General features: G+C 42.4%; 4 protein-coding genes and 1 long non-coding RNA gene across 6 annotated transcripts; 2 read left to right on the top strand and 3 right to left on the bottom strand.

Moving 5' to 3' along the window:
- Window positions 1-13,466: 13,466 nt before the first annotated feature.
- Window positions 13,467-22,686, top strand: SGF29 (SAGA complex associated factor 29). The gene is made up of 10 exons (XM_020810576.3): window positions 13,467-13,629; window positions 16,564-16,642; window positions 16,954-17,029; window positions 18,770-18,842; window positions 18,933-18,997; window positions 19,959-20,088; window positions 20,183-20,329; window positions 20,940-20,975; window positions 21,080-21,242; window positions 21,619-22,686. The coding sequence occupies exons 2-10, from the start codon at window positions 16,568-16,570 to the stop codon at window positions 21,733-21,735; spliced, it is 882 nt and encodes a 293-aa protein (XP_020666235.1). The 5' UTR covers window positions 13,467-13,629; window positions 16,564-16,567; the 3' UTR covers window positions 21,736-22,686.
- A 610-nt stretch (window positions 22,687-23,296) lies between these two features.
- On the bottom strand, window positions 23,297-35,412 carry LOC110088368 (sulfotransferase 1A1). Its single transcript, XM_073004522.2, has 8 exons — window positions 30,685-35,412; window positions 29,646-29,794; window positions 28,245-28,370; window positions 27,898-27,995; window positions 27,195-27,321; window positions 26,660-26,754; window positions 25,990-26,170; window positions 23,297-25,068 (listed from the first exon to the last, which is right to left on the bottom strand). Exons 2-8 carry the CDS (start codon window positions 29,791-29,793, stop codon window positions 24,956-24,958), a joined length of 888 nt encoding a protein of 295 aa, XP_072860623.2. The 5' UTR covers window position 29,794; window positions 30,685-35,412; the 3' UTR covers window positions 23,297-24,955.
- A 299-nt stretch (window positions 35,413-35,711) lies between these two features.
- Window positions 35,712-42,977, bottom strand: LOC140701278 (sulfotransferase 1 family member D1). 2 transcript variants are annotated; one of them, XM_078376985.1, is made up of 8 exons: window positions 42,830-42,977; window positions 40,774-40,922; window positions 39,470-39,595; window positions 39,128-39,225; window positions 38,425-38,551; window positions 37,985-38,079; window positions 37,318-37,498; window positions 35,712-36,383 (listed from the first exon to the last, which is right to left on the bottom strand). In XM_078376985.1, the coding sequence occupies exons 2-8, from the start codon at window positions 40,919-40,921 to the stop codon at window positions 36,271-36,273; spliced, it is 888 nt and encodes a 295-aa protein (XP_078233111.1). In that variant the 5' UTR covers window position 40,922; window positions 42,830-42,977; the 3' UTR covers window positions 35,712-36,270. The 2 variants fall into 2 exon arrangements, with proteins under 2 accessions (XP_078233111.1, XP_078233112.1); XM_078376986.1 differs by having other exon boundaries at window positions 40,774-40,955; window positions 42,830-42,969.
- A 96-nt stretch (window positions 42,978-43,073) lies between these two features.
- LOC140708490 (uncharacterized) lies at window positions 43,074-64,651 on the top strand. Its single transcript, XR_013537118.1, has 4 exons — window positions 43,074-43,257; window positions 43,669-43,794; window positions 59,298-61,378; window positions 64,303-64,651. It is a non-coding gene; the product is annotated as an uncharacterized LOC140708490 (long non-coding RNA).
- On the bottom strand, window positions 46,474-57,374 carry LOC110088372 (sulfotransferase 1 family member D1). The gene is made up of 8 exons (XM_073004519.2): window positions 57,281-57,374; window positions 56,000-56,148; window positions 51,671-51,796; window positions 51,325-51,422; window positions 50,745-50,871; window positions 49,418-49,512; window positions 48,768-48,948; window positions 46,474-47,528 (listed from the first exon to the last, which is right to left on the bottom strand). The coding sequence occupies exons 2-8, from the start codon at window positions 56,145-56,147 to the stop codon at window positions 47,416-47,418; spliced, it is 888 nt and encodes a 295-aa protein (XP_072860620.2). The 5' UTR covers window position 56,148; window positions 57,281-57,374; the 3' UTR covers window positions 46,474-47,415.
- Window positions 64,652-70,218: the final 5,567 nt, after the last annotated feature.

Here is a 70,218-nt window from a genome sequence, read left to right as displayed (position 1 = left end):
TTCAGGACTATCTTACGTTCATGGCCACCGGGACTTGGACGGTTAGTGTGGTCTTCAGCCTCTTTCTTGGAACGGCCTTTGCGGGAGGAGCCAGCTGGCAGGATCAAACAAAGAGTTCAACAACTTGATAAATTTACTCCCAAGTTGGAGTTATGTACAAATTGGTTTGTACATGCCATCTGTATCAATTGAATTTTACTCCTGTGCCTCTTAGTCTTACAGAGTTGCTGACACCATGACAGAAGAAATGAGATCAAAGACAGGGATCCTTGAGGGATGGACCTCAAGACAACTTTGTCTTAGAACTTCTACCAAGCCTAGCCAATGACAAGGAATGATGGGATTTGCAATCCAGACCCATCTGGCTGGTCAAATTTGTCCACTCCTGATAGAAGGAAAGTGTGCCTCTTGGTCTTTCATCAACATATGCAAATATGCCTATTGTTGATGTCTAGATGCAAGGCTCTCTGTAACCGTGGAATGTGTTGCTTGACAACTGCTCACCTAGAACAAACTGCTTCAAAGTTAGGTGACCTGCAATTTACATATTGATTTAATGCAATGTGCTTGAGCTGCTTTTCTGCTCTTACAAGTGGGTTTTCTCCCTCTTCTTTCAGTGTGGACTACAGTTTTGTCCTCTCAGCTTAATCTTCCTGGGGATCACACCTTGGAAAAATTACATAGCAGATGCCAAGGCTCCTTCTGTCTCAGAAGTGCCCTGTATGACTCTCTTATGAGTTGCTCTGCTGCATTCGCAGACCCATGTAAGCTGTCCATCACCCCCATACTCTGTCCCGTATCCTACAAATTCTCATGTTAATTCCAGGATGCTTTCTTTGTATAATGAAGGTCTATTTTGCACTGCATGTTCCTTTTGAAATTTAACTGCCAGGGCTTGTCTCATCCAGACATGTTATCTGTATTGATATGGAAACGTTGATGGAAGCTGTGCACGACATACAGCATCATGCAAAAAGGAAAACGAATCTTGGGAGGTTTTGACCTAGAAGAGGGACAGCAGGAATGATGAGAAAATAATGGTGCTTAAGAATTTTGGACTGATTCTTGGCGTAAAGGAAGCCACAGGCTTGAGTTTACAAAAACTGAGCAGAACTGCTGAGCTCAGGGCATTTTGGAAAGCTCTCATTCATGGGGTCACCACAAGTCGGAGGCAACTTGATGACACATAACAACAACAAGAAGACATTTATTTCCCCCACAGTAATTTTGCTACTCTAAGTCACACCCTACAACACTGCGTAGTGGTATGGTTGTGAGAAGAGAGAGATCAGCATGTGCACAGAATTTGGCCGTGTGCACCAATATATGTTTCTACAGAGTTACTAAATTCAGATTCCAATATAGTAGCAGCCATTACTCTTCTCAGCATGTTGGCAAAAGAAAAGGGAAAAAAGGAGGTAGGATGGAATATTGTAACATTTTAATATATTTTTTTTCAGGATGAGCTTTCAAAGTCAGAGTCTACTGATCTACAAATGCTCAAAAGGAAATGAAATAGTTTTAATGTTTATCAATATTTCTCCTTTTCTTTTGCCAAGAATACTAATTCAGCCTTCGCGAATACAATACTAATTCAGACTATTTTCCTCCTGACCACTTTCATGGAGGGCAGCTACTAACAGATCATGTGAACTAGTTAACATGCTTTACTCTCAATTCCAAATATACAGGGAGTGGGTAAAGAAGGAGTGGCACCCAGATCTTCTGTATGGGTTCAGATCTAGCCTGCCACTCAATATACAGTATATATATTTACCACAACTCTGAGAAGCCTCTCCCGCTATCCATTTCATGCAACTAGCAGAAATGCTGCCCTGGGACATTCTGGGACCTGTAGCTGGACGTCCCTTCTCAGAATTAATACCCCCATCCCACATCTTCACCTTTTCTTTTCCACTCTTCATCCCCAACATAAATGTGGGCTTTAGCATCCCACTCCCCTTCCTGCTCCCAACCCGCCATGCCCTCACCCATCCACTTTCTGGTCTTTTCCCGCCTCTGCCAGCCCACTTACCACTGTATCTGTCGGTGAGGCTGTAGAAGTCATACTGGTCGAAGTATTCCACCTCGAAAGGGGTCGGGCGAAGCTTCTCCGCTTGGACAAAAGAGGCCGACATGATGATGGGCCCTGGCCTCTCCTTGCCAGTTGCCAGAGAAGTAGAAAAACCCACAAGGCAAACCAAGAGTTTCTGGAGCGCTATCCGCCTGCAGCACCGCTACCGTTGCTGAGCCCGTTTATGCCTCCCAGCTTGTTTTTGGAGGCTATATATATCTATATCTCTGTTTACATCCTCCTTCACAACAACACCCACCATTGCATCAGCCTTTTCCACCTTTTAAAGCGGCAGGCGACCAATCTCAACGAGACTGATGCAACCAGTGGAAAACGGAGATTGTGCCAAGCCCTCCCTGATCACGACTCTCCAGCCTCTTTTTCTTTATACGAGGGCTGCGGACCTATGCCCGTGTTTACCCGGGAGTAAGCCCCACTGCAATCAGTGGGGCTTACGTCCGAGTAGACGCGTGCGCAATTGGGCTCTCAACGGCTCCCCTTGCTCGAGATGAGCCCTTAATCCAAACCACTTCCAACGAATATTTAGTGTTTAGAAGAGACTCTTCTATAATTCAATGTTTTTTCTGTAACACCAGTGGAGGACAGAAGCCACCTGGGTGGGATCAGGGTTTTCACAACGATCATTTAATTTCAATTTCCTTCAGTCCTCAAGCTCTCCTGTAATGCTACTGGAATTTGTACTCACTGTAGTACTGCAATGTTTACTGTATGTCCTTAGAATTTATCATAAATGCTAAAAATAGCATAATGCCTGTAAAAATACAATGTCATTAGGGGATATATTTTTTCCGTTTGTTTGTAACATGTAGGTTATTTGACAGAGTTGCTTAGGAACACAAGATACCAAAGGTTAAGAATGACCTCTCTGTGGAGTTTTGAAATATTACGTGCAGTATATTACCTTGTGGATCCTTTACCTCTGTTGATTGTTATCAGCTTTGGCAAACAAAAACCCCTAATATACACAGCTCAGCAACATGATCCCTGGATCAAGTGGAACTGCTCAATAGCTTGGTAGTAAGCCAGAGGTTGGGAATCTGATTCCCCACTGGGCTTTCTTGAGAGGGACTGAACACAATGCTCCATAGAGTTCCTTCTAGCTCTGCAATTCCAAGATTATTGATTATTCTGATTACATTGTATTCATGTTTTGAATATGTGTTCATTCTAGTCTCTTACGGCAAAATTAACAATTTGAGGTGCAATTTTGAGGTTAACCGATTTGTTGAGGCATAGGTTTTCATGCACAGACAAGGATCTACAACAAATCTGCTGATCTAACTCAGTCATAAAAATTCATTGCAGAAGAGATTTAAGTTGCCACAATATTTGTTCACTTGGATGACACTTTTGAACAACACTTCCCTCCATAACTTAGGTGGTTCAAATGTCGATCTTATCCCTTTTCAGTGCATTCTTTCCTATATAACTACAATTTTAATTCATGTTTTGTCCAGTTTACATTCTACAGATGTTACAGTATTTCTTTTTAAATTGCACAACATGTTCTAATGGTTTGCCACACGTATTGGGCAACTGTCACCTTATTGCAAAACAAATTAGCTGCAATGCAATGTCATGGGGGGTGTCCCACATGCTGTACATTAACACCACATAGATTAATCTAAAGCAGCTTCCACATATTTGCATTCTAGATTCCTTACTAGAGCTCACTGCAGCTACATGATTCCCCTCCTCTATACAGTACTTGCATTTAATATCTTCACAACAACCCTGTGAGGTAAATTTAGGTACAAGACAGTGATTTGGCCAGAGTGAGCCACAAAGTTATATAGCTAAATAGGAATCTGTACCTAATTCTCCCTCATCCTAGCCAGCCACGACACCACTAATTCTCTTCCCATTCTACAACAGGTCCATTTTCTGTACTTCAGTTTTGGTCTATATACTTTTTCAAGAGAAAAAAAATGACACTTCATTTCAATAGTCTTAAGCAGTAGTGGCAGGATGCCACTCTTTCCAGAGCATCTTTCCCCTTTGAACATGGGTTACCTGCTCCTTTGTTCTGGAATAAATTCCCACCAGCTTTTCTAATGTGGGATCTCGTGTTTCCCCTAACGAGGCCCTTTCTGTTTTCTGTTTTCAACTGACTCAGACCATGTGGCTTGGATAGCACCCAAGACATACAAACAAACGGAGTCAGGAGAACTATGTCAATATTGCTATGTTTCAATGTGACTTATTCTTTTTTCTCTGCCTCTTGAAACATGTCCCATCCTCACAGCAATTCGAGCCCAGTAAGAAACGTTAGCGATTTAGTTGGTGACAGTGGAAGTCAATGACATTGGCAAGTTTTTGGGTCCAAGTCGTTAGGACCACTCCTGAGTCCCAAGGCCCAAGTCCCTATTAAGAACAAGCTTTTTCCCCCAGAAAAAAAGGGGGCAATGGGTGACTGAATCATTGGGGGAAAAAAAACCCAAGTTGAGTCATCCAGTGTATGTGAACGAAGTCTGACTTGACAGTGAATCCCACAACTCAAGCCCCCATCCCTGGGGGCAGGTTGCAAGGTGTGGCCCTTCAAAAGTCTTTTGTCTGCACATCCATTTAATCCGGGCCAGTATTCAAGGAACATGGGAATTACAATTCAAAAACTTCTGGAAGGCTACAGAGGCCTTTCCCTTTTCTAAGATACAAAGACAGAAAAGATGTATGTGTTTCTGTTTTAAATGGAAATGGAAAGTTGGACATCACATTTACCATATTTCTCAGAATCAAAGAAGACTTGATGCAAGTGAGCTGTGATTGTATCTATCAGTACAGTATTTTTATATTAATGTGTGTGTTGTTTTCTTTTTAGCTCAGGCAGTTGAGAGAGAGAGTGCCCCTCACACTCTTTTTTGTTTTTTCGTCGTTTAGTTGTGTCCGACTCTTCGTGACCCCATGGACCAGAGCACACCAGGCCCTCCTGTCTTCCACCGCCCCCCCCCCCCCCGGAATTGGGTCAAATTCATGTTGGCAGCTTCGGTGACGCTGTCCAACCATATCGTCCTCTGTCGTCTCCTTCTCCTCTTGCCCTCACACTTTCCCAACATCAGGGTCTTTTCCAGGGAGTCTTCTCTTCTCATGAGATGGCCAAAGTATTGGAGCCTCAGCTTCAGGATCTGTCCTTCCAGTGAGCACTCAGGCTGGATTTCCTTTAGAATGGATAGGCTTGTTCTCCTTGCAGTCCAGGGGACTCTCAAGAGCCTCCTCCAGCACCACAATTCAAAAGCATCAATTCTTTGGCGGTCAGCTTTCTTTATGGTCCAGCTCTCACTTCCATACATCACTACAGGAAAAACCATAGCTTTGACTATGCGGACTTTGCTTTTTAAGATGCTGTTGAGGTTTGTAATCACTTTCCTCCCAAGAAGCAGGCACCTTTTAATTTCGTGGCTGCTGTCACCTAAAGCCCTTCCATCAAATTTCTAGCACCAAAGACAGAAAACAAAAACCTAGAAATTATAACTTGTATTTTTAATTGCAGGAATGATAATAGCTGTTTGATAGTCTGCGGCACAATTCACTTTCAGAAAGTATAGGAGAAAACAAACTGTCCCTCTAACTCTGCTACAATTTAAAAAATGAACAACCCCTCTCACAACAGCATCAGAGTAGCGATTTGATTTTTGGCATTTCCAAGAACAAAGATTCAACTCAATAGCAAAGAAATGATTTTGACCCGAAGAGACAGAACTGGAGAACAGTCTTTAAAAAATAAATAAATAGTGACTTGTCCAGAAATCCTGTCTTCCCCAATATTCTCCAGGTCTTCTGGAGTATGACTTCCATCATTCCCAGCCAGTATGGCCAAATAATCTGCACTCCCCCATGGTAAGAATACATTGAAACCTATTCTTGTTCACAACAGTGCTGAATTAGCTTTACCTTTCCTCAGTGTAGCCTAGCATATGGAGTGAGAGCAATCCTGCCCCTCCATCGCCTTCCCCACTTCTGATATCTTTATATATCAAAATAAGGACATGCTATCTAGCCAACCTCTTCACCTAAGACCCATCTCGAATTTTCAGAGGTTAATTCCTCAGAACATAACAGGCAATGGTCTGCATTATTTTGCCCGTGCACACTATATTTTATTGAAAAACTTTGTCTCCGGACGTTATTCGCCCATGGACTGAGAATGCTCAAGGCACAATAGGTGAGGGAGGAGGGCAGGTGCTTTGTCACTTCACTCAACTCTACACAATAGGCTGATCAAGTGAAAGGTATGTCCCATGATTTCATTTATTCAAAGCATGTGACTATTCAGGCTTACAGACATTTCATCAGGTGATGGGACACAAAGGTATGTTTTATGTGTTCATTTGAGACTCAGAACACAAATATTGAGTCATACAGAAAAACAACTCACTGTATTTAGCAAGAGATTATTTTGCAAGCATCCTATTCATTCTGGTTTTTTTTTTTCTTTTAGCACCAGGAAGTGTAACAGGCAACATAAGAACATAAGAAGAGCCCTGCTGGATCAGGCCAAGGACCCATCTAGTCCAGCTTCCTGTCTCTCACAGTGGCCCCACCAGATACGTTTGGGAGCACATGAGACAACTAGATACCTGTCTCCTGATACCCCTCCCGTGCATCTGGCATTTTGAGGTTCCTGCATTTTAAGTCTGGAGATTATACATCCCCATCACGGCTTGTAACCTGCAATTAATTTTTCCTCCAGGAATCTGTCCAATCCCCTTTTAAAGGCATCTAGGCCAGATGCCATCACCACATCCTGTGGCAAGGAGTTCCACAAACTAACAACATGCAGGGTAACGAAATATTTTCTTTTTTTCTGTTCTCACTTTCCCAACACTCAGTTTGAGTGGATGTTCTCTGGTTCTGGTATTGCATGAGAGGGAAAAGAGCTTCCCTCTATCCACTTTATCCATCCCCTGCATAATTTTATACATCTCAATCATGTCCCTCTTTAGGCGTCTTTTCTCTAGACTAAAGAGCCTTAAATGCTGTAATCTTTCCTCATAAGGGAGGTGCCCCAGACCAGTCATCGTTTTACTTGCTTTCTTCTGCACCTTTTCCACTTCCGCTATGTCTTTTTTGAGGTGCGGTGACGAGAACTGTACGCAATACTCCAGGTGCGGCCTTACCAGTGTTTTGTACAATGGCATTATAATGCTGGCTGTTTTATTTTCAAATCCACCTTTTAATGATACCTAGCATAGAATTGACCATCTTCACTGCCACTGGATCGACACTTTCATTGAGCGGTCCACCAGCACACCAAGATCTCTTTCCCGATCTGTCACGGATAGCTCAGAACCCATTAACTGATAACTAAAGTTTTGATTCTCCCAGTTTGTAGAGATCTTTCTGGAGCTCTTCACAATCCCTTCTGGTCTTCACTACCCAGAAAAGTCTCGTGTCATCTGCAAACTTGGCCACCTCACTGCTTATCCCTGTCTCCAGGTCATTGATGATGAACAGGTTGAAAAGCACTGGTCCTAAGACAGATCCCTGGGGCACACTGCTCTTCACCTCTCTCCATTGTGAAAATTGTCCATTGACACCTACTCTCTGTTTCCTGGTTCTCAACCAATTCTCAGTCCATAAGAGAACCTGCCGTCTTATTCCCTGACTGTGGAGTTTTCTCAGCAGCCTTTGGTGAGGGACCACGTCAAACGCCTTCTGAAAATCTAGACAGACAATATCCACTGGTTCACCCACATGCCTGTTGACCTTTTCAAAGAATTTTAAAAGGTTTGTGAGGCTAGACTTACCCTTACAGAAGCCATGCTAATTCTCCCTCAGCAAGGCTTGTTCTTCTATGTGTTTTAAGATTTTATCTTGGGCGAGGCTTTCCACCATCTTCTCTGGAACAGACATTAGGCTAACCGGCCTGTAATTTCCCAGGTCTCCCCCCCCCCATTCCCTTTTTAAAGATTGGTGTGAGACGTTTTAAGGGACTAGTTGCATATTTTAGTTAAAAGATCAGCAACTTCATTCCTCAGTTCCTTAATAACCCTTGGGTGGATGCCATCTTGGCCTGGTGACTTATTGATCTTCAATTTATCAATTAGGTCTAAAACATCCTCTCTTTTAACCTGTATCTGATTTAATTCATTAGTTAGGAGGGGCCCTTCGGGCAGCGGTATCTGCCCAAGGTCTTTTGTCATGAAGACAGATACAAAGAACTAATTTAATTTCTCTGCCGTCTCCAAGTCCCCCTTTCCCTCCCTCACTATCCAGAGGGCCAGCCGCTTCTCTGGCAGGTTTCCTGCTTCTAACGTTTAAAGAAGCTTTTACTATTCCTCTTTATATCGCTGGCCATTCATTACTCAAAGTCTTTCTTTGCCTTCCGTATCATCATCTTACATTTCTTTTGCCAGTGTTTGTGCTCTGTTTTATTTTCCTCATTTGGGAAGGATTTCCATTTACGGGATCCCCTCCTTGCTCTTCAAAGCCTTTCTCTAACTCCACTTGTTAACCATGCCAGCACCCTCTTGGACTTAGTTGAGCCCTTCTTTCTTTGCAGTGTACACTTCCACTGGGCCTTTACTACCGTTGTTTTGAACAGGCTCCATGCTACATTTCTTGGACCTCCTTCTTCATGACTGTAAACCAATTAACTCAAAGAGGTGTAACTGTCCACTCCACCCCCAATTCTCATGGAGATGCGGGTGGGTTATCTCCATTCCAATTAAAAAATAATTTGTCAGGTCTTTGCACTGGAGCCTGTCCCTGCATTCTGATCAGCTTTCACTCTGTACCAGCCTGGCTGTAAATTAAGAAAAACAGCCTCTCTGCCTTTTTCACATTCCCATGTCTTCAACTCCTTTCACTTTTAAAACCTGACTCCATTTTTTTTCATTCCCATTGACTACAAGTCCCACTCTCCTTCAATATCATGACATAGGGGACAGAGTGACAGACAAGGACTCTGGAGATCAGGGTTCAAATCCCCACTTAGCCATAGAAACCGACTGGGGGAGTGGAACTGGTAAAGCCACCCCTTAATTATCTCACTTACCTTGAAAGCCATATTAGGGTCACTATAGGGTGGTTGCAACTTGATGGCATACAACAACAGCAAAACTAAGGGCAAGGCAGAGAAAGCAACTCATGAACAGTGGCCATGGTAGTACAATTTGACACTAGAGCCAAACCAGAAAATGCTAATCACATCGTTTGATTTGTATTTTTCACTCTGGTTCCTCAGGTGGTTGTCACTCACCCCTAGAAAGTTCTGTGTGATGTATAGAGAATATACCAGTTAGCCATGCCCATTTGATCTTCCCTAAACGAAATGAGACTGCACATTTTAAAAGTGACTATTCATTTCCCTGTTCTTTCCTCAGACTAACTATTTACTTATTTAACCACAGGGCGACAAGCAGTAATGGCTCTGTAAATAGCAGTAGTTAAAATACAGCTATTTCTGTGATCCAAGCAGTCAGGATGCTCACCCTGTCACTCTAGCAATCTGCTTGGATTACAGGCCATCACCAAACTGAGGTGATTATAGACTGTCTTCATAACAATGGCTTTCCCTATGTGCAAAAAACCAAACATATTTTTGTGCGTGTCCACATACTTTCCCATATGGTCGTGTCTTTCACAGATTCTTGAAGGTCCAGACTGAAGAAGAGTTCTATGAAACTCAAAAGTCTATGTCCATTTGTTGGTTGTCTCTAATGAAATACTCTTCAAATGGTTCAACATTTTAGTGAAAGTAACACCTCAACTAAAGTATTTGGCGAGCACTGTGCTTTTCTTTCCCAGTGCAACTTTTAATTAAAATATCACAGTCATCAAAGAGTCTTGTGACACTTTCAAGACTCATAAATTTCTTATACTCTAAACCTTTGCGGATTAGGGCCCACATAATCAGATGGAACTGGCGGTATTCCAGGGGTGGGCAGGTTTCAGCCTTGGCTGATATGCAGCCTCAAGATCCACAAAGTAGAGGTAGGTGCTTTAAGTCTTAAAGTTTAAGACAAGCTTAGAAGCAAAGAATAGAATGCATCTGAAGATATTCTTAGCCTAAAATGGGTTTTAAATATCAGAAGAAAACTGAGTTCCCTTAATTCCATCCCCCATTTCCTCCCTTTATTCAAAGATATATTTACTTATCAGTTGCATGTAATAGCTTGTGGGAGAGAACTCTAATCTATGGAAACTGATGCTACAGTAGCGTTGTTAAACCAACAATATTCAGACACATATTTTTTAAATAAGGGAGGGCCTGCTTGGCAATATTAAAGCTAAGAACAAAAGTATACATTAAAAGGGGAAAAAAGCCTTCCCAGGTTTGTAGGTGGGCGAGTGGGTGATCATGGCTTGGTTATAGCCTGTTGCAGGAATTTGTTGTTGTTCAGTCATGTCCGATTCTTCATGATCCCATGGACCAGAGCAGGCCAGGCCCTCCTGTCTTCCACTGCCTCCCGGAGTTGGGTCAAATTCATCGGTGACACTGTCCAACCATCTCATCCTCTGCCGTCCCCTTCTCTTCTTGCTTTCACACTCTCCCAACATCAGGGTCTTTTCCAGGGAGTCTTCTCTTCTCATGAGATGGCCAAAGTATTGGAGCTTCAGCTTCAGGATCTGTCCTTCCAGTGAGCACTCAGGGTTGATTTCCTTCAAAATGGATAGGTTTGATCTCTTTGCAGTCCAGGGGACTCTCAAGAGTCTCCTCCAGCACCATAATTCAAAAGCATAAATTCTTCAGTGGTCAACCTTCTTTGTGGTCCAACTTCCATACATCACTACTGGAAAAACCATAGCTTTGACTATGCGGACCTTTGTTGGAAAGGTGATGTCTCTGCTTTTTAAGATGCTGTCTAGGTTTCTCATCGCTTTCCTCCCAAGAAGCAGGTGTCTTTTAATTTCATGGCTGCTGTCACCATCTGCAGTGATCATGGAGCCCAAGAAAGTAAAATCTGTCCCTGCCTCCATATCTTCCCCTTTTATTTGCCAGGAGCTGATGGGACCAGTTGCAGGAATAGGTGTGGTCAAATGAATTACAACTCTTATCAATCCCAGCCAGCATAGACAATGCTGAGGAGTTATGGGAACTGCTGTAAAACACTGAAGAGCCAAACTTGGTTATATCTGAACTGTTGACTTGTAGGTGTTATCTTCTGCTTTGTTTGCTTGCTGTTCCTTTGACCTTCGCTTATTTTAAATTGTGTTGACAAATCTTAAAATTGCTTTAAAGCTGTTTTAATTAACTGTAACCTGCTCTGATATCTTCAGATACAGCACAGGATAGAACAATCTGACCAAATATTATTCACCTAGTATTTAACCCTAAATACTAATAAAATTCTACTTAAAGCCACTAAAATCATTCCAGCTTAAGTTTTTGTTGTTTTTTATTACACTTATATTCTGCCCTTTCCACCAAATATAGCATCCAAAGTGGCTAACAAATATTATAATAAAAGTAAAAATAAACAAATAGTAAACAAATAGAGTGGTCCTCACCCGACCAGATAGGCGGGATATAAATTAAATAAATAAATAAATAAACAAAACCAGCAAAAAGCCCTCCCATGGACCTTTTCTAGGAAGGATGAATATTAGATCAAGCCTCCTCTGTAAGGTGAAGTCTTTTAAGACTCACAAACCTAAGAAACTAAAGTAGCTTCGAAGCCATTTCTACTTTTGAAAAACCCACGTTGCTGAGTGTAGTCTTGAGGGCTCCTAGGATCTCTTAAAAATTGACATAACTCTTGCAAATTTCCAAGAGTTTTTTTGGGGGGGGCACTAGGAAAACAGGGGCTGTGGGAGCCCAATAACAGCCTTGGAGGCTTACATGCAGCACTAGGGCTGCACTTTGCCTATCCCTGCTTCAAAGAATTATTGGTAATGGCTTTTTTGCAACAAACTTGGGTGCCACTATAAACATTTGTAACGCAGCCATCTGGTTTTGGTACCGGTCCCAGTTCAGTCTGACTTGCTGCACAATCTTATCTGGGATCAAGAGTTCTGGTTCAGTGTGTTCCTTAACAACTGTTCTGGAAGAGGACAAACAATGATTAACCAACACCAGAAGGACTGAAGGGGGAAGCTGTGGATGACCAAAGACAGTCAGCCCGTGGAAGCCTTCCTAGCACAGTCGAGTCAATTTACAAAGAATTGGATCAATTCCTGTCTTTCTAAATGCAGTTGTTGATATGGCTTCCTGTTTAGGGCTTATTTTGCCTCAAATAACTTTAAAGAATTGTTTTAAAGACAAAATTAAGGAAGTGGACTCGTCCACGAAAGCTCCCATTAAAATACAGCGGTTAGTCTTCTTTATTTTTATTTTGCTTGTCGCCTGATAAGCCAACAAAGAGCCGGGTGGTAGCTTGAAGATTAACAAGTTTTGTTTGACAAAAGCTTTAACAGACTGCATTTCAAAAAAGGCTATGACCAATGAAACTAGTTACTCTTAAATGTGCCACTGGACTCTTTCTTGTTATTGCTGCAACAGATGTAACACAGCTGTTTAAACAATTTAAAGAAAGTTACTGGAGTGGGGACCGAGCAATGCCCATCAAACATAAGAAAATACATATTTGCTTGTGATCCAACTCAGATACAGTGCTGAAAAACCTTAGAGCCCCCACCTACCCACTACTGTATACTTGTCTACATTTCTAATCCCTCCCTTCTTTTAAACTTGCAGCTTTCCTTTTGTTGTTAGGAGTGTACTGCATTTTAAATTGTTGCTGGCACTTCCACTTTAGCCCCCCTTTACAAAAACGTACTGTACTATAAAAACAAAGAAAACTCACACCAAACCAAAAAAAAAACATATCTTCTGCAAATATTCTCAGTTTTGCCATTAGTTTCCTCCACCTATGCAGTTTTCAAAGATGGGAGGTATAAGAAATTTAGAGAATTATAAGGAGCGTTTCAGTTTCACTGGAAATGTTACTATTCTACTATTAATTGCTTATCTGGGTGTATTCTATTTGATTAATACTGCAAACCTATACCTACTTGTTTGAAAATAAGCACAACTGAAATCTCTGAGATTTCGTTCCAAATAAACAGATAAAGAATCTCATTGCCTTTTACCCTTTTCTGTCCTATCCGGATTTCCACATACATTTGCCTAAGAAAACTCGCCAACAGAAATAGCAATACTCTCTCGGCTATGACTGGGTCTGCCCTCGAGACAAAAGCCTAGACATGCCCCAACAGGCTTCGAGGCAAAGATAAATAAGCACCTCTAAAAGATTACTACAACACATCAGTTTAAAAATTATTTCTAGAATTACGGAAGAAAACAACGAGCAGCCGTTCACGACAACGCATGCGCACAATAAATCCCTGGCAAAAACTTCACTTCTAACGCCACCTATTAGTCTCCGAACTGCGGCGGTTGCCTCGCCAGCTGCGCATGCGTCCAAATTTAAGCCCTGAATTGCGCGTGCGCGTTAGTCTTTTGAGCGCTCTTGTGCGCCATTTTTAGCCGTGAGCTCCTCTTTTATTTTATTTCATTGCATTTCATTTCATTTGGCTTTTCGTTGTCCCTACATCGAGCACTGTCCTGCTGCTACTGATCGGGGCCCGAAACGGTAGGGAGTGAGGATGATGCCTTTTGGAAAAATTATTTTTTTTGGAGGGGCAGGGTTTTGCGCATGCGCACCGGTGTATTCTTCGACTCACGGTCTGTTTCCCCCGCGGTTGCTCCCGTTGCATCTTGGGAATTCGGTTTCCTCAAGGCTGGTCGAGGCCGTGAGGGGATTTTGCGGAGTTCATTGTTTTCGCTTCAGTGCCTTGTGAAGGCCAAAAGCCTTATTAAATTTTTTTAAAAATAAAATAAACACGAAGAAAATGTCTTTATGGACGTGGATTTGAAGCTAGATGAACCATCTAGTAACCAAGCCTTTAAAGACATTTGATTCAAAACATTAAAAATCTGTCTGTGATACAAACTAGGAATATTTTATATCTCTTTGTATTTTGACTTTCTGCGCTGAAGTCGATGTTGGATTTGCAAAGGTCTTGAAGAAACTATTTATTTATTTATTTATTTGATTTATACCCCGCCTATCTGGTCCAAACTAGCCTGTGTTTTTGTGATATTCAGCAAGGCGAATACTCAGCCAAATATCTTTCCTTCCCAAGCAAGCCGTGCATCTGCTCCCGAACCACAGAACCCTATGACACCCTCATATATGTTAGGTTTCAGGAATAAATAATTGAATGCATGTTTTCTGACACACTAGGTGAAGCCCATCTTCCAACTTGGGGACTGCAACTCCTATTAGTCCTTGCAATTATGAGGAATTCTTGGGAGTTGTAATTCAACAACTTGCACATGCACCTGTATACACTGCCTGAGAAATTTGGGATATATTACCACTGAAAGCTTACAATCTACTTGTTTTCTTCAGTGGTCCAATAAAGTTATCCCCTACGTCTGCATGTAAATTGTGTTTTTCGGGGGGGGGGGGACCACATGACCTATTTTTGACCCCCCCCCGAATTATGGAACACATACATCCATTACAGAAATTTTTACAGATTAGACATAAACACATACATGATGCAACTTAACCAGATAGTAGTTTGTTTAATAAAGTATGATATCAGCTATTAACAGAATTTTTGAATTTTGAAAATTTTGGAGGTGATGCTGGTGTTTCCTAGCCTTGCAGTACTGAGAAGTTCAGCATCCATGCTAGGCCACCTTATTAAGAGCAGCTCCATACTACGTGCCTTCTGTAACAACAGGTCTGTCCCAAGTGGTATTTGGTCTCACTCATGCTACAGGGTACGCTCTGGATCCAGTATTCTGTGCTGAGCAAGATTATGGTGATCTAGGTGTGGAGGAACTTGTATCATGGACAGTTCACTCACTTACCTGGTGAAGTTTAGACTTACTGAAACTCACAATCTCTGCAGTGGCTGGGGACTGATTAGTTTGGTTCAGCCTGGGAAATTGGTACATCCAACTGGTTTCCTGATGGTTCTTGGGGAGTTTCCTTTTGCCTTACCAGGTGATCCTGTTGAAGCCATGGTTGACCTCTAGAATGAAGACATGACCAGGGCTGTGGATATGTTGCTTCTAAGAGTCCCCTCTCACAGAATAGAGGCAGACAAGCCCTTAGTTTACCAGGGAGCTGGCAGTGATGAAACAAGTGGGATGGAGACGAGAGACAATGGCAGAAATGTCAGAGTGAATCTGACCAAACACAGGCTAGAGCTCATTTGAAGGCTTTTTCCATGGCAGTAGCTGCAGCAAAGAAAGGGCTGTTTTCTGTCACCATTGTCATCCTTACTCCAATGATGCCCTTTAGAGGCATCAGATTACAACTTCCATCATCCACACCAGCATTTCCGCATGCTAGCTGGAGATGGTGCCCTCACACTTTCCAACATCAGGGTCTTTTCCAGGGAGTCTTCTCATGAGATGGCGAAAGTATCGGAGCTTCAGCTTCAGGATCTGTCCTTCCAGTGAGCACTCAGGGTTGATTTCCTTCAGAATGGATAGGTTTGTTCTCCTTGCAGTCCAGGGGATTCTCGGGAGTCTCCTCCAGCACCACAATTCAAAAGCATCAATTCTTCGGTGGTCGGCCTTGTTTATGATCCAGCTCTCACTTCCATACATGACTACTGGAAAGACCATAGCTTTGACTATGTGGACCTTTGCTGGCAAGGTGATGACTCTGCTTTTTAAGATGCTGTCTAGGTTTGTTATCGTTTTCCTCCCCAGAAGCAGGCATCTTTTAATTTTGTGGCTGCTGTCACCATCTGCAGTGATCATGGAGCCCAAGAAAGTAAAATCTGTCCCTGCCTCCATATCTTTCCCTTTTATTTGCCAGGAAGTGATGGGACCAGTGGCCATGATCCTAGGGTTTTTTTTTTTTTTTTTTTTTTTTTTTTTTTTTTGGTGTTGAGCTTCAGACCCTCTTTCACCCTCATTAAGAGGTTCTTTAATTCCTTCCCATGTTCTGCCATCAGAGTGGTATCATCTGCATATCTGAGGTTGTTGATTTTTCTTCTGGCAATTTTAATTCTGGCTTGGGATTCATCCAGTCCTGCCTTTTGCATTATGTATTTGGCATATAAGTTAAGTAGGCAGGGGACAATATACAGTCTTGTCGTACTCCTTTCCCAATTTTGAACCAATCAGTTGTTCCATATCAAGTTCTAACTGTTGCTTCCTGTCCCACATATAGATTTCTCAGGAGATAGATAAGGTGCTCAGGCACTCCCATTTCTTTAAGAATTTGCCATAGTTTGCTGTGGTCCACACAATCAAAGCTTTTGCATAATCAGTGAAGCAGAAGCAGATGTTTTTCTGGAACTCTCTGGCTTTCTTCATAATCCAGCGTATGTTATATATTCTCACCTCTACCTCTGTGCAGTTCTGGCGTCCTAAGAAGCTGCTTTACTGCATGTTGTAAAGCTGGAATTTCACAAAATGCATACTGTATAATCAATCTACAGAGCATAATATAAATGCACTTTTTAATTAAGTTTCTCCACCCCATTTCTTTCAGTAATATGGCTCTTGTGTCAGCTGATTCCCGTATTGCTGAACTGCTGGGGGAGCTGCATCAGCTTATCAAACAGACACAGGTAACATAAGTGCTGTTTTGGAATATTTTAAGTCATAGAATGTGGGCTGCAAGGTAGGACAGAGTCTCCTCAGGTTGTTCCTAAGTGGAAGCAGGGAAGCCCTTCCTGGCTGTTTCTTGAGATGGAGAGCATTGCATCATACCATATTTTTGCATTGCCTCAGAGGATCTGTGTAGTTACGATTGATTGGGGAGGGGGAGAAATGGCGAGAATAGGGTTGGATATGACAACTGATATGAACACAGCCTGTGTGAAAATAGCAGGAATTGCAGTGATGGCTTATATTGTCAATATGTGCAATATGTTGTCAGGAAGAGCGATCAAGGAGTGAACACAACCTGGTGAACATCCAGAAAACGCATGAGAGGATGCAGACAGAAAATAAGAGTGAGTTGGGACTGCCAGCATTGTAATGATTTAATAAAATTCTCCGGTGAAGTCCAGTCTAGAATGCTGTGTACATCATCCTTTCCTAAACTGGCATCCTCCAAATGTCTTGGACTGCAGCTCCCATCATCCCTGCTAGTATGGCCAGTGGCCATGCCAGCTGGAAATGGATTACAGCTTCTATCAGCACAGTAATAAAAATAGCACATTTTATACTTTTATTATTAATATTATTACAAAGTTTTATTCTACCTTTCTGCTAAGCAACAGCACATAAGATGGTTAAAAGAAGGAGTAAAATAGTTTGAACTAGAGGTGGAGATATTCATATACAATATGAATATTCTATACTGTATTCGTGAAGGCTTTCACGGCCGGGATCTAATGGTTGTTGTGGGTTTTTCGGGCTCTTTGGCCGTGTTCTGAAGGTTGTTTTTCCCAACGTTTCGCCAGTCTCTGTGGCCGGCATCTTCAGAGGACAGAGTGCTGTCCTCTGAAGATGCTGGCCACAGAGGCTGGCGAAACATTAGGAACAACCTTCAGAACACGGCCAAAGAGCCCGAAAAACCCACAACAACCATTCTGTACTGTCCCAGCTGGCCCTAATGAGGCTCTGACCCCCGGGACTGACTGTCCACTCACACATCCCACCGCGGCAATGGTCCCACTCGTCCTGTGAATAGTGCCGAGAGCTCTGCTGTCTTCCTGTTCAGCTGGCCACTCAGCAGCCGTGTGGGGAGACTCGTCCTCTGGCCCCCTGCCTGGAGTAGCCGACTGAGCAGGAAGACAGAGGAGTACTGGGCGCCATTGGCGGGACACATGGGACCATCACCGTGGCAGGACACGTGAGTGGATGGTCCGGTTCCAGGGGCCAGACCCTCATTAGGGGGGAAACCATCTCTAGTTTGAACAGTTAAAATCCTGAAATAATAAAACAGTTTATAGGGCTGGATGTATTCAGTCTATCTGGGTGCTGGATTGAGGGAGGTCAGTATACCGTTCTGATTGCACTTCCTTAAAAAAGGATATTTTAGAGGTGAAAAAGGTGCTGAAAAGAATAGCCCGAATTATTAGGGGTAAGGGTAGACTGATTACAAGGACAAGTTACGACATTTGGGGCTATTTAGTTTGAAAAATAGGAGGCTAAGATGGAAATATGATAAATGTAATATTTAGGTATGTATAATGTGGGTAAGGAGATACTTTTTCCTTCCCATATAAAAATGGAATCTGGTTTATCACCCTTATCCATCGATAATGAAAGATGGAATACTTTGGATAGGCAAAAGAACAGATTTCCTCACAAAATATAGTTGCATTATGGAATTCCCTTCCACAGGGTATAGTAGCGGCCATCAGCTTTGTCTGGCTCAAAAGGAGGAAAAGGTCTGTTGGTGACAAATAGTCATAGTTTTCAGAATCATCTACAGAGTCTGCTTACTTTGCAACCCTAGTTTTAAGAAAAAGCAGTGGGTTTCCTGCATGGTTCCCCATATGCATCTGGTGGATCAGTTTTGGAAATCTTTGGAAATGTTGGATGAGAAAGCTTGTGATCTCATACAGCAGGACTCCCATAAAATTTTTTGAACATTATAAAGTTATCTTTCCCTCTTTGAGGCCTAAATCTTTCTTAGCTCTCTTGTCTGAGGCACTTCTGCCTCAGTGCAGAATGACATAAATAGAAATGCAAACCTATATCTCTTGTGTAAAGTCTCATCTGCCTGTCTTCCTTCTTCTCAGTCTCTCCATATTACCGGACCAAATTACGTGGCCTCTACACCACAGCCAAGGCTGATGCGGAAGCTGAATGCAAGTGAGTATAGCTGAAAATTATGGGGCTGTGAGGAGGCCTGGACTCCCTTCTAAAGTTTCCGTTTCATATGCCTTTTTGCTTCCTCTTCAGCATCCTGCGCAAGGATTTGGATAAGATTGCTGAGATTAAGTCTCTTCTTGAAGAACGGCGGATTGGTGAGTTTGCAGGGTCCTGAGGAGGCAAGATAAAATGTGCTCAGAGACCCAGCCTACTCTGGGGCTATCTCAGGTGAAGGTGGCAAATTTTAGCTCTCAGGCGGACTGGCAGAAGCTAACACTGAGAATGGAAGTCAAAGGAGAGACTTTTTTATCCCATAAAGAAGCCACTATGCTTCACTCGGTCGGTTGGTTTGGGAAAGTGGGCTCAGTTCTTTGAACTGCCTTGTGATGTTCTGTCTGAATGACTGGCTCTTCAGTCCTTTTATCTTATTTGCTGGTTCTGCCTTCAGTCCCAGGGTTAATTATAGGGAGGGGATGTAGCCCATCCCAATGACCAGTGGTGATTCCCAAACATTGGGCCCTAGATATTCTTATCCTGGACCTCTCAGAAGCCTAAGGTAGCACTGCTGGTAATTAGGGCTTCTGGATGTAGTGGGACAATAACCTGTGGGACCTGTGTTTGACAGCCTTTGGAATAGATCATTGGATGTACTAGCCAAGAGATTTCCAAAATTCCCAGAAGTTTCATTTGGAACCTGAACCTCAGACTAGTACAAAAATGAACGTTAGTAAGTTGTGGATAGAAATCCCATCCTGTGACTTAAGAGTTTCCCATGAGTAATTCAAGGAGCTTGTGATATACAGTACTTTAAAGAGAAGATTCATATTTCCTTGTGATGAGGGAATTGTGCAGCTCATCTGGAAATGGGGAAGGAAATTATAACATACAGTAGTTAAACAGGGTTGCCTTTCTTATCTGAAACATGGGATACTGGCTCCAAAATCTGCTTCCTTGGAAGATCAAAGGAAGTATTTTTTAATTGTTAAACCATAGAGTTAGCTTTGAACAGGTAGATGGTTGCTTTGAATCTACCATTGTTAGAATATTTCAGTCACTAATTATTTTCTGTCTCTCTGAATAGTAGCAAAATCGTCCTTATCTGTTTCCCCTTAACAGCTGCCAAGATTGCTGGCCTCTATAACGATTCAGAGCCACCACGTAAAACCATGCGCCGGGGTGTGTTGATGACGCTCCTCCAGCAGTCTGCCATGACCCTTCCCTTGTGGATTGGAAAACCTGGAGAGAAGTAATTATTCTGGGGCTCAGTGATTGGCGAGAGCTCACTTTGCTTGGTTATTTGTCAACTGTGCCCACATCTTTATGCTTTCTTTTCCCTGTAGGCCTCCTCCACTGTGTGGGGCCATCCCTGCCTCTAGCGATTATGTTGCCAAACCAGGAGACAAAGTAGCAGCTCGAGTCAAGGCAGTTGATGGCGATGAACAGTGGATCTTGGCTGAGGCTGTGAGCTACAGCCATGCAACTAACAAGTAAGTATGTTTGGTACAGTTAGGACCATAGTGCTGGAACTGAAGCTCACAGAGCTTTTCTCATTTAATTATAATTGCATGCACGCAAGTCGATTCTGATTTATGGTGGCAGGATTTTCTAGGCAGAGAAGTGGTTTATCATTCTCTTCTTTGGGGGCATCCTGGGGCTTTGCAGCTTGCCCAGGGTCAGACAGGCTGGCTGTTCTCCTAGGAGGTACAGTGGAGTGTTGAGCTCCCAACCTCTGGCTCCACAGCCAGCCAGCTATGCAGCCAGCTCTCCATTAGCTAAACCAAAATTGCTGCAAAAACAATTTCCAAAAATACAGTGGAATAACTTTTTTTGGTAGGTCTGATAAAATGGGGTTTGTGAGGGCCTAACACAACTTGTATGTGGCCCCCAAGGTTGTTTTTTTAAAATGGGTGGGAATTTGTAGAAAAAATAATTCTGAAAAAAAGAGAATTGGATGCCCTGGAACTTTCAAGCCCAGACAATTCTCCTAAATAAGTTGCAAGCATATGAGAATGTTGAAGTCTTTCTTCTTAATTTCAGCTTTATAGTTATATTGTTTCAATGACTTCAAATTCCCACCTGACATTTTTTCTTCTCCAGGTATGAGGTGGACGACATTGATGAAGAAGGGAAAGAGTAAGTGAGGAAAAAGGTCCCACTGGGTAAAGGGAAGCAGAATCATCCATGTGGATGGGAGAGATCAGGCTTGTGCACCTTCATTCTCTGCCTCTTTTCTGCAGGCGCCACACCTTGAGCCGACGTCGCATCATCCCCCTGCCCCAGTGGAAAGCCAACCCTGAAACAGACCCTGAGGCCTTGTTCCAGAAAGACCAGCTGGTCCTGGCCTTATACCCACAGACAACCTGTTTCTACCGAGCACTTATCCACACTCCACCACAGCGGGTAAGGAAAAGGACATGGTATAATTCCTCAGTGGGTAGTTCACACAGAGCCAATCTTGCTATTGTGGCTGTGCAGATATAGCCCCACCCCAGAAGGTCTTAAACCTTCTGCAAATCCTTGTGGGTCTATGCATTGTGGTGCTGGCAATTGCTGTGAGTGCATATTGGAGCATCGGGCAGGTGACAGCCATACAGACCAAAACAAAAGCAGGTTAGGGAAGTGGGCTTGCCTGTCCTACAGCTTGGTTGATCTTGCTCTGAGGGGAACTGGCTCTGAACCAAAACAGTTGGGATCATGGGTCTCTGAAATGGTGGACCCAGGCCCTTTCCCTTCTGTGGCATAATGTGTAACTCCCTCCCTTTTATTCATTCCTTAGCCTCAGGATGATTACTCAGTGCTGTTTGAGGACACCAGCTATGCAGATGGGTACTCTCCACCTCTCAATGTGGCTCAGCGCTATGTGGTGGCTTGCAAAGAAACCAAGAAGAAGTGACAGTGTGATGATGTTGCACAGCAAGACATTTGATCTGTGAAATGGACTTCTGGAACTGAAGAGTTAAAAAAAGCAGAGCTGTGTGTGGTACAGTTACTCTTTTGGACTACAGTTCATATGGCCACTGACCATAGTGACTGGAATATTCTGGCAGTTCTAGCTCCCACCAAAACCATATTTTCTCATCTTGGAAATAAAACGTGTAGGAGCTAGATTTATGGATTCAGGTAGTATACATCTCAATATGATTAAAGCAATCATCTCCTTATTAGGGAAGGCTGCCGGAACCTATAGCTTGAAATGCTCTTGGGGGTGTAAATTGTGATCATGTCATCAGCAAATAAAGTTTTTATTTCATTTAATTTATTTCAATGCTCCCTATTCTTCCTCAGGTTCCAAGGCTCCCCTGGGATCCCATTTGACCTGGGGAAGCCTTTGGGAGTCTCGACAAGGGCGGGAAGGAGCTTTTAATAGCCAAAAATAAAAGCTGGATAACCACTGGTGATCCAGCAGCCATTTTCAGATACTAAATGTTTTCTATCCCGCAAATGCTTCCCCGGGTCAAAGGAGATACCTAGGCAACCTCAGAACCTTAAATGTAGGGAGAGGGATAGGAAGCATTAAATTAAAAAGTAACATTGTGGATTGATATCATTGCTGTTTACTCCTGTATAGTTACAGCAACAGGAGTCCAGCCACTAGGTGATTTGCATCAAAAAATAAATTCTTACCATTGTATGAATCATTGGCACTTTTGGGTGGTAGTCATTTGAAACACAGCAGTGGATACTGTTGGGTAAAGCGCTGTTTGGAACATATTGGGATTGATATTTTTCGGATGCCTTGTAGGAAGTTACATCTACCTATATCCATTGGATTTCTGCTCAATTTTGCTATGCCTGGTTGTCGTTTTGACATGCTCATGTTTAATAAAGGAGCATGTATAGTAAAGCCCATTTTCTGGGTGCTTCCTTCTGCCAAAAGGATTTTAAAAGCCAAAGTGATGGTAAAGCTTTAGTCAGCCATCTGTTCACCACCACCACCACCCGCTTTCCAGTGGAAAGGACATAATGGAACAGAATCCAGCAGCCAAAGTCCAGCAAGGATTATTAGTGTACTCAATGAAGGAATAATAGGGGAAGGAATCATTCTGCATAGTAGAGGGGACTTGGTCTCTCCTGGCAGCTGTCAAAGCTTGTGCACCCTTTTGTGTTATCACCAACACAGAATTTAGTATTTGCTTTTGGAATTTTGCATTTGCCCAGTACACCTACCTTTGCTTTTTCTTTTTGTCCTTTCTCATTGTGTAAGTGCTCTGGCATCTCCCTCATGTGCCACTGAACTTTATCCATTGGTTTTTACGCTTGTTAAACGTCAATGGAACCTTTAAAAGTCTTGCTGATTAACTCTATTAGCTGCCTTGCCCTGCCAATAAGAGCACTGCCAGGATGTCGGAAGATGCCTCTGGTACCAAGGGCTTGGCAAAGAGGACATTGCCTTCTGCAGGGATTTGCAGAGCAGCAGATTTTACTGAGTAGAATCAAGACAAAGTAGTATTGCATTTGATTCGGAAATTTAATAGCTAATTCGTATTGACCTTCCTACATTTGCTGGCAAGAGAAGGAAACCTTGTGTTAACAAGCTCCTGAACGACACATTGAACAACAGTTCATGTTTGCTTTTCTTGACACATACTGATACGTAACACAGAGCCCAGAGGAAAAATTTTAAATTGCTTCAAAGCCCCAGAACATTAAAAGAAACCCATTCTTTCTTTCACTTTCAGTATAATCTGAACAGATCAAGAAGGCATATTGATTTGATCTTAATTACTACACCATTAAGGTATACATCACTCTAGAGTTTAAAAAGGCAAGATAAATAATGGCTTGCCTCTAAATAGGTTACAATTGAAAAAAATGGGAAAAACAATGGGAAAGTTGGCGGGGAAAAATAGATGCAAAAGCTGACCACCGGCACCAGCTGTGATTCTCAAGGAAGTTCCTATGTGTTTGTCATCAAGGGAGAAGGAAAGGTAGAGTCATTCAGGACAGCTGAAAAAATTGTTCAGGTGATAGAGGGAGAGATACCACTTAAAAATATTTTGCAGCCAGCAGAGGGCTCCTGTAGGAAATAGAGAAGGAGCTAATTTGTGCACACAGAATAGCAAGAAAGAGTGGACTGCTAGCTATGGAACTGCATTATGAGTGTTCAGACCTGTGTAGTTAAAAAAAAAACAGGATTCCCTTCCCATTTTTATGTGCCTTTGAGTCACCTCGGACTTAACGGTGACCTTATGAATGATTTAACAGTTCTTGTCGACTCTAGCCTGTGGCTTCCCTTAGGGAGTCAGTCCATCTCGTATTTGATCTTCCTCTTTTCCTGTTGCCTTCCACCATTCCCAGCACTATTGCCTTTTCCAGAGAATCTTGCCTTCTCGTGATGTGCCCAAAGATAAAGGAGGAGTGAAAACTGGTACATCAGTAACTTAAGATATGCAGATGATACCATCTTACTGGCAGAAAGCGGCAATGACTTGAAACAACTGTTAGGTAAAGGGAAAGAAGAAAGTGCCAAAGCAGGACTGCAGTTGAATGTTAAGAAAAATCATGACTACAGAAGAACTACACAACTTTAATGCTGACAATGAAGAAATTGAAATAGAGATGTTGTATACCTTGGTTCAATCATCAGTTCAAATGGACTGCAGCCAAGAAATCAGGAGAAGACTGAGAATAGGAAGGGCAGCCATGAAGGAATTGAGAAAGATCCAGTGCAAGGATATGTCACTGAAGACCAAAACCAAGCTCATCCACAGTCTTGTGTTTCTGATCACCATGTATGGGTGTGAAAGGTGGACAGTAAAGAAACCTGGCAGGAAAAAAATGGATTTGTTTGAAATATGGTGCTGGAGGAGAGCTTTGGGGATACCCTGGGTTGTGATAAGGACAAACAAGTGGGTCCTAGATCAAAGCCAGCATCAACTACTTCTGGAAACAAAAATCTCCGAAGGCTTCCTTTCTAGATACTTTCAATATCTTACCCGAAGATTTATTCATCAAAGAGGAGACCACATTACTGAACAAACTTCTAAGAATCTGAACCTACCATTGATCTTGCTGCTAATACTGTATTTAAAAGATGGATTTATTTTAAAATTTTGTTTTTGTAAATTTGCCACTGAAAAAAGGCCACAGCCAAGAAAGGCGGCCAGGCACCATCAGATCTCTGTGCGGAAATGGAGAGTTGATCCTTCCATTTGCTTCTTATAATCTTCATCGAAGCGCTCATTTTGTGCTACTGTGAAATGGTTCTTCCAGTCACCAGTGATTCCTGTGTTGAGGAAAAGAAACAGTAGTCAAGACCCTGATGATTAAATATACAAGGTTGTAACACTTCTGCCTAATTGTGTGTCCATAGGAGAAAAAAAAAGATTAGGCAGCACCTATATTTTCCTGATCTCACATTCCTAATTCACTTTTCTTTCTCTCCTCTGCCATCCACAGCAAGAAGCCGAGTTTCCAATTGGAAGCTGCTAATACATTTGCATGCCTGCAATTAAAATTCCTCATTGATGTGTGTCAGAGCAATCAGATTAAAAAAACTAGTTCTGAGGAACAGCTAAATGCTGGATGTGCAGCTGAGCCTTTCATCACTCCTGCAATCGGACAGAATCCTTTCCTTGATCTGAAAAGGCAGGCTCTGCAGCACCTTCTCTGGCACCTTGCCATTCCCTCTCAGCATCTGATGCTTGAAATGGTCTCCCTTTGACCTACGGTAGAGCCAGCTATGCATCCCAGAAATATCCAGCATTAGAGATCCTGAAGTTTGCAGAACTATACAAAAATCTTCAGTCAGAAAAAGAGAATGAAAAGGCCTGCCTCACTTCGAACAAACTCATACAAGACTGCTTATGTTCAGGTGAGCACAGGGTATTTGGCACAGGCAAGAAAAACTAGCACAGGAAAGTGGAATGGGGTATCCTGGAAAAATAACTTTCTGGCTCTTTGGAACCCACAATAGGGATGGCCCATACTGTAGCACTTTACTGGCAGTCTCCCTTGTAGCATCAGCAAGAGACATCATCATCATGAAAAATAACATTGACTAGTGTCTTGGTTTGTTTCCTTTCAAGGCTGTTCTGCTTTGTGCCTACCCCTCTGCTGCTGTGATTGTAATTTCTTTCCCCTTAGCTTTCCTTCTGATCAATCCAGCTACACCTCTTGACTGTCTCCCAAAATCCAGCCAGCTCACCCTTCCTCATGAAAGGCGAGATACTGTGGTCCATAACTGAGCTGGGAATGCTGGTGTAGTTGGCCATTGGGTTCTGACGCATCTCTTTGAAGGAGGTCTTGTGAGCAATCTTCTCCACCAGCTGGTCATTAGGGGACCTCTCCAGGAATTCCATGACTTTCCGGATTTCCTGCCGCGGATCCTGGAAGAAAAGGAACAATTGTAAGAAGCCATGGCTCCTATCTTGGGAAAGGGAGATGGGAAGAAGGATGTGGCATCTAGAATGTTAATGCTGAATTAAATTCAGGGCTGGATTATCAGCCATCTGGTATTGTTATATTTGGCTGCTGAGACTGCAGACTTTCCCTTGGTGTGCTTCCAGAAGCAGCTTGCAGAATACGGGACTAGATGGGCTAATCCAGTGTAAAATCAGTGGATCTCAAAACAGAGTCTGGCTCTTAACTCTCATCATTCCTAACCAGGAATGTCATCAAATAATATCTACAAGGCTACAGGTTCTACACCTATGAGTCTAATCATTACTGATGAAGACAGGTGGGAAAAACCAAGGAACTCTTGTTTGGAGAAGCTTATTATGACTTTACTTTCCTCTTCTTGTAGAACTGGAATTGGGAGGGATGGACCAGCTAGCGGTGGAGAATTACTGTTTGTGAGGAGGGAAATATCTTGCCTCTTTCAAGTCTTCATAGAAGAGGTAGAGCATCCTTTGTTCTTTTCGTTTGTCCCACCAGCCTTTGACATGGTCATACCAGGATCCAAAAGCAACTTGGAAGAGAGACAGGTATTTTAGTGAGAATCTTTCTGGAAAGCAGAAACCTTACTTTTACAGTGGAGTAAGGTCATAATCCAGCAGTATAGCACATAGTGTATTGGGGTGTGGGTTTGCATCAAGGAATCAAAACCCCCACAGGTTTTGTAAAACTCCAAATCCAACTAGCCTCATCCAGCATGGCCACAGGCCAGGGATTACGGGAATTTTTCACCTTTAGGAAACACAATAACTGGCCGTGGTAAATGAAGTTGATGGGAGTTGTAATCCAACACATCCCAACACTATTTGGTTCAGGGAAGCTGTATCTTCCCGGCTTATACCTGGTTGGTTTCCTTACCATGAAGTTGATGGGAGCTGTAATCCAACACATCCCAACACTATTTGGTTCAGGGAAGCTGTATCTTCCCGGCTTATACCTGGTTGCTTTCCTTACCATCCCCAGCCATGAACTTCTCCAGGAATTCATTCCATGTTCCGGGTTCTGGGTGCACTTTTGCCATCTGGTAGAAATAATAGTATGAGACTGCCACATCTTTGGCGTTTCTGGCCACGTATATCATCTGCATGTAGAAATGAATATGCAAATCAGCCCAGCCTGCTCAATTTATTCCACTTATGGCAGAGGCAAATGCAAATCTCTGAAGGACCTCCCCACAATCTCTAGAAATCCTGCTCAAATCTCCACTTTTCTTGTGAGAAGTTTTTTTTCTCAGACCTTTTGTGTACTATGTGCTTTCAAGTTGCATCTGACTTATATCAACCCTAACAGTATTTGTTAAGAGAATGGTAAACGACTTCTGGGTATTCTCTACCTGGAAAACCCTGAGAATGCTCCTGCAAGTCAGAATTGACTGCACATGATTATTTTATTATTAATAGTGTTTTCAAGAGAGTTGAGATAGTTCAGAAGTGGATTTATCAGTGCCACACACACCCAGTGAGTTTGAAACCCAGATTTCCAGAGTACTAGGATATCACTCCATCTGCTACCCCACAACGGGTACTCAGTACTCAGAATTTACATTGTCCCTATACTTTCAAGCCTGATTTCATAAGAACGTGAGACTTACCTTTGGAAGACATGAAGAAAAAAAAATCACTGTACGGTGCAATAATAAGGAATTCTATCCTCTCACCTTGCATTTCTTTTCCCAGAAGGATTTTGGGAGCAACTGGACAGGAAGGTGGGTTTTTATTAGACATGGCCGAGGTGCTTTTTCCAGCAGTTCAATGCCTGGATGGGGGGAAAGAGGGGATGAAGGGGCTTCTCCTGCAACTCTTTGGAGTGCCCTGGGGAGCCAGTGCTTTTCTCCAAGTATTGTCCTGCAGATACACTGAACTAGAATTCTCCTTTTCCAAACGCACTGTTTCCCTTAGGGAAGGTGCCTGAGGAAAGAGTGATTCCAGGCAGTTCTCCCATGTCTCACACCTGTCATACCTCACAGCATGTAGTGTGGAGTGCAGAAAATGTTGCATGTTTTACCTGTGGGGGCATCTGGAGCAGAAAACTCCAAGAAAGGAACACGCATATAGATGGGTTCTTGTCTGCATTTTTCCGTGTTGCCGTCTTTATAGATCAGATCAATGACTTCGCTGATCCAGGTGGTTCCTGAAAGGGTACAACAGCAATAGTTGCTCCAAATCAGGGCTGAACTACAGGATAATATTGATGTAATACAAATTTCGATTCCCCCCCCCATGCTTTAGCTATCCATATTTTTAAATACATTGAGGCCAATTCTAGTCTTCTCACCTTGTCCATGCTATTCTTTCATTACAACCTGATTCAACCTTCTTCTACAGTAAATATGTGCTCCTTTAGTAGTTTTTTTACTGGCTGTTCAAGTGTTGTTGTGTATTTGAAATTGAGGGCCTCTAAAATTTTCATCTAGATGAACATTAGGTGTGGCTATATTGGCCTGGATAGAAACGTAACCCTGAAAGCCAGAACGGCTAACGGGAAAAGGCACTGACGAGGCAGGGGGAGGTACTTAACTCAAAAATTTGGAGGTAAACTTCATGCTTTGCTTAAGGACAGAACACCCATAGCTACATACCCCAAGAATGTAACAAACAAACAAACAAACAGGAAAACAAAAATAAGAGTGCAGATAGCTGTGTTGATTCTCAAAAATTAACTTCTAACACTTTTCACCTCAGACCAGAGGAGGCCTTTTTCAAATAGCTAATAGATTTTAACTGCATGCTGAGGACCAAGCCACCAAAACTCCTTTACAAAATACTGTTCCTGGGAGGCAAAATCATCCTTCACCCTCTAATCACCTAATATGTGGACTACAGCTATGCTCAGAGGAACAGGGAGGTGGAAAATGATGCCATTGTTCCTACAAATCGAAAAGTATGGATTATTTTAGGCTGTGAGGCCTAGCACCACTGCAAGACTGGCTGCCTCATTACCACACTTCTGGCTAGGAGTCTGACCAACAGGGAGACTGGAAACAGGCAAGACTTGAGTTGTGTAACTGTCACGGTCCTGCTCCACAAAGGCTGGGCCAGGTCTTCTCATAAGGAGTTGACTGAGGTGGATGAATTCGTTTGTTTGTTTTAAGACAGAAAGCAGCCTTGCAAAGGTATGGAGAAGGTGGAGACTGTCATTTCTGGAGAGTAAACAGGTCCGAGAGGCAGGAAAATGCCTCCATCGGCATACAAGTCGTGATAGACTCAAAACAGGATCTTTCACATGAAAAGAACAGGCTATCTAGGTTTATCCACACAAGTCTGTCTCAAAGGAAGATGGCCTGGTTTAAGCTCTCTTGGAATTTTTGAGTGGGGAAGAAGAGGAAAGAATTGGAAGCTACCCGCATACAAATGCCTAACACACTTCCCTTTTGCATGTGAGAATGCCATCCGAAGCTTCACTCACCAGACTTGGGATACGTCGAGATCAGTAAGTCACCAGGATGCGCTTGGAAACCCTCAACCTCACCCATAACTTCGGCGAAATATTTAATCATGGGAACCCCCTTAACGGAGATCAACGGGGGTCGTCCTTGCTCACCTTCTGGCTTCATCCTGGCCAAGGAGCGGGAGAAAATTATTTGGGTTCCTGAATTGTAAGCAAAAAGTGAGCCTTTCTGTCCCAAAATAAGCTGAATGGCAGTACACACACATACATCCCGTCACTCAGACTGTGCGTGAGTAGAATTAAAGCGGAAACTGAGAGTAGGAAGAAAATACTTCCGTATTTAGAAGTTCCAGGAATTTTGCTTCAGGAGGCCTAGGGAGGTTGGAATTTTGTTGAGAGGAGGTTTTAAGTGAAGTCTCAGCTGGAAGCAGTGGCAAATGAATTTGAGATGGAGAAATAAGATCAGAAAAAGAATGCCTTCTCTTTTCTTCTGCTGCCCTCCCCTGTTAACTGTGAGTGAATGCCTTGTAACAGAAGACACAAAGCAAAGTGCCCCCAATGAGCAACCAGGCTTCCATTTATTTACTCCTTAAAGAAATAGCCAGGAAAAGAAGCAAGAAAAACAAATGGCACTGCAGGCCTATATAAAATCCCACTGCTAAGTAAATCCCTGGGTTTACTCCCAGAAAAATGTACATCGACTTGCAACCTGAATGTGATGAAAGAGAAGTCAACATTCTGAACTGAAGACTCAGCCTTTCTTCCAAAGAAATAACCCTAGCAAACTTTGGAAACGTCTTAGACTACAACTCCCAGAGTCCCTCAGTGGCTGGGCTGGCAGGGAGATTATAGGCACTGATGCCACTGAAAGCAACTTTCCCAGGTATTGGATCTCCATGCATTGTTGTGCAGTCTTGCACAACACCCTTCCCGAGGAGAGGAACCAGAGGTTCTCACACTCTAGGCTGATCCTGCCCACCCCAACCAGCCCCTCCATTTTTCAAAGCTTGGGGGAAAGAGGAGGGGTTATGTCTCAAATTCCCAAGGCATGTTTTACCTTGATCCGGAGTACCTTGCTGATTTTATCGGTCGTTCTGGCGTGGAAAGTGAAATGAACAGTGCACACTCATCCAGTTTATTACAGGTGAATCAGGAGTGGGCGGAGAACAGGGTTATCAGCTTGGGAAGGAGCTGGCCTGAAGCAGTGCTGCAGTTTTCCAGACTTCTCTGACTAAACAAAGCGGGGAAAGGTCTTACCTTAGGAAATACCTGTGCTTATACTGGTTTTTATTTATTTAGCTTTATACCCAGTCCATTTAGTGAACATGCCACTACTCTGGGCAGCTTACAAAATATTATTACCACCATATAAAGCATTTTAAAAAGAAAACAAAGAAACCCTACCCTTGATACTGAGCAACCTTTGATACTGAGCTGAGAACCACTCAGTGTATATATAACAAAGAGCTCAGAATATTCAAATTATAGGAAACCTGTTTTTAATAGCTGCTTTTGTTGCATGTTCTATTTGGACACGCAATGAGGCTAATTAACCAGTACTTTAAGCAGGGGTGTATTACTAGGGCAGAGGAGCAGCACGGCAAAATTTGGAAGGTGCCAAAACTTGGAAATGAATTTACAGCCCCTAACTCAGGGACCAGCTTTCCTCCAGGTACCAACAATTCTAGTTATGCTCTGACTTTAAGCCTGCCAAGACTCCTGACCCTCCTCTTTTCCTCCTCCTTTATATATTCTCTATCTCCAATATATAAAGTGATGACAGAGAAAACGGTGCTCCCGAGCACGTGCATTTCACGGAGAAGGAAGCAACAGCAGCCATCCTGAGCCAGACATAACTGGACAGGGAGATTTCACATGGGTTACTGTGCTGACCCTCTGCAGCAAGAATTAGTGTCAAAATGGACAGTGAGGAACATGGCACAAACAACCAAACAAATGCACCCTGTGTTTGGTTTGAACCTCCACCTCCTAGCTCTACGTAACCAGATTATTTACTAAAGTCCAGAGTAGCTCCCTGGCAGCACTCAAGAAGTCTGGAGTCATGCCTCTCTAACAACTGTGGTATCTCTTGGTTGTGTTCTGCAGTGCCTGGCCATGTTGGTTGTATTCTGGACTCTGGGATACCCTCAGCATTGGTGCAAGAAGCATCTAGGATTAAAAATGCAGTTGTTCACATGTTGAAACTAGTTTCCATAATTCTCAAAGGGGAAAATCAGTTATCTTCCTCTGAATATCTTATGAAATCTTGAATTGTAAAAGTAGCATAGGTCTCATAAAGACGGTAGGTCTTAGGGTTTGAACTGGAACTATAAGCTCAGCTAGGGACGCAAGGATGTATGGCAGGGTGGAGTCTAACCCATTCTTGTCCTCTCTCCAGATTGCCTTCAGCCTTCTGTTTTTTCCTGGACATATTTTAGTGAAAGAATAATTGGTCTTCTTGGAAATATCCTGGGGATCGTTTTAAACATGCAGCAGCCTGCCCTTCTGCTTAAAAAAACAAAAAACAAAATGAGAACTGGGCTCCCGAACACTTTCAGTTCCGTACCCTCCTCCAATCAGGGAGCTGGCAAGGCTGAAGGGTAGCAGAAATGACAGAATCAACTCCAGCACGTCTAAACTACAGTTTTCTGCTGATGCAGGAGAGTGGTTATTAAATGGTTAATTTTCATAAAGAATGTGAATGGGAAACCTCCTCAGGAAACATATTAGTGATTAGAATGAGGGTGTGATCCCATTGAGTATAGATCACAGTTTTGACTGCATGTGGTCCAGTGCAATCTGTTTCCTCGTGATCACATGACACGAGGAAAGGCATGCCAGCCTGACCCTGATCTGTGCCTAAGCTGGACTTTTTTTTTGGTCTAGCTATAGTGCTTCTAGTTTTTGGAATCAAGCTGGATCAGTTCCCTGGCAGATGGGAGGATTGCTTTAAGCGGGATTAAATTCTCACCAAAACAATCCTTTCTGGTGCAATCACGCATGAACCTTTGAAGCCATCTGATTGCACCATGAGAGGGACAATGATTACCTAATGCCATTTATTTAATGGTCTGTTTTAAAAAACAACCAGTATGACCCCCTTATCCATCGGATCAGTATCTGGTGACTCACTTAAGCCACGGTCTTCAAATCTTAAAAGAAAAAAATCCCAAAATATATTTTCAAACAGTGAAATTACTAGAACTGGTCGCTAGAGGGACCCATCAGTCATGCTATGTACTGTACAGTGTTTGCTGGCCACATGACAACGGAAACTGTCTTCGGACGAGCGCTGGCTCTACGGCTTGACAACGGGATGAGCACCGCCCCCTAGAGTCGGACACGACTGGACTAGAAATGTCAAGGGGAACCTTTACCTTTATCTTTAGAGAAATCTGATGTCATTAGCAGAGCTGGCCATGAGAAGCCATCAGAGACTATGCTCAGTATAGCATTTGCTATTATGATAGCATTTGCTATAAACTACTTTTTAAAGTGTCCACGGGGATGGGGCTTAGAAACTACCCCCTGTAGATATGGGGGTCCTACTGTAGTTCAGGTGCAAGTAAAATATATATATACCTCCTGATGCTAACACAACCACAGCTATGAGTTGTTTGTTGACTGCTATCAGCAAACAGCAGCAGGCCTACCCAGATGGAGTGCTGGTGGTAGCAGGTGATTTCAATCAAGCCAATTTAAAGACTGTCCTCCCTAAGTTTTATCAGTATGTGGACTGTCCCACTAGAGGGAAAAATACCTTGGATCAGGTATATAGTAACATCAAGCATGGATAGAAGACGAAGCCATTGCCTAGTTTGGGACAGTCAGATCATATATCTCTGTTTTTGATTCCATCATACACACCTCTTGTTAACAGAATCAGACCATCAGCTAGAGAAATACAAGTGTGGCCAGTGGGTGCATCTGAGCAACTTCAAGATTGTTTTAGGTGCACTGATTGGGCACTATTTGAGGAGGACAATGTTGATACTTATGCCTCAACCGTACTGTTTTATATCAAAAGCTGCATCAATGTTGTTACTACCACCAGACAAGTACGAGTGTTTTCTAATAACAAGCCTTGGCTAAATAGAGAAGTGCGCCTTTTACTAAAAGCCAGAAATGCTGCTTTTCATTCTGGTGATGAACTACAGTATAGAGAGGCCAGAGCTAAACTGAAAAGGGGCATTAGGGATGCCAAAGCTATGTACAGCCAGAGAATTGAGCAACATCTTGAGAGTTCTGACACTCGTCAAGTATGGCATGGCCTACGACATATCACAGGGCAGAGTAACAAAAACAGTCTGTATCGCAGCAGTGATTTTTTTTTTTTTGGCTGAGCAGTTAAATCAATTTGAGGAAAAGAATCATGGGATGAGTTGTTAGGGGCTGTGCTGCAGAATTAGCTGGAGTTTTTACGGATATTTTCAATCTATCCTTGTTGCAGTGTTCTGTCCCCACTTGCCTGAAGACATCTATTATAGTGCCAGTCCCTAAGCAGTCAGCTGTGGTATCTCTCAATGATTATAGACCAGTAGCTTTAACATCTGTTATTATGAAATGTTTTGAGAGATTGGTGCTGGATTACATTAAGGCTAGTCTTCCACCATCTTTGGACCCATGGCAATTTGCATACAGGAGAAATAGATCTACTGATGATGCTGGGTCCATTGTACTCCATACTGTACCGAGCCACTTAGAACAACAGGGAACTTATGTGAGGCTGTTGTTTGTGGATTATAGCTCTGCTTTTAATACCATTCTACCAAATAGGTTGTTTTTTAAAATGATCAACCTGGGATTACCTCAGAAGATCTGCGTGTGGATAAAGGACTTTCTGACAGATAGGCCACAGTCAGTTAGGATGGGATCTCACCATTCTTCTACCCTGGTACTAAGTACAGGAGCTCCCCAAGGCTGTGTGCTACTGTAAGTCCCTTCCTCTATTCCCTGTACACACATGATTGCACCCCACTGTATAACACCAACGCAATTATTAAATTTGCGGATGATATGACAGTGGTGGGGCTCATAAATAAGAACAATGAGTCTGCTTATAGAAAAGAAGTACAAGGGTTGATACTTTGGTGTAAAGAAAATCATCTCACACTTAACATTAAAAAAACTAAAGAACTCATAATTGATTTTGGAGGAAGAGAAATGTACATTTACCACAGTACATAAATGGTGAGGAAGTGGAGAGTTGGTAGTTTTAAATTTCTGGGCACTTACATTTCAGAGGACCTCTCATGGACTATAAATGCCAACATGCTAGTGAAGAAGGCACAGAAGAGGCTGTATTTCCTGAGAATGCTCGGCAAGTTAAATTTATCTCAGCATTTACTTCTGTCATACTATCGTAGCACCATTGAGAGTGTCCTAACCTATGGCATTCTGGCATGGTTTGGGAGTAGCTCTGTAGCAGACAAAAAAGCTCTACAGAGAACCATTAAAATTGCCCAGAATATCATCAGGCTCCAGCTACCAACCCTGGATGACATCTTCACATCCCGCTGTCTGAGGAAGTCACACAGCATCCTGAGAGACTCTTCCCATCCTGCTTATAACTTTTTCGAACTGTTGCCATCTGGCAGAAGATATAGAACAATTAAGACTCGGACCACACGTTTTCTGAATAGTTTTTATCCCAGATCTATAATTGCACTTAAAAATGAGCTTAAAGACCACCAGTAGTGAATAGTTAGTTGGACTGTGTTACTTGGTCTGCAGTGTAGATGTTTGTATTTTTAGTGGGGGACTTTGCTGGGTGGGGAGTGTTGGGGGATTTTTTTTAGTGGGTGGGGAGTGTTTGGAGAATGTTATGTGTGTGCATGTGTCTGGTCTCTGGATGTCTGTGAATTTCATTGTATGGGTATACAGTACTGTGACAATACAATGACAATCAATCAATCAATCAATCAATCAATCAATCAATCAATCAATCAATCAATCAATCAATCAATCAATGTGTGTGAAAATTCTAAGGAGTCAGCTTTGTGGCACAGATTTCATTTTGAAAAGCTTATACAAGGACAGAGCAATAGATTCTACTAAATAGAGACAAGACAGAGCAACTTCACATCTGATTCAGAAATTTAATAACTAATTGATATTGAACTCTTTTCTACATTTGTTGGCAAGAGGAGGAAGCCAAAAGTTCACAAGTTATACCTGCTCTGAGCAGGGGGTTGGATTCGATAAGCCTCTTTCAACTTCATGATTCTATAATTCTATGAACCACAATTCATATTTTTTTTCCTGACACAGAATGATAAAAAAATGACATAGAATCGAGAGAAGAATGTTGAATGGATTCAGAGTCCCAGCACACAATGTACTCCTTTCACTCCGAGTACAGCCTGGACAGATCCAGGAGGCATATCGATTTTATCTTATTTGTTACCTGTCTAGATATCACGTCTTCTAGAATTACAAAAGGCAATGTAGATAAGTATTGCCTCCAAGCACCTTACAGTGTAAAACAGATAGTGGGGAAAGCAAGGAGAAAGGTGGGAGGGAAAACCGACGAAAAAGCTGACCACTGAGATTGCCCATGATGCTCAATTACTTATTGAAAATTTCATTTTTGTAAATTTGCCACTGAAAAGAGGCCACAACCATGAAAGGGGAGCAGGCACCATCAGATCTCCGAGCGGAAATGGAGGGTCGATTCTTCCATTTGCCTCTTATAATCTTCATCAAAGCACTCATTTTGTGCTACCGTGAAATGGTTCTTCCAGTCACCAGTGATTCCTGTGTTGAGGAAAAGAAACAGTAGTCAAGACCCTGATGATTAAATATACAAGGTTGTAACACTTCTGCCTAAGCGTGTGTCCATAGGAGAAAAAAAAAAAAAGATCAGGCAGCTCCTATATTTTCCTGATCTCACATACCTAATTCACTTTTCTTTCTCTTTCCTCTCCCATCCACAGCAAGAAGCCGAGTTTCCAATTGGAAACTGCTAATACATTTGCATGCCTGCAATTAAAATATCTCATTGTTGTGTGTCACGGCAATCAGATTAAAAAAACTAGTTCTGAGGAACAGCTAAATGCTGGACGTGCAGCTGAACCTTTCATCACTCCTGCAATCAGATAGAATCCTTTCCTTGATCTGAAAAGGCAGGCCCTGCAGCACCTTCTCTGGCACCTTGCCATTCCCTCTCAGCATCTGACGCTTGAAATGGTCTCCTCCCTTTGACCTACAGTAGGGCCAGCTGTGCATCCCAGAAATATCATCCATCATTAGAGATGATGACGTTTGCAGAACTATACAAAAATCTTCAGTCAGAAAAAGAGAATGAAAAGGCCTGCCTCACTTCCAACAAACTCATGCAAGACTGCTTATGTTCAGGTGAGCACAGGGTATTTGGCACAGGTGAGAAAAACCAGCACAGGAAAGTGGAAGGGAGTATCGTGGAAAAATAACTTTCTGGCTCTTTGGAACCCACAATAGGGATGGTCCATACTGTAGAACTTTACTGGCAGTCTTCCTTGTAGCATCAGCAAGAGACATCATCATCATGAAAAATAACATTGACTCGTGTCTTGGTTTTTTTCCTTTCAAGGCTGTTCTGCTTTGTGCCTACCCCTCTGCTGCTGTGATTTTAATTTCTTATCTCCTTAGCTTTCCTTCTGATCAATCCAGCTACACCTCTTGACTGTCTCCCAATATCCAACCAGCTCACCCTTCCTCATGAAAGGCGAGATACTGTGGTCCATAAATGAGCTGGGAACGCCGGTGTAGTTGGCCATTGGGTTCTGACGCATCTCTTTGAAGGAGGTCTTGTGAGCAATCTTCTCCACCAGCTGGTCATTAGGGGACCTCTCCAGGAATTCCATGACTTTCCGGATTTCCCGCTGCGGGTCCTGGAAGAAAAGGAACAATCATAAGAAGCCATGGCTCCTATCTTGGGAAAGGGAGATGGGAAGAAGATGTGGTATCTAGAATGTTAATGCTGAATTAAATTCAGGGGTGGACTATCAGCCATCTGGTACTGTTATATTTGGCTACCGAGACTGCAGACTTTCCCTTGATGTACTTTCAGAAGCAGCTTGCAGAATACGGGACTAGATGGGCTAATCCAGTGTAAAATCAGTGGATCTCAAAATAGAGTCTGGCTCTTAACTCTCATCATTCCTAACCAGGAATGTCATCAAATAACATCTGGCAGGCTACATGTTCTACACCTATGAGCCTAATCATTACTGATGAAGACAGATGGAAAAAACAAGGACTTCTTGTTCGGAAAACCTTATTATGACTTTTACTTTCCTCCTTGTAGAACTGGAATTAAGAGGTATGGACGAGCTAGTGGTGGAGAATTACTGTTTGTGAGGAGGGAAATATCTTGCCTCTTTCAAGTCTTCATAGAAGAGGTAGAGCATCCTTTGTTCTTTTCTCTTGTCCCACCAGCCTTTGACATGGTCATACCAGGATCCAAAAGCAACTTGGAAGAGAGACAGGTATTTTAGTGAAAAACTTTCTGGAAAGCAGAAACCCTACTTTTACAGCGGAGTAAGGTCATAATCCAGTGCTACAGCACATAGTGCATTGGGGTGAGAGTTTGTATCGAGGAATCACAAACCCCCACAAATTTTGTAAAACACCAAATCCCACTAGCCTCATCCAGCATGGTCACAGGCCAGGGACAATGGGAATTTTTCACCTTTAGCAAACACAATCACTGGCCATGGTAAATGAAATTGATGGGAGTTGTAATCCAACAAATCCCAATACTACTTGGTTCAGGTAAACTGTATCTTCCCAGCGTATACCTGGTTACTTTCCTTACCATCCCCAGCCATGAATTTCTCCAGGAATTCATTCCAGGTTCCAGGATCCGGAAGTATTTTTGCCATCTGGTAGAAGTAATAGTAGGAGACTGCCACATCTTTGGCGTTTCTGGCCACATAGATGATCTGCATGTAGAGATTAACATGCAAATTAATCCAAACTGCTCAATTTATTCCACTTATGCAGGATGGCAGAGGAAAATGCAAATCTCTAAAGGACCTCCCCAAAACATCTAGAAATCCTGCTCAAATCTCCATGTTCCTTGTGAGAAGATTTTCTCTCAGACTTTTTGTGTACTATGCGCTTTCAAGTTGCATCTGACTTACATCAACCCTAACAGTATTTGTTAAGAGAATGGTAAACAACTGGGCATTCTCTACCTGGAAAACCCTGAAAATGGTGCCGTAAGTCAGAATTGACTGCACATGATTATTTTATTATTAATAGTGTTTTCAAGAGAATTGAGATAGTTCAGAAATGGATTTATCAGTGCCACATACACCCAGTGAGTGTGAAACCCAGATTTCCAGAGTACTAGGATATCACTCCAACCACTACTACACAACGCGTACCCAGTACTCAGAATTTACATTGTCCCTGTACTTTCAAGCCTGATTTCATAAGAACTTGAGACTTACCTTTGGAAGACATGAAGAAAAAATCTCTGTATGGTGCAATAATAAGGAATTCTATCCTCTCACCTTGCATTTCTTTTCCCAGAAGGATTTAGGAATCAACTGGATGGGAAGGTGGGTTTTTATTAGACACGGCCGAGGTGCTTTTTTTAGCAGTTCAATGCCTAGATGGGGGAAAGAGGGGATGAAGGGGCTTCTCCTGCAACTCTTTGGAGTGCCCCGGGAGACAGTCCTTTCAAAATATTGTCCTCCAGATACACTGAACTAGAAGTCTCCTTTTCCACACACACTGTTTCCCTTAGGGAAGGTGCCTGAGGAAAGAGTGATTCCAGGCAGTTCTCCCATGTCTCACACCTGTCATCCCTCACAGCATGTTGTGTGGAGTGCAGAAAACATGGCATGTTTTACCTGTGGGAAGTTCAGGAACAGAAAACTCTAAGAAAGGAACACGCATATAGATGGGTTCTTGTCTGCATTTTTCCGTGTTGCCTTCTTTATAGATCAGATCAATGACTTCGCTGATCCAGGTGGTTCCTGAAAGGGTACAACAGCAATGGTTGCTCCAAATCAGGGCTGAACTACAGGATAATATTGCTGTAATATAAATTTTGATCCCCCCCCATGCCTCAGCTATCCATATTTTTAAATACATTGAGGCCAATTCCAGTCTTCTCACCTTGTCCATGCCATTCTTTCATTACAACCTGATTCAACCTTCTTCGACAGTAAATATGTGCTCCTTTAGTGTCCACGGGAAAAAGGCACTGGCGGGGCTAGGGGAGGTACTTAACTCAGAAATTTGGAGGTAAACTTCATGCTTTGCTTAAGGACAGAACACCCATAGCTACATACCCCAAGAATGTAACAAACAAACAAACAAACAAACAGGAAAACAAAAATAAGAGTGCAGATAGCTGTGTTGATTCTTAAAAATTAACTTCTAACACTTTTCACCTCAGACCAGAGGAGGCCTTTTTTAAATAGCTAATAGATTTTAACTGCATGCTGAGGACCAAGCCACCAAAATTCCTTTACAAAATACTGTTCCTGGGAGGCAAAATCATGCTTCACCCTCTAATCACCTAATATGTGGACTACAGCTGTGCTCAGAGGAACAGGGAGGTGCAAAATGATGCCATTGTTCCTAGAAATCGAAAAGCGCGGGTGCTTTTAGGCTGTGAGGCCAGGCACCACTGCAAGACTGGCTGCCTCATTACCACACTTCTGGCTAGGAGTCTGACCAACAGGGAGACTGGAAACAGGCAAGACTTGAGTTGTGTAACCGTCACGGTCCTGCTCCACAAAGGCTGGGCCAGGTGTTCTCATAAGGAGTTGACTGAGGTGTGAGCAAAACGACACACATTTGTGGATGAATTGGTTTGTTTGTTTGAAGACAGAAAGCAGCCTTGCAAAGATATGGAGAAGGTGGAGACTGTCATTACTGGAGAGTAAACAGGTCCAAGAGGCAGGAAAACACCTCCACTGGCATACAAGTCGCAGTAGACTCAAATTAGGATCTTTCACATGAGAAGAACAGGCTACAGTACTAAGGTTTGTCCACACAAGTCTGTTTCAAAGGAAGCTGGCTCGGTTAAAGCTCTGCTGGAATTTATGAGTGGGGGGGAAGAGGAAATAATTGGAAGCTACCAGCATACAAATGCCTAACGCGCTTCCCTTTTGCATGTGAGAATGCCGTCCGAAGCCTCACTCACCAGACTTGGGATACGTTGAGATCAGTAAGTCACCAGGATGCGCTTGGAAAACCTCAACCTCGCCCATAATATCGGCGAAAGTCTTGATCATGGGAACTCCCTTAACGGAGATCAACGGGGGTCGTCCTTGCTCACCTTCTGGCTTCATCCTGGCCAAGGAGTGGGTGAAATTATTTGGATTCCTGAATTGTAAGTAAAAAGTGAGCCTTTATGTCCCAAAATAAGCTGACTAGCAGTGCACACACAAACATCCCGTCACACAGACTGTGCATCAGTAAAATTAAAGCGGAAACAGAGTAGGAAGAAAATATTTCTGTATTTAGAAGTTCCAGAAATTTTGCTTCAGGAGGCCTAGGGAGGTTGGAATTTTGTTGAGAGGAGGTTTTAAGTGAAGTCTCAGCTGGAAGCAGTAGAAAATGAATTTGAGATGGAGAAATAGGATCAGAAAAAGAATGCCTTCTCTTTTCTTCTGCTGTCCTCCCCTGTTAATAGGGTTGCCAGACGTCCGGAAAAGGGAGGACATGTCCTGCTTTTTAAGCGAAAATCCTGCGTCCGGCAGGCAAAGCTAAAAAGCTTTAAAATGTCCGGCATTTCTACCTGAAAATGTAAATCACCTCTCCCTCCTTCCTTGGTTGTAAGGCATTTGTAAATCCTCCAGGCAGCGGCTTGTAAATCCTCGGTTCTGATGGTTCTGATCGGAGATAAGCCAGTTTAATTGGTCCCCCGCTGTGCAACAGAGGGGGGGGGGGGCAATCAGTGACTGCTTCCGGGGGAGGTGACTGAGAGCATGAGGGAAACTTCAATCAAGGAGGGAAGAAAGGTGCGAGAGAGCTTGACAGAGGCTTGTTTAAAAGTAAGATTGGGGAAAATTTAGGGAGGGAGGGAGGGAGGATGTATGTGAGTGAGAAAGAGACTTAGTTTTATAAAATCATGAAAAAAAGGTTGTGACTGCAAGGGAGAGACGGCTCAAAGGTGCGAGGGAGGGATGGGTAGAAATGGACATGAGAGGAAATGGACATAGTGAACTGAAGCAACTGATTGTTTGAACATTGAGGAAGGGTTTGTGTGTCAGATGGAGGGAGAGGGAGAGGGAGAGACATACACACACACACACACACACACACACACACACACACACACACACACACACAGACTTGACTTTTTCATAAAACCATGGGAAAAGGAACATTGCAAAATTTAATCTCCATTGCATTTAGCTCTGCTGAGAACAGCAAGTATTTCAAGGTAGTAGTTGTACAATTAGCTGTTTAAATAATATTCTTTGGTATTTTGAAAAAAGCCTCCATTGAATTTATTTTTATTTTTTAACATGACTGTTTCTTGGACAGTTCACTAAGAGACGTTTATTGGCAGGAATTGTAATAAAATTGTATTGATTGCGGGTTTAATGTGGATTCAAATGAAACATTCAATATGTCCTCCTTTGTCCTCCTTTTTGTCTTTCTATGTCCTCCTTTTGGTACCAATGTATCTGGCAACCCTACCTGTTAACTGCGAGTGAGTGCCTTGTAACAGAAGGCACAAAGCAAAGTGCCCCCAATGAGCAACCAGGCTTCCGTTTATTTACTCCTTAAAGAAATAGCCAGGAAAAGAAGCAAGAAAAACAAATGGCACTGCAGACCTATATAAAATCCCACTGCTAAGTAAATCCCTGGGTTTACTCCCAGGAAAATGTACTTCGACTTGCAACCTGAATGTGATGAAAGAGAAGTCAAAATTCTGAACCGAAGACCCAGCCTTTCTTCTAAAGAAATATCCCCAGCAAACTTTGGAAACGTCTTAGACTACAACTTCCAGAGTCCCTCAGTGGCTGGGCTGGCAGAGAGATTATAGGCACTGCTGCCCCTGAAAGCAACTTTCCCAAGTATTGGATCTCCATGCATTGTTGTGCAGTCTTGCACAACACCCTTCCCAAGGAGTGAAATCAGAGTTCTCACACCCTAGGCAGATCCTGCCCACCCCAACCAGCCCCTCCATTTTGCAAAGCTTGGGGGAAAGAGGAGGGGCTGCCCCCAATTCCCAAGACATATTTTACCTTGATCCGGAGTACTTGGCTGATTTTATCGATGATTCTGGCTTGGGAAGTGAAATGAACAGTGCACACTCATGCTGTTTATTTTAGGTGAACCAGGAGTGGGTGGAGTACAGGCTTATCAGCTTGGGAAGTAGCTGGCCTGAAGCAGTGCTGTAGTTTTCCAGACTTCTCTGACTGAGCAAAGCGGGGAAAGGTCTTACCTTAGGAAATACCTGTGCTTATACCGCTTTTTATTTATTTAGCTTTATACCTGTTGCATGTTCTATTTGGACACGCGATGAAGCTAATTAACCAGTACTTTAAGCAGGGGTGTATTACTAGGGCAGAGGAGCAGCACGGCAAAATTTGGAAGGTGCCAAAACCTAGAAATGAAGTTAGAGCCCCTAACTCAGGGACCAGCGGGAGCGAGGTGGAACCCTTTCCTCCAGGTACCAACAATTCTAGTTATGCTCTGACTTTAAGCCTGCCAAGACTCCTGACCCTCCTCTTTTCCTCCTCCTTTATATATTCTCTATCTCCAATATATAAAGTGATGACAGAGAAAATTGTGCTCCTGAGCACGTACATTTCACGGAGAAGAAAGTAACAGCAGCCATCCTGAGCCAGACATAACTGGACAGGGAGATTTCACATGGGTTACTGTGCTGTCCCTCTGCACCAAGAATTAGTGTCAAAATGGACAGTGGGGAACATGGCACAAACAGCCAGAGAAATGCACCCTGTGTTTGGTTTGAACCTCCACTTCAAAATTCTAGCTCTACGTGACCAGATTCTTTACTAAAGAAGTCTGGAGTCATGCCTCTCTAACAACTGTGGTATCTCTTGGTTGTGTTCTGCAGTGCCTGGCCATGTTGGTTGCTTTCTGGACTCTGGGATACCCTCAGCACTGAATGGAAGGAGCAGCACCTCCACGAAACACCACTATGCATGTTTGCATCAGCTTCACCCACAAGCTGGAATACAAGGTAAAGTCCTCTCTTAGTTATGAGCTTACTTGAGGTTACTCAGAAGAGTGTCTGGGTGTTCTCAAGGAAGGGTGCTTTCCCCATTCTCTCCTGGGAGGAGACCTTCCATGCAGCTCAGAGGGAACTGCTGAATGACATTGATGTTCTGGATCTGAAGGGCTGTGACCTGGTGTTCCATAAAGGCTCCTTTGTGCTCCCTTTCATCCAAACTTACCTGGAATGTAGGTTTTTATTGCCTTTATTTGCTAAATTAAGCTTGAGAGTTCAGGCAAGTTCCATCTGACAATTTTTTTGTGTGTGTTAAGGGCTTTATTTCAAAACATTCAGAAAACGTAAGGGAAATGATCTAATCCTTTGTTCCCTTGGAAACATCACCAAGCTCAAGCCTGGCATTTTGGACTTGAGTGCCATCTCCACTGTCATCAAATTATATGTATAGAACCCAAGGACAGCCAGATTATTTTGATGTTGGATGCAGAAAATGTCCATAATCGCCATAATCTAGTTCTCCAAATCTGGGCAGCCTAGTCTGCATATTGCCTGCAAACCATGTGAATTTTCATACAATGGAAAAAATACATATTAATTGCTGCATATTTTTCTATCCTACCACTATGTATATAGCATTGTATACACTATGTATTTCATCGTTGGCACCATGTATATAGCAAGTATGAATCTGATAAAACCTGCCAGATTAATGGTTGATGTGCTTGCTGGACAGTGAACAGAGAGACCCAAGTTCAAATCCCTGCTCATTTACAAAGTTTACTGGGTAACTCTGGGCCATTTACCACTCTTCAGCCTAACATCCCTTTATAGAGTTATTGAATCTGAGGTCATAAAAGGAGAAAGGGAATCAATGTAAAGCAAACATTTGCATTAGTGTTACGTAAAAATAAATGAATAATTGCATTTTCCAATGCTTAGATGCTTGTGATGATATACTTTTCACTGGTTCATCTATGCTACCACCTGACTACTGTTGCTTAATGATCACATTTAAGGTCAATGTTTAACCTACTGCATTTTATTCCCTTAGTACACTTTCATTCCCTCTCATTCCACTGGTTAAACCCTCCTGTCCAATGGTAGCACTCCAATTACAGAATCCTCCCTCAAGTCATGCCTACATGCAACAGAGTCCTGTGTCATTCCAGAGCCTAGCAAATCTATTATTTCCTTGGATTTTTCCAAATCACTTTTTGTTCTGTTTCAGTGTGGATGTTTCATTCCCCCCCCCCGCCATGTGATGTTTTAAGAGTTACTTGAAAGTTATTTGGGAGTTTTTATGAAGTTGAAGGGCGAAGTATATACATGACTATCCTTTTGCAACTGAACTAATTCCATATCTTTATTTAAAGCATTTATTGCAGATACCTAATAGCATGTATCTCTACTAGAGAGGGGCATGGACTGAGAAAATGGTGGTTCACTGCTGTTCACAAACCACGAACAATGGACTTTCACTTACTTTCCAACAAAGTGAACTGTTTTGTGGTTTGTGCAATTAGGGACTTCTGGGAGCAGCAGAATGCCCCCACGCAAGTTGGAGATGCAAAACTCACAGCAAGTCTTCAGCTGACTCTCCTCCCCACTCCCTCCAAGTTTGGCAAATATTGCATTTGGGACATCCTGGTTATAGCCCCCCAAAGCAGGTCTCTGCAGGAAAGTGTTCTTTATTCATCAAGCCGTGGAAAGACAACACTGATGGTGCAAGAAGCATCTAGGATTAAAAATGCAGTTGTTCACATGTTGAAACTAGTTTCCATAATTCTCAAAGGGGGAAATCAGTTATCTTCCTCTGAATATCTTATGAAATCTTGAATTGTAAAGGTAGCATTGGTCTCATAAAGACGGTAGGTCTTAGGGTTTGAACTGAAACTGAGCGCAAGGATGTATGGCACAGGTGGAGTCTAACCCATTCTTGTCCTCTCTCCAGATTGCCTTCAGCCTTCTATTTTCCTGGACATATTTTAGTGAAAGAATAATTGTTCTTCTTGGAAATATCCTGAGAGGGACAATGATTACCTGATCCCATTTATTTAATGTCTGTTTAAAAAAAAAAACAGTATGACACACACACCCCTTATCCATCAGATCAGTATCTGGTGACTCACTTAAGCCACGGTCTTAAAATATTAAAAAAAAAAAAATCCCAAAATATATTTTAAAACAGTGAAATTACCAGAGCTGGACACTAGAGGGACCCATCGGTCATGCTATGTACTGTACAGTGTTTGCTGGCCACATGACAACGGAAACTGTCTTCGGACAAGCGCTGGCTCTACGGCTTGACAATGGGATGAGCACCGCCCCCTAAAGTCAGACGCGACTGAACTAAAAATGTCAAGGGCAATCTTTACCTTTACCTTTAGAGAAATATGATGTCATTAGCAGAGCTGGCCATGAGAAGCCATCAGAGACCATGCTCAGTATAGCATTTGCTATTATGATAGCATTTGCTATAAACTACTTTTTTAAGCATCCACGGGGATGGGACTTAGAAACTATCCCCTGTAGATATGGGGATCCTACTGTAGTTCAGATGTAAGTACAATATATATGTGTGAAAATTCTAAGGAGTCAGCTTTGTGGCACAGATTTCACTTTGAAAAGCTTATACAAGGACAGAGCAATAGATTCTACTAAATAGAGACAAGACAGAGAAACTTCACATCTGATTCAGAAATTTAATAACTAACTGATATTGAACTCTTTCCTACATTTGTTGGCAAGAGGAGGCAGCCGAAAGTTCAAAAGTTATACCTGCTCTGAGCAAGGGGCTGGACTTCACTGGCCTCTTTCAACTTCATGATTCTATAATTCTATGAACCACACATTGAAAAACAATTCACATTTTTTTCTTGACACAGAATGATGAAAAGTGACATAGAATCCAGAGAAGAATGTTGAATGGATTCAGAGTCCCAGAGCACAATGTACTCCTTTCACTCTGAGTACAGCCTGGACAGATCCAGAAGGCATATCGATTTTATCTTATTTGTTACCTGTCCAGATATCACATCTTCTAGAATTACAAAAGGCAATGTAGATAAGTATTGCCTCCAAGCACCTTACAGTGTAAAACAGACAGTGGGGAAAGCAAGGAGAAAGGTGGGAGGGAAAACTGACGAAAACCATTGAGATTGCCCATGATGCTCAGGGAGGTGTGTGTGCATTTGGCATCAAAGGATAAGGGAGAGGGAATCATTCAGGACAGCTGGAAAACTGTGCTCAGGTGAGAGAGGTAGAGATATCATTGAGAAATATCTTGCTATCAGTAGAGGACCTGTGTAGGAAGTAGGGACGGAGCTAATGTGTGCACACTGAAAGAAATAGCAAGAAAGCGTGGACACCTAGAGTTCGAAATGCCTTGCGAGTGTTGAAACCCATGTGGGAAAGAAGCCCCAGGGACTATGGCTTACTTACTAGAGATCTTCAGTATTTGACATGAAGATGTATTCATCAAAGAGAAGCCCACATTGGTGAACCAACTTCTAAGAATCTGAACCTGCCATTGATCTTGCTGCCAATAAAAGGAATCACTTATTTAAAATTTTGTTTTTGTAAATTTGCCATTGAAAAGAGGCCACAACCAAGAAAGGGGACCAGGCACCATCAGATCTCCGTGCGGAAATGGAGGGTCGATCCTTCCATTTGCCTCTTATAATCTTCATCAAAGTGCTCATTTTGTGCCACCGTGAAATGGTTTTTCCAGTCACCAGTGATTCCTGTGTTGAAGAAAAGGAACAATAGTCAAGACCCTGATGATCAAAGATACAAGTTTCTAACAGTTCTGACTAATCACATGTCCATATGACAGAAGGATAGAAGATCATGGAGTGCCTATACTTTTCTGATCTCACTTTCCTAAATCTCTTTTCTTTCTCTTTCCCTCCTATTAAGGCGAGAAGTTGAGCTTCTGGCTAAACACTGATAACACATTTATATGTCAGCATTTAAGATTCCTCATAGACGTGAGCCAGAGCAGTCAGATACGCAATTGAAACCAATCTTTACTTCCTGAAGAGTGATCACAAAGCAAAAATGGACTAATTTGACATTAGACATTGTTCAATTGTACAGGAAATCATAATAGGGTCTAAAGAGTATGTCACCTAGGGCGCCCCTAGTTTGCCACAGCCTCAGACAGAGCAAAGGGTGAGTCAGGTCTAGTTTGTCCAACCTGGCCCTTGGGTTTGATCCTCTGATTCTCTGAGCCAAGAGGCTTTCAGGCTCTGAGGAACAGCTAAATACTGGACATGCAGTTCAACCTTTCATCACTCCTGCAATCAGGCAGTCTCTTCTCCTGGATCTGAAAATGACAAGTCCTGTGGCATACAGGTTTCTTCTCTGCCATCCTCTCTCAGGATCTGCTGCCTGATGTGGCCTTTTCCCTCTGCCCTATGGCAGGGCCAGCTGTGCATCACAGAGATGTCGTCCAGCAATGGAGATCCCTCAGACTGCAGAAGTATTATAAAAATCTTTCATCAGGAAAAGAGAACGAAACGCCTTGATTCATGTTCAACCAACTCACTGAAAACTGAGTATATTCAGTGAGCACAGCGTGCTGCCTATTTCGATTATGGAAGAAAAATCAGCACAGAGAAGAGAAGTGGAGTAGAGTATCCTGGAAAAAAAGGATCATAGCTTTGTGGTTTAACTATCTGACTGCGGAGCCAGAGATTGGAAGTCCAATTCCTCACTCTGCCTCTTTGTCAGGGGCTGGGCTAAGTGATCAGTAGGGTCCCTTCCAGCTCTCCACTTGATGAAAATGATGATGAGGATGGGCAATAGCAGCAGCAAAAATAACAGTGACTAGTTGTACCTTGGGTCTTTTTCTTCAAGACACCATTGTGCTCTGTGCCCCCTCCCCTGCTGCTGTGATTTTAATTTCTTATCTCCTTAGCTTTCCTTCTGATCAATCCAGCTACACCTCTTGACTGCCTCCCAATATCCAACCAGCTCACCCTTCCTCATGAAAGGCGAGACACTGTGGTCCATAATTGAGCTGGGAATGCTGGTGTAGTTGGCCATTGGGTTCTGACACATCTCTGTGAAGGAGGTCTTGTGAGCAATCTTCTCCACCAGCTGGTCATTAGGGGACCTCTCCAGGAATTCCATGACTTTCCGGATTTCCCGCTGCGGATCCTGGAAGAAAAGGAACAATTGTAAGAAGCCATGGCTCCTATCTTGGGAAAGGGAGATGGGAAGAAGGATGTGGCATCTAGAATGTTAATGCTGAATTAAATTCAGGGCTGGATTATCAGCCATCTGGTATTGTTATATTTGGCTACCGAGACTGCAGACTTTCCCTTGGTGTGCTTCCAGAAGCAGCTTGTAGTTTGTTACAGGAAGCAAAATACTAGACTAAATGGATTAGTCCATTGGAGAATTAGTGGATGAGTCAGATTCCAACTCTCTTCATTCCTAACCACACTCCTCAAATAACATCTGGAAGGCTACATGTTCTACACCTATGAGTCCATTCATTACTGGTGAAGGTAGGTAGAAGAAGGTCTTGAAAGACTTCTTGCTTAGATAAGCTGATAGGGACTTTAATGTTCCTGTTCTTGTTAGGGGTGGAGAATTACTATTTGTGAAGAGGAAAAAATCTTGCCTCTTTCAAGTCTTCATAGAAGAGGTAGAGCATCCTTTGTTCTTTTCTCTTGTCCCACCAGCCTTTGACATGGTCATACCAGGATCCAAAAGAGACTGAGAAGAGAGACAAAGATATTTGAGTAAGAACTTTTCTGGAAAGCAAAAACCTTACTTTCATAATGGAGAAAGGTCATAATTCACTGATATTTCTCCACTTCAAATTAGGTAGTGGGAAAATGATGCTTGTAGAAAATGCAAAGTGGATATTTATACAAAAGGACAATTCTAGCCCAGTTCTGATACTGCTTGGCTAAGCAGATAGATGCTCACCTGAGCCTCCATCTAGCACCAGGATCTCACAGGTTGAGGCCAGGAATTCTTCCTATGTAACAGACAATGATCTGACTCAGTGGTCTCAGAAGCCAAATCTGATGGGCTTTGTATCTCCCTGGCTATCATCTCGCATGCATTCCGCAGACTCAGGGACCTCATCATTCCAAACTTCTGCCTGAGCTTTCTTGTCTTCTTCTGCCCTTCCCTACCTCTCTCATATCCTGCTTTTTAAAGGCTGTAAATCTGTTGCATTTTTATTGCCATATAAGATGCTTTGAAACGCCTTCTGTTTATTTTGTTTATTTAAAATACTCTTGCCTTGCTTTTCTCTTTCTAGCTGTGGAGCAGAGTATAGATGGTCCAAACCAAAACAAACAAAGGGACTTTATCATCTGTTCATGAAATCTTATTTTTTTTTTTGCAAACCCAAATCTTGGGAAAGGGTTGTTATTGTTTTTCCTGGACTAGAAATCCCTCAAGCAGCACAGCTATCAGCCACGCTGGCTTGAGAGTTCGGTGAGTTGTATTCCGAAAGAAAGAAAGAAAGAAAGAAAGAAAGAAAGAAAGAAAGAAAGAAAGAAAGAAAGAAAGAAAGAAAGAAAGAAAGAAAGAAAGAAAGAAAGAAAGAAAGAAAGAAAGAAAGAAAGAAAGAAAAACAAAGTGTGTTATTCCCCCCTCCCCACAAGGAGCTAAGGATTCGATAGACAAGAACAAAACAAAATCTGCAAAGCTTCAGGCTGAGCATGAAGAAAGATAACTGCTCAAACTCAGGAAGGTGGTGCAGCCTGGTTTCTAGGCTCCAAGACCTTCTGAAGGCTCATAGCAGCCTCTGCCAACCTGGTGTACTTCAAATGTCTTGAGTAATAAATCACATCCCCTCTGGCAAATGCAATCACTAGCCATGCTGGCAGGAGATGACATGAGTTGTAAGACATCTCAAAGCTAGTGGGTTTGGGGAAGCTGATCTGAGAGCTCAATGCCTGCATCTTCCCAGCTCATGTTGCTTTCCTTACCATCCCCAGCCATGAACTTCTCCAGGAATTCATTCCAGGTTCCGGGTTCCGGATGTACTTTTGCCATCTGGTAGAAGTAATAGTACGAGACTGCCACATCTTTGGCATTTCTGGCCACGTAGATCATCTGCATGTAGAGATTAACATGCAAATCAGCCCAGTCTGCTCAATTTATTCCACTTATGGCAGAGGCGAATGCAAATCTCTGAAGGACCTCCCCACAACCTCTAGAAATCCTGCTCAAACCTCCCTTTTTTTTTTTCTTAGTGAGAATAGTTTTTTTCCTCGGACTTTTTGCATCTTACATGTTATCAAGCCACATTTGATTTATAGCAACCCAAATGGCATGAGATGTTTCAGGAGTGGATTTATCAGCATCAGCACACACACACACCCCAGTGAATTTCAAACTCAGAATTCCAGAGTCCTAAGCTGCCACGCCATCCACTACCCCACATTGGGTACCCAGAATTTACATTGCCCCTATTGTGTTCTCATGAGGACTATAGTACTTTTGGAAGACAATGAGGAGGGGAATCTTCTCTATATGGTGCAATAATATAGAATAATATCCTCTCACCTTGCAATTCTTTTCCCAGAAGGATTTCGGGAGCAACTGGACGGGAAGGTGGGTTTTAATTAGACATGGCCGAGGTGCTTTTTTCAGCAGTTCAATGCCTAGATGGGGGAAAGAGGAGATGAAGGGGCTTCTCCTGTAACTCTTTGGAGTGCCCCGAGGAGCTAGTCCTTGCCTCCAAGTATTGTCCTCCAGATACACTGCACTAGAAGTCTCCTTTTCCACACGCACTGTTTCCCTTAGGGAAGGTGCCTGAGGAAAGAGTGACTCCAGGCAGTTCTCCCATGCCTCACACCTGTCATACCTCACAGCATGTAGTGTGGAGTGCAGAAAACGTTGCATGTTTTACCTGTGGGAATTTCAGGAACAGAAAACTCCAAGAAAGGAACACGCATATAGATGGGTTCTTGTCTGCATTTTTCCGTGTTGCCTTCTTTATAGATCAGGTCAATGACTTCGCTGATCCAGGTGGTTCCTGAAAGGGTACGACAGCAACAATTGCACCAAGTCAGGGTTCAACTATGGGGTGACAAGTAAATATTGTTGTAATATAATTTTTGGAATATCCCCCTGCCTCCAGACTAATTATCTGTATTTTCAAAGATTCTATGGCCAGTTATGATATTTTCACCTTGCCCATTCCTTTTCTTTTAACACAATCTGCTTCAACCTTCTGCTACATTAAATATTTGCTTTCTGGGTAGTTTATTACTTACTGTTCAAGTTTTATTGAGAGCAGATGTCAAATTGAAGGCTTTTTAAAATTTACATTAAAGAAAGCATTAGCTGTGGCTTTATCTGCCTGGATAGAGAAAAATCCCAAGATAACAAGAGAGGAGAAATCGGACAGGCTCATGTAAGCCTAACGGCTAATTCACTCTCAATTTTTATAGTAAATTCCTGCTGTGCCTCAGGACAGAACATCCATAGCTACACAGCCAGAGAATGTTATAAAAAAATTAGAAAACAAAACCAAAGCAGCAGATAACAGCTGATTCTTTAAAAAAAAAACACAACAACTCATGGCTGCTGTGAGCCTTCAAAAACATTCTAACACTTTCATCTCAGTCCAGAGCAGGTCTCTAGTAGTACCTATCTGGTACTACTGACCACCGAGACTGCTATCAGAACAGCAGAAGGAGGGTGGACTCACCACACCAGAACCAAGTTGGTATCAGCTCCGGACGAAGAAACCGGTCAATGGAAGTGTGAATTGGACTCTCGGGAACCTCTTAAACTAAGACTGAGAAGACAGGGTGTGGAGTAAATGAGTTGCCTATAAGATACATGTTGGAGGGGTGGTAGTACTGGCTACCAGTTTTGGTAGTAATTGCAGTGGGAATAGTGGTCTGTTGTTTATATCCACGTATGTTTCTGGGTACTAAGAAATATGAGACTCTTGTGCAATTGGATGATTTGGGGAATGGTAGGAGTGGTACTAATAAAAACTGAGGCAGGGTGGCAAGAGAATATTTTTCATCAGCTAATACAAAACTTAAGCAGAACAGTAAACATTACTGATTGTTGGGTGTGCCCGCATGGTCCAGCATCTGGTTTACAAGGGTGGCCAATTATACCTACTGCTACCCTAGATGTTGCAGGCTGGTTTAAATTCAAAATATATGAGGACAAAAAAGAATTAGATCCAGTGCAATTCATATTAGCAAGAAAAAGTACACGGCCTTTAGCATCTATATGCTTTCAATGGCACAATAACACTAAGAATGGGTATTCCACTATTACCAAAAATAAGAAAACTACGAAATCTCCAATAAAAAGAGTTAATGTAGGAGATTATCCTGTCTGCAAGTTGGCTATTCCAGTTTTTTATTAGTGGAAATCCATGCAATACCACTTTAAATACAACATTCCAAGATCTATCAATAATAAGAAGTCATTGCATGATGGTACTTAATGAAAGTGAGGCCGGAAACTTGCCTATAACAGCTATGCAATTATATTTATTTATTTATTTATTTATTTATTTATTTATTTATTTATTTAATTAATTAATTAATTAATTAATTAATTAGCCGCCCACTCTACCCAGGTGGAAATGCATACTGGAATGAGTTTGTATGGATTACCATCAAGTTTAGTGTGGATATGTGGACATTGGGCTGGTAGCGTATTAGCACCTGTCTGGAATGGGACATGTACAGTTGGTACCATAGCCCCGGGGGAATACAGTTTCACATGAAAGATCAACCTAAAACTGCGTGGGATTATCACTTTAGATGGAGTAAAAGAAAAATAAGTTATTATGACAATCTGGGGTATAATCCAGTGGAGATATACTTAACGGAATGGCAAAGGTGGGGAGCAATTATGTGGCCACAAGTGGGAGTTGCTGTAAATATTAAACAACTCAGGAAATTGTCCTATCAAGCAGAAGCCTTAGCAAATCTAACTGCCAAAGGCATAAAGGCCTTGCAAACAGAAATAGAGTCACTTGCTGGGATGCTAATGCAACACAAAATGGCTTTAGATTACCTCCTTAGCAGAGAAGGGGGGTTGTGTTTTTGGCTTAATACCACATGTTGCCATTATATAAATCAAAGTGGCCAGGTTGAATTAGATACAGTATTAGTAAACTACAAGATATTGCTGCCAGTGTGTGAAAAACTTATTCAGTGGCTGAAGAATTCATGGCTACCTGATTTCTCATGGCTTAAAAGGATTTTTGTGTTCTTTATCCTTATAGTAGTTATAGGAATAGTAGTTTGTTGTTGTGTGCAATGCGTCTCTTTAGGGATGCCATGTATAAGGAAAACTAAGACAAGACAGCAAGAAATGATGGCTTCTTTAATCAGGGAAAAAGAGACAATTAGTATGATTATTAAATGTGACATTAGAAGTTTTTTTATATATAAAAAATGAGGGACTTGATATAAAACTGTAGTTTATAAAGTTCTAAGTTCACAATACAGTAATAAAGATGATTTTACAAAATGGAGGATTTTACAAAATGGAGGATTTTACAAAATGGAGGATAGGCAGTTTAGACTAACAAGGGCCTAAGTTGTGTTGGCATCGCGTGATAGGCAGAATGTGAGCCCTCTGCCGTGACCGGATTGGTCAGAGCAATAGAGAGGGAAAATATGTGTCAGGGTATAAAAGTTGTTGTTTGTGTGTTGTAACGGCAGAGACCATACTTGCCCCGCTTACTACTATCCTGGTGTGAGTACTGTATGTTCATATCAAACTATTATATGGACTGCAGTAATGCTGAGAGGAACAGGGAGGGAGAAGAGGATGCCGTTGTTCCTGCAAAACCAAAAGTGCAGATGCTTTTAGGCTGTGGGGCCTGGCACCACTACCAGGCCGGCTGCCTCGCTGTCACATTTCTGGCTATGGATATGACAAAAAAGGAAATTTAATATAGGGTTCTCCTTGTGGGAAGACTCCGGGAGGCGAGGCCTTTATTATGTAACTCGTAAGGTGCTGCTCCAGGAAGGTTGGGGAAATTGTTCTTCTAAAGAGTTGCTTGAGGCATGAGCAAGATATACATTAGAAGAGGAATTGAAGTCTTGACAGGCGATTTGTTTGTTTTAAGACAGAAAGCAGCCTTGCAAGGTAACCCTTTTCAATAGGAAAACAGCTTAACCATTCCAGTGCCCCACCTGGCCAGGATTCTGTACAAAACCACCTATTCAGCTTGTTTTTCTCCCTGTGGACTAGATGTCCCTGAAGATGAATGAAGTGGGATGAGGGAGAGGTGGGGGGGGAGAAAGAGAACTGAGCTTGGAGGGGAGAGAGGAAAATTATCTAGTGGAGAGTGACTTGGGCACCTTTTCCTTCCAAACCCCACAGTTCCTTGTTCAAAACCACAGCCTCCTGTCCCAATCAGAAGACAAAACCTGTATATTAATATATTAATGGGAGTCTCCTTCCAAGACATAGAAAGCTGAGTGGTTCTGGTATCTGGCTGCATAACCAGAAGTTGGGAGTTCAATTCCCCCACTGTGATAGGGGCTGGACTCAATGATCCATAGGGTCCCTTCCAGCTCTGCAGTTTGGAGATGATAATGATGACGAATTCCCTCTCAAAAAGAAGCTGTGACGGTTCAGTCTGAAGACACTCTCACAGCAATAAAGCATCACAGTGGGTAACTTAAGGCTTCTGCTTTTGTTCTCTGTTTTCTGTGGCCATTCTCTGATATGCATGTGGGGGGCACATATATGGATCTGAATGTATGCTGCATTGTGCGGGGAGGGAATGAGAGAGATGTGTACATATATTCATAAGAGAATTGAACAATGCATTATTATTTTTTAAAAAAAAAGTTTTTGGAGTCTTACAGGTACCACGAGACTCCTTATTTATCCTTTTAATCCGCTTCATAGCCTCCTCTCAGAACAAGTTTTTCAAAAACATCTTATAGTGTAAGAACAATAGTACAGAGAACAGACTGAAGTCATGCTAAATGGAAATAATTTTGCATGAAAGCAGTTGCAATAAAATAAAATTCCATTGCTATTTTTCTTCTTGCAACAGAACAAAAGAAGAAGAACAGGTGTTTATTGCAAGTCTTTTCTCAAAGGAAGCTGGCCCTGTTTAAACTCTGCTGGAATTTATGAGTGGGGGAGAAGGGAAAAAAATTGGAAGATACCCGCATACAAGTGCCTAACACGCTTCCCCTTGACATGTGAGAATGCCATCCGAAGCCTCACTCACCAGATTTGGGATATGTCGAGATCAGCAAGTCACCAGGATGCGCTTGGAAAACCTCAACCTCGCCCATAATATCGGCGAAGGTCTTGATCATGGGAACTCCCTTAACGGAGATCAACGGGGGCCGTCCTTGTTCACCTTCTGGCTTCATCCTGGCCAAGGAGGGGGGAAGATTTATGTGGGTTCCTGAACTGTAAGCAATAAGTCAACAGTTCTGTCCCAAAATACTGTAAGTTGAACGACAGCAGCCCCCTCTCCCAAAGCATAGAGACTCTGCTTCTGTAGCATTAAAGCGGAAACTGAAGATATGAAAATAATTAGGAACAATTTTTTTCTGTTTGGGGGCAATTCCAGGAACTTTATTTCGGGAGGAGTAGGAAGGCTGGAATTTTGTTGAGAGGAGGTTTTAAGTGAAGTCTCAGCTGGAAGCGGTGGCAAATGAATTTGGGATTATGAAACAGAATCACAAAAGCCCCCCCCCCCCCCGTCTTCTGCTGCCCTCCCCCATTGATGGGGAGTGAATGCCTTGTAACAGAAAACCCGAAGCAAAGCAAATGAGCAGCCAGAAATCTATTTATTTTCCCCTTTAAGTTAAAAAAAAACCCAACAACCTGGAAAAGAATCAAGAAAGCTTGTTTGTCTTTTCAGTTTTAACTTCTGTGGCCATTTTCTGTTTTAGAAGGGGGGGAAAATCCCCCCTTCCAAAACCTATATAAAATCCTACTCCTAAATAAATCCTACTGAGATCAGTAGGGTTTACTCCAAGGAAAATGAAAATGGAGTGGCATCCTGAACTTGGGAAAACAGAAGCATAAGTACTGGACCAGGCTTTCTTCCAAAGAAATCATAATCATGTGCCATCACGTAAATTCTGACTTGCAGCCACCCTTTCCAGGGTTTTCCAGATTGAGAATATTCAGAAGTGTTTTAACCATATCCTGAGACTGCCCAAAGCCATACAAACTAGTTCTGCTTGCAGGAGGCACAGTGGGGGTTTGAAATCCCAGCCAAAGAAATAACCCAAGCAAAATGGGGAAAGGTTTCAGACTAAAACTCCTGGAGTCCCCCAGTGGCTATGCTGGCAGGGATGTTATGGGAACTACAGGCCCTAAAAGCAGCATTGAACCCCCATGCATTGTTGTGCAGTCTTGCACAATGCCCTTCCCAAGGAGAGAAACCAGAGGTTCTCATGCTCAAGGCTGCTCCTGGCCACCCCAACCAGCCCCTCCACTTTGCAAAGCTTGGGGGAAAGGGGGTGCCCCAAATTCCCAAGAGATCTTTTACCTTGATCTGGAGTTCCTGGTTATGTTTTTGGCCAGTTCTGGTCTTGGACGTTAAGTGAACAGTGCACACTCATCCAGTTTATTGGAGATGATCCAGAAGTGGGTGGAGAACAAATTTGATTGGCTTCAGAAGGACATGGTGTTAAGCAGTGTTTCAGATTTCCTAATGTTATGAAACACTTATAGATTTTAACTTTTGTCACAACATTTGAGCTGAGAAGTGCTCAGTGTGTATTGAAAAAAAAAAAAGCTGTGAGCATTCTAATTCTAGGATCCCTAGAAGAAGAAGCTGACAAATTATTTCTGTGTGCTTTATAATAGAAATCTCTTGGAAAATCTCCACAAATTTGAATTAACTCTACATTATTATTATTATTATTATTATTATTATTATTATTATTATTATTATTATTATTATTATTATTATTATTATTATTATTATTATTATTATTATTATTATTATTATCAGCATCAGCATCAGCATCAGCATCAGCATAGAGGTGGAGTTCAGTCTGTATTTGCCACAGTTTCACCTTGGATTCTTGAATGCTAGGGCTATCTCCTGGAATTTACTTGGAACGCCTAAATCAAGTGTGTATCTGGGCATATAGGGAGTTTCTTATGTTTCCCCACTGAACAGCCACAGTCATCCCTACCTGTTAAAGGGATAGATTGAATTTCCAGATAGGAATGTGGGAAGCTGCCTTGAATCAGCTCACTAGCCCATCTAACCCAGTCTTGCCAAGTGGCTTCAAACAGGACTGTCTCCGAGTTCTATCTGGGTATTCTAGCACTGCTTGGTAGCTCTTATTCCAAGTACTAACCAGGTGAGACCCTGCTTAGCTTCCAAACCAAACCTTCAGGGTGGTACAGTGGTTCAAAATGGTGGGCTCGTGTAAGATTTAGTTGGAACTTCTCATACCCAAAGCAAGAATCAATGGGTAGTCATGAATGGGCTATCAACACTAGAATCTTGGCAACCTTTTCCTTATAATGTCCTTATTGGCCAAATCTTAAATTTGCACCCTTGACCTGAGGCAGGCTCCTCTCAGTAATGGATATACATCCATCCTGTGACTTCATTTCTGCTGCTACTGCTGCCTAACAACGCTCCAATAGCCCAGCCCCCCTTTTTTTCTGCTGATGTCATAATCTACAAATTTGCAGGCCAGTGCTCATCCTTTCAGATGGAGAGGTGGGGGGCCACTTGCATAGAGGCCTCCCAGGGGAAAGCATCTGGGAACTTCAAAGGACTGGGGGGCCCCAGCCCTGTCCAGGATTATAAACTGGTGTTTGGTGGCCATAGAAGCGCATCTGCTCTTGTACCAGGATAATCAACAAGACCTTAAACTTTGTCCTTGAGCTCCACTCTGTCCTAGTGATGATCACATCTCCAGGTAGGGCCTAAAATGTTCAGACTCTGGAGTTGAGGAGTGGGGAGAGGAAGCTAACGCATTAAGAGCCAGTGAACTTAGGAGGAGTTTGGGTTTCACAGTACAGCTGTTGTTTAGTCGTGTCCGACTCTTTGTTACCCCATGGATCAGAGCACGCCAGTACAGTACAGTAATGGTCCCCAATTTAAAAGAGACGAAGATTTGGTTGATAGATTTTGCTTGCACTTAGAAATGGCTGGTTCAGTGTGAATTCACAGAGGACCACTCGAAGAACCAAAGTTACAGGTAAGTAACCTCTCTTTCTGAGGCCTGGAAAATTTTTGCTGTCATATTCCACTGGCTTCTATGTCTGAGAGGAGCAGGGGGATACAGCAAAACCTTTAATTGGAGCACACAGCTTGGCTTACTTGCTTGAGTTCTCCACACCCAAGAAGAGACAGGAAATGTGATCAATACTCGAACACAAGGCGACAACAAGCTTGAAGAGGGAGGATGTTTCGGTCCTCCAAGAAACATGTTAGGCTTGAAGATTCAATACAAAGGCTGTGAGCTTGGCTGTCTGAGTTCCCTGAGCACTTTCCTTATGCATCTTCTTGGTTTATTTCTATGTTCTCTGTCTCATAGAGAATGCACAGAGGAAGGACCCACAGAATGACCCTGTCAAAGAACAGGCCTCTGGTCGCGATGCTCCATTGCCTGGCAAACTGTGGAGGGCGCTTCAAAGGGCTGAAGACAATATGTTAAGCATAGCACTAATCTTCGAAGACGAGTTTGAGCAGGTGACCTGCATCTGGCAGCAAGTGGCTCTATAGCAGGGAAGAGGTGGCTGTAGTGTTCCCTGTCTGAACCCATACCCCCCAAACAACTCGTGCAACGTTCTGGCCAGATTAAATTGTGGAGATGGGCAAGTCATGTTGGACGTGTCCCGGGTGCCTGCTCCTTGAGGCTGCTGAAGATAGCCCAGTACAGGCCATTGCTTTTGCTTGTGATAGCCAGTGAATCTTAGTGTAGGGAAGCGAGAGACCCAGACTATTGCACTGAGAATGTACTGTATGCAATGTAGCAGAGCGTACCCCTTTCAGCAGGCCTTGGGTTCAGGACCCAGCATCTCCAGTCAAAAGGATCAGCTGGCTGGAAGGGGCTGAACCAGCAAGTGGCTACCAGCCCTAGGAAATAGTAGTGGCTTAATGAACCAATGGCATACCAGCCAGTAGAAGACAGCTTCCTGTATTCATATGTCAAATCCAGTGTTAGAAGCAGGTAGTTAGTATGAGTACCTTACTTTTGGGAGAACAAGTATTGTAATAAATTGTTACAAAGTTATAGTAAAAGTAGTCTAAATAAAAATAATCTAATCCTAACAAGTTCCTTTCTTGGTGCAATGAGTGATGTTTTCTAGCTAATTTCATAGGATGTTCCTTACACCATTTAAAGGCATTTTTAGAGTCATCTTGATGGGAATTTTAAAAAAAAACAGTTGCAGAGAGACAGTGTAATATAGTGGACAGAGTGATGGACTAGAACTCAGGAAACCTAGGTTCAAATCCCCACCCAGCCATGGAAAAAAGGGGACGGCACTGGTAGAACTGAGTCTCTTACACACCTTGAGAACCCTGTTAGCATTGCCATAAGTCAGAAATGCCTTGATGGCACATAAAAGCAACAATTGTGATTCAACAGCTAGTCCACAGGCTTGAGTCTGCAGGAGCAGAGCAGGACTGTTGAGGAAAGGCCATTTTTGAGACCGTTCACTTTTAGGGTCGTCATAGGTTGGAGGCGACTTGACGGCACATAACAACAGCAGCCAGGACCCAGGTATCCTAAATGGAGGCTGAGGGACTTTGAGCAGAGAAATGTTCCTTCTTTGGACTATCCCCAGGCTCCTTTCTATTAATGTCAGTTTTGTCCCTTTCATGGCACACATCCTGCTTTTTGCTCTCCCTTTACATACAGGTGACTGAGAAAGGTGAATGCAGCAGCATTCACAACCATTCTGACATAGTCACCTTCTAGAACCTTGGATCTCCTATTTTTCCAATTTTTCTGAGTCAGTTCTTTCTATTTTCATGATGAATGTAATGCCCCGACCGCTGCTGTTGCAGGCTTCTTATCTGGAATTCTGAAATTGTCCCCTGTTTCTCGCTCCTAATTTGTGAAATTTTTGTAATTTTACTTCTCCTATTTTGCTTGTGTTGTTGTAATTTGTAAATGCCATTAAAGGTTTCAGAACTCACACATAGCCACCATGGGCCTTTTAGCCACCAGTCCTACTCTGCCACTTCCTAACCTGATGATAGTTGCCTGGGAAAAACAAGGCTAAGGATCTTGAAATCACTTGGTGAGACTATGCAGTCCCCCTTCTCTGTGGCCTGTCACACTCTTTCCCAGAAGTCCCCTATTTTCATCTGCAAGTTTCTCAGCCTGAGTCCTTCCCTTCCCACAGGATGGTTCCTTTAGAGCTGGTGGAGATATTTCTTCACAACCTGGATGAGCAGCGGCTGAAAGTACAGATAAGGATGGGGCAAAAGTACTACCTCCAGCTTTATGCCCCTGGCAGAGATGAGACTGTCCTCTTTGACCAGTGGTTGCACCTCATTTACCTGATGTACGTAGCCAGGCATAGACCCAGAAAGCCCAGAAAGCGTCGCCTCAAAGGAATCGAGGCATCCCATGAGGCAGAAGACCACATTGGGTTTTCCAAGAAGGTGAGTACTATGAGACTGAAAGAATTGCCTCATTGAAAGGATTAAATTACCTCAGTAATTCAGTGCTTAACACACAAACACCCTCCCTTCTTTGTCCTGCACATAAACCCACACATCCTTTTTTGTATCTTTCTAGTACAAATATCAGACTGTGGTCATCTGTCCCTTCCTATTTTCATGTACCACTCCTATGAATATGCATCCAATGCGCTTAACCTTACGGACCTCTCCCTCACACTCTGTCCTATCCTAATGTTTTATTGATCTACCTGCTTTGTTTTCTTTGGTCTACCCTGCATTTTATGTGTTCAGTTTGTACACTGCCTGGAGGACCTTGGTTTCCCCATTGTTTTAAAAAGCAAAAATAAATGCATCTCTGCTCTTTCCTTAAACCAGTGGTTCCAAACCTTAGATAATCCAGGTGTGTTTGGTCTGCAGTTCCAGAAATCCTGGCCAACACAGTTGATGGAGAAGGGTTCTGGGAACTGCCTTAAACTCATGGGGGCTGTTTTGGACCTTCCAGTGTTATATACCAATTACTGTATGTACATTCGTGTTATTGCTATATAGAAAAAGAGGGAGATGTATGTATGTATGTATGTATGTATGTATGTATGTATGTATGTATGTATGTATGTATGTATGTATGTATGTATGTATGTATGTATGTATGTATTTGTTCAATTTATACCCCGCCCATCTAGGCCGAAGTCTACTCTGGTCTACTAACAATAATACATAAAAGTAAAAAAAAGCATGCTGCTTATATACCGCCCCATAGTGCTTCCAGCAAGAGTCTTTCAGGGGTCCCTCCAAAGGCACATTTCACTCTTAATTAGCCAAGATACAAACTTGCAGGCACATGTAAATATGGGCCCTCACAAATAGTCCAGAGAGGGTAGAAGTTACTGTTTTTGAATAATAACATCAGAATATCCAGCACTACTCTCGGGATGCAAAACAGAAGTCAGTGCCAAACCTTAGCTAATTTTTATGCAAAGAAGCAATGAAGATTAGAGGCTGCCTAAGCATAGGCTGGGAAGGGCAGCAATGAAGGAGCTAGAAAAGATCAAGTCTAATAACATGTCAAGAACCATAACAAAACCATCCACAGTCTTGTACTTCCGATCACTATGTAGGGGTGTGAAAGCTGGACCACTAAGAAAGCTGACAGGGGAAAAATTATTCATGTGAAATGAGATGCTGGAGGAGAGCTTTGTGGACTGCCACAAAAACAAAGAAGTGGGTCCTAGATCAAATCAAGCCTGAACTATCTCTGCAGGAAAAAATGTTGAAACTGAGCCTGTCCTACTTTGGTCACATCATAAGGCAGGGTTCTCTAGAAAATACAATAATGCTGGGAAAGGGAAGGCAGCAGGAAAAGAGGAAGACCAAATTATGAGATGGACTCAGGCTTGATTTTTGGAGAGTGCCCATTCATAGGGTCACCATGAATTGGCGGTGACTTGACAGCACATAATAACAACAAGCATAAGCAAAATACTTTTTGTCACTGACTCCAAATAATTTCCACACATCCAGTCTTCATTAGACAGCATGGTATTTGAGCCAAAGATTAATGTTTGAGTTCCAGTGTTTTTCTCCCCCTCCTTGCTACTTATCAGGCTCTGGTTTCCACATTTCTAAGCTCTTGATAAACTGTAGGTGGCTTCACTCATTTGCTAATCAAACAGAAAAGCTTGTTTCTTTCTGCAAAGCAGTTGGACCAAACAGTGATTGCACATTTTGCCATGCATTGCTTTTCCTGTGAGGGCTAGAGAGGTACCTTTCTGATTCCCAGTGAGTGAGGTAATTAGTCTAGACCACTGGTTCTTAACCTTGGGTTACTCAGGAGTTTTGGACTGCAACTCCCAGAAGCCTTCACCACCAGCTGTCCTGACTGGGGTTTCTGGGAGTTGCAGTTCAAAAGCATCCGAGTAACAAAGGTTAAGAACCACTGGTCTAGACCAAAGGTTTTTTTGAGTGGGCAAAGGATATTTATGTATCTTATTATTTTGCTATACCTGCCAAAATAACTCCTTCCAGAACTTCTGGAGATTTGATTTTTAAAAACATGTTTAGAGTGATTTACAAATACCTGTACGTGCATTAGTTCCAAAGCCATTGATACCATATCAGATCTCTAGGGGATGCATTTAACCTTCTCCACCAGACATAATGCTGTCACCTTTTCCAGGTTCAAAACCAGTCGCTACGTCTAATTAGAGACTGACCCTTAAACAGCAGCACCTGCTTTTCCCAGACACTGAGATGGTACCATCATTAGCCAGGCAGATAGGAAAGGAGGTGAGAAGAAAGGTCAACTTTCCCCCCCTTTCAAGTATTCCTAAAGACTTGAGAAATAGAGTCTAATGCTCAAGTCTCAGTTGCAGCCTCTTGCCTTTAATTTACCTTATTATACACAGACCCAGTCTCAGTCCTGGCCAGGGCTGTTTGCCTTACAAGAGAGATGCTTGGCAGGGCATTAAGGTTGCCATCACTTTCTTCTCTCCAGATTCTAATCTTAGGACCGTAGAATTACCCAGTTGAAAGAAGCCCCTGGAGTGTGAGGCATTCAGCCCGAACCCTCAAAGCTTATAACCAGAGCTTGGGAAAGTGGCTACAGGTCCATGCCCCTCAGGAAATTCGGGGAGGTGTAGGCAAACTTTACAAACTTTTTTTTACAAAATCTCCTTTCAAACAGTAACCCATCTACTAGAGCAAGACACATTAAGGTCCCCGGGAAGATCTTTCCATTGAAATATTTAGGCAATAGTGACTGAATTCCTATATTCCAGCACTCAAAGGCAGACGGCCTTAAGCAATGCTCTTTGGTGCACCGCTCCAAGACTGTTCTCCTCTGTCTCTTGTATGAAAGCCACCCTACAATCTTCTTTCCAACCTGTCTTTGCTTTTTCCTGCAGACCTTATCTTGTAACCCTTCTAAACATGTGACAATCTCAGGAGCGGGGGAGGGGGGGCATCAGGACAAAGTGCCTCTCAACAGGAAGAAGCGAGAGATTCTGGCAAGGACAGGCCCTCTGCCTCGCCAAGAACAGGCGCAACCTCCGTGGCAGCGGCAGCGGCTGTGAACTTGCCTCTGGCCAAAGGAGCCTCTGACAGAAAAAGGCAGCTGAGTCGCCAAAGCCAAGCAGCCAAATCACCACTGGGGAGCATCTGGTCACATCAAGAAAGTAGGAACAATAAGTTGAACAGTGCCAATTTGTGCTGAATCCTCGCAATAAATAATTGTTTTAACCTCTTATAAAGGTATACTGCTGAGTGGGTGTTTTATTTCTGTAATTTGCAGAAGGAGCCACAGAGGCTGAAAATTGGTGGCTCGTGGTCTTTAAGATGCAATGTTTTTTCAAAAATCTATAGGCCTTATGAGAGCTGTCTATTTCTTTGATTATAATTAAAGCGTGATCGACCTCTCTGAAGACCAATGCTTAAAGTTCTATTGGGGGGGGGAGAATTCCAGGAAAATCAAAAGGGTTTTAACACACAGAGAGTGATTCTAGGAATTTTCCTTGGGTCTAAATAGGTGGGAAACATTTTTGCTTTGAATTGTATTAAATCAATTTTACTAAAATGGGGGCTTTTTGTACTGTTCAGCCTATTGCTGGTTTTCCATGTCCGCCATCATCTCCAAAGCACCACGGTCTCTGCAAAGAGCAGCAAGCACATACAGAAGGACCCCGAAATCACTGGAAAAACCATAGCTTGGACTATGTGTCCAAGCTATGTTGTCTCTATGTTGGCAAGTTGTCTCTGCTTTTTAAGATGCTCTCTAGGATTGTCATCGCTTTCCTCCAAAGAAGCAGGCGTCTTTTAATGTCATGGCTGCTGTCACCATCTGCAGTGATCATGAAGCCCAAGAAGGTAAAATCTGTCACTCCCTCCATATATTCTTTCCCCTTCTATTTGCCAGGATATGGTGGGGCCAGTGGCCATGATCTTAGTTTTTTTGATGTTGAGCTTCAGACCATTTTGGCGCTCTCCCCTTTCACCCTCATTAAGAGGTTCTTAAATTCCTCCTCACTTTCTGCCATCAGAGTGGTGTCATCTGCATATCTGAGGTTGTTGGTATTTCTTCTGGCAATCTTAATTCCGGTTTGCGATTCATCCAGTTCAGCCTTTTGCATGATGTATTCTGCATATAAGTTAAATAAGCAGGGGGACAATATACAACCTTGTCGAACTCCTTTCTCAATTTTGAACCAATCATTTGTTCCATATCCAGTTCTAACTGTTGCTTCCTGTCCCACATATAGATTTTTCAGGAGATAGATAAGGTCTCTAGTTCCTCTGCCCCTTTGAAATCCATCTTGTACTTCTGGGAATTCTCGGTCCACATATGGCTGAAGCCTACCTTGTAGGATTCATGGATTGCTGCCTTGTTGTGGCGAAGGGGCTTGAGTAATTCAGAGAAGCTATGGGCTATGCCATGCAGGGACATCCAAGATGGACAGGTCATAGTGGAGTGTTCTGACTAAACGCAATCCACCTGGAGCAGGAACTGGCAAGCTGCTCCAGTATCTTTGCCAAGAAAACTTAATGGACAGAAACAAAAGGCTAAAACAAGTACTAGAAAACCCATATTCTTACAATGACTAATCACAAAATAAAGCAAGCTAATTTAAATTATACAGAAAATGGAAAATCTCATGGTAGGACAAACAGACACCTTTCAATATTAAAGTTCCAGTATGTTCTAAAGACTTGCTGAATGTATTGCCTATTCTGTGTCCCTAGTTTGCTACAACCTCAGACAGAACAAAGGGTGAAGTCCTGGCCCTTGTGTTTGCTCCTCTGAGCCAACAGGCTTTCAGGCCCTGAGGAATAGTGAAATATTGGATAGGTAGTTAATCCTTCCATCCCTCCTGCAACCCGTTTCCTCTCTTGGATCTGAAAATGCCAGGCTCTGTGGTGCACAGGTTTTTGACTTGGCGGCACACTATTATTATAATTATTTTAAATGTAAAATAATTTTCCCTTGAACTAACTCAGTGGTTAGACTGGGTATAATTTAAGGCCCAAGATAAGTCTTATTTTCTAACCTGCAGCCTTTCCAATCATATATTAATTGTTTGAATGGTTTTAATTCAAAGCACCAGAAATTGCAAGAGAAAGACATTCTGAATTGTTACCTCATGCATGACCATCAGAGTTTTTTTTTTCCTGTAGTGACTTCAGGGCAGGACTTTGAGGAAAAGTAAAGGACCCCAATTCAATGGAATTGGCAAGGGGGCACCCCAGTGCAGCAGAGATTGCTTATCACAGTTGGAAATAAATGAAATACTGTAATACATAACAAGCTTTCCAAGAAATACAGTTAAGAATCCAGATCTAATGAGCATAGTGTGTTAATAATTGTAAGTACTGGAATTTGGTTGAATGTGCTGTCCAAATAGAAATGGCCACAAACTTAAATACTGTATAAGAATGTTACAACAAAAACTTAAGATCAACTTTGAGAAGGTGCCTGTTTATGTGATCTCAGTTCTCCTGTATGAAATGAAATCATAGATATTAAAGCAGGCATCGACGAAAAAAGACAGAAGCATTTGAGAGCTGAAGATTTATTAAGCATTTCCTAGACTGAGAAAGTAATCAGCAAAGAACGTGAAGGTAAATAAAGCCCAGATGATCACAAAACATGTAAAATTCAGAAAGCTTGAAGACTGTGTTCACTTAATGAGAAATGAAAACACTCTTACAATTCAGGGGAAAGTGAATGGGGGTAAATGCAGGAAGGTTTATATTCTTTTTAGCACATGTTTCTAGTCCTCCATGGTGCGGACTCCTGTACTCACAGACGCACTAGTGGGGAAGGAATGAGACAATGCAAGGAGAAGAACAGGAGAATAATGAGGATGAGAAGGCACGGGAAGAAGAAAATCCTGTTGCCATCTAATGAGCAGCCAGCCAGCGTAAGGCCAAAAAAGTCCAGAATCGAAGGAATAGTTGTGAAAATTAAGAAAGCTGACAGGAAAAAGAAACTGATTCCTTTGAAATCTGCAGGAGGAGAGCTTTGTGGATACCCTGGACAGCCAGAAAGACGAACAGGTAGGTCCTAGATGAAATCAAGCCTAAATTATCTATCTATTGAGGCAAAAATGTTGAAACTGTGGCTGTCCTAGTTTGGACACATCATGAAAAGGCAGGATTCTCTGGAAAAGACAATAATGCAGGGCAAGGGTGGCAGGCAGCGGGAAAGAGGAAGACCAAATATGACATGGATTGAGTCCTCAAAGGAAGTTACGAGGGTTGTGGTTACAAGTGCTGAGCAGGGCAGCTGAGGACAGGACATTCTGGAGATCAGTCATCCATAGGGTTGTTATAAGTTGGAAGTGACTTGATGGCACATAGCAACAACAATGATTAAATATGTAGTAAGCCATTCAGGATCTCTTCCATGCTGTCAGGACTGAGCTATTGCCTGTTATGATACGACTTATGCCTAGAGGAACTTCTTTTCAGCTCGTGTTTTCTTCAGTCTCCTGAAACACTTTCTTGTTTTAAAGCTTATCTTGCTTCCTTTTATGGTGCAGTCATTTGGATATTGAAAACGTCTGTTTCCACCTGGTACAGTACTGTACTTGAACTTGGCTGACTGCCGTGAAACACAGTTATTGGCCATTGTAGTGCTGTTCCAAAATATTAGACTGATTAATGTTGAGCACACTTCTTTTTTTTTCTTTTTAGAAGCTACCACAAGCCATCACAGGCTATACCTGCCCCTCTATAAATCGAGGATTAACAATTGATTTTAGATATATTTTCTATGTTAAATAAATATCTAGTAATGGCAAAAGAGTACTAACAGTCACTGCTGGATTTCAATGGCTTCCCTGTGTAGTCTAACATAATGATTGCTGGTGTTGTCCAGGACTTCTGTGTTTTGAAATAGGATTTCATGTCCAGCTTGTTTCAGGGCATATTTAGCTACTGCCAATTCGGCAGTAATCCACAACCACAAACACCAGCACAGCTTGAACAAAAAAGAAAAAAGTCTAAAAATCAACTAAGTGTGGCTCCTAGCAATGAAAAATACAGTCTGAAAAAAGGTAAATGAACTCTACCCAGCTACAAGGACCAGTGATCACTGCACACAAAAGACTAGCCAACGACACCCATCAATCACAGTGACAGATCATCTCCCCCACCTTTTCACAAAAAAACTCCCATAACAAAAAACACCCAGATCACAGGAAACACCCGATCTCCTGAAAAGAACAAAAACCCGATCCCACAGCTACAAATACTGTACTCAACAAGCCCACACGCTACACCAGAACACAGGCAGAGTTCTAGCTCTTGTCTGAAGATGCTGGCCAGAGAGACTGGCGAAATGTTGGGAAGAAAAGCCTCCAGAACACAGCTAAACAGCCTGAAAAACCCACAAGAACCCTAAAAAAAATACTCTGGCAACTGTAAATCTGGCATCTTCTACCCAGTATTGAGGGGTGGCTATGTTGGGGACTTCTGGGAACATTTTAACTGTAAGAGCAGTATGACAATGGAACCAATTGCCTCAGGAGATTGTGAGTGCTCCAAAGCTGGAGGCATTCAAGAGAAAACTGGAAACCATCTGTTGGATCTGCATTGATTGGGATTCCTGCCTTGAGCAAGGGGTTGGACTTGATGGCCTTATAGGGCTCTCCCAGCTCCATTATTTTACGATTCTATTATTCTGATTCAAAACATAACCTTTCCAAGCTTTGATTCTTCATAAATAGAACTATATCAGTCTTCTATATCAGTATACTCAAATGCAAGGGCCATTTAGCTTGGTAGAAAAATAATCAGAATAAGCAGTTCAAGTAGCCAAAGTATATTCCCAAGACAAATAAAAGTAGAGATAGGCCTTCCAAAGGGATGCTATCATTGTCATTGTTATGTTGCTTTTAAACAAAGTTGTAACCTATTTTTCCAAACTTGCATGATTTTAAAAACATTCAGGAAGCCAGGTCTACTCAGCAGTAGTGCAGCTGTTGTAGGACTCAATTTTGTGGGATACCTCCCAGCAACACACCATGTTGATCAGATTTTTACAATCCTTATGCTGCCAATGTGTAGGCGTGTACATAGTTTTAAATGTGATTTAATTCAGGATAGTTTTCTGGAACAGGATATTCCTCCAGATGTGCTGAGCTACAGTCCCAATTGGAAGGCACTAAACTGGAGGGGTTGATGTGGAATATTCCACAGTTTTATGTTAGTTTATCTGAGACATAACTGTTGTTATTGCTGTTTGGACAGTTCCCCTGCTTGTCTTTTCAAAGGAAGAGCAGGGAATAAAACATTGCAAAATACCGCAGACTAACAATCAGAGAGAGAGAGAGAGAGAGAGAGAGAGAGAGAGAGAGATTTTTGATATTGACAAAATAACCTGTGGTGAAACAGTTTTTGATTGGTTTTTAAACTTTGGGCACCACCTAGTGGCCTTATTTTTCACAAATGTTAGATAGCAAAAGGAAGTGTACCTCAAATGCTAAGGAACGCCTTATAAACAATGATTCTAGACAATACACCCATAAGTAAATTTTATTAATCAGATGTTCTTGGAATTGAAAATGGATGATGTGTTCTATCCTTTGCTGAGTCAACTGCAGCTGCTCCTGCAGCAGCATTTAATGCAGGGTATTTTTTTAAAATTCAGTGTATAGTTTGACAGTTTTAACATAACATCACCAAAGTGAGATATAGATGTAATGTTTATTTATTTTATTTAAAATATTTTTACCCCCACCATTTTCCTTAAAAAGGACCCAAGGTGGTTTAAAAGACAATGTTTAAAGCTAAAAAGAGAAAGTATACAAATATTTTAAAGAGAC

The sequence above is a fragment of the Pogona vitticeps genome, chromosome 6 (assembly GCF_051106095.1).
Source record: "Pogona vitticeps strain Pit_001003342236 chromosome 6, PviZW2.1, whole genome shotgun sequence".
Lineage (NCBI taxonomy): Eukaryota > Metazoa > Chordata > Lepidosauria > Squamata > Agamidae > Pogona > Pogona vitticeps.
This window is presented reverse-complemented; position numbering and strand designations above follow the sequence as displayed.

Excerpts from the sequence above, each read along its gene's own strand:
- SGF29 (XM_020810576.3), top strand. The coding sequence starts at position 16,568 with ATGGCTCTTGTGTCAGCTGATTCCCGTATTGCTGAACTGCTGGGGGAG. Across the intron at positions 18,843-18,932 it reads GATGCGGAAGCTGAATGCAA|CATCCTGCGCAAGGATTTGG; the intron begins GTGAGTATAGCT and ends CTTCCTCTTCAG. Across the intron at positions 20,089-20,182 it reads ATTGGAAAACCTGGAGAGAA|GCCTCCTCCACTGTGTGGGG; the intron begins GTAATTATTCTG and ends TTTTCCCTGTAG.
- LOC110088368 (XM_073004522.2), bottom strand. The coding sequence starts at position 29,793 with ATGAAGCCAGAAGGTGAGCAAGGACGACCCCCGTTGATCTCCGTTAAG. Across the intron at positions 26,171-26,659 it reads TCTATGAAGACTTGAAAGAG|GATCCGCGGCAGGAAATCCG; the intron begins GCAAGATATTTC and ends CTTTTCTTCCAG. Across the intron at positions 25,069-25,989 it reads CTCGCCTTTCATGAGGAAGG|GAATCACTGGTGACTGGAAG; the intron begins GTGAGCTGGCTG and ends TCCTCAACACAG.
- LOC140701278 (XM_078376985.1), bottom strand. The coding sequence starts at position 40,921 with ATGAAGCCAGAAGGTGAGCAAGGACGACCCCCGTTGATCTCCGTTAAG. Across the intron at positions 38,552-39,127 it reads TCTGGGAAAAGAAATGCAAG|ATCATCTATGTGGCCAGAAA; the intron begins GTGAGAGGATAG and ends CTCTACATGCAG. Across the intron at positions 37,499-37,984 it reads TCTATGAAGACTTGAAAGAG|GACCCGCAGCGGGAAATCCG; the intron begins GCAAGATATTTC and ends CTTTTCTTCCAG.
- LOC110088372 (XM_073004519.2), bottom strand. The coding sequence starts at position 56,147 with ATGAAGCCAGAAGGTGAACAAGGACGGCCCCCGTTGATCTCCGTTAAG. Across the intron at positions 51,423-51,670 it reads TGTTCCTGAAATTCCCACAG|GCATTGAACTGCTGAAAAAA; the intron begins GTAAAACATGCA and ends TCCCCCATCTAG. Across the intron at positions 47,529-48,767 it reads CTCGCCTTTCATGAGGAAGG|GAATCACTGGTGACTGGAAA; the intron begins GTGAGCTGGTTG and ends TCTTCAACACAG.